This window comes from Mercenaria mercenaria, chromosome 14 (assembly GCF_021730395.1).
Source record: "Mercenaria mercenaria strain notata chromosome 14, MADL_Memer_1, whole genome shotgun sequence".
In the NCBI taxonomy this organism is placed as follows: domain Eukaryota; kingdom Metazoa; phylum Mollusca; class Bivalvia; order Venerida; family Veneridae; genus Mercenaria; species Mercenaria mercenaria.
This window is the reverse complement of record NC_069374.1, coordinates 66,114,072-66,183,259: the sequence shown is the minus strand read 5'-3', so window position 1 is coordinate 66,183,259 and position 69,188 is coordinate 66,114,072. Positions and strand designations below refer to the sequence as shown.

Below are 69,188 nucleotides of genomic sequence, written 5' to 3'. Positions count from 1 at the left end.
TCCAGATCTCTTATTTTAAGACATTTAGTTCGGAATGTCCTTTTTGGTTAAAAAATATGAAATATTATTATCAATGTAGTACTGAAGTGCATAAATTTACATTTCAGACATTTGTGTGCCAGGAATGTGGAAAGACATATAAGTCCAGAAAAAGCCTTCTGCGTGGCTTTATTTCCAGAAAGAGGCGACAGAAATCACTGATCTTATAACTGCGGCAATCGGTCTTTCCCGGTGAGACTAATAATATTATTACTAGTACAATGTATATTATAATATTATTACTAGTATATTACGACCTTATATTGGCATATATTGAGCATTGCTCATTTTGTCCATCTCCTTTTTACTTCTAGAAATTGTTTTGACTATAATGTGGATTACTTTACATCTTTTACAGCTGATATGCCATGGTTTGCAGGAGACCGTAAATAGTGGATATTTTGGTCCTGTGTTTCAATGACCCTTAATCATTCCCATACAGTATGCATCGGTGTCCAACTTCCCATTTTGTTGTATCGAATACGACGAATAGCCTATACAACCCACAGAATATCATTTTACTGAGCAGTCGTTTGAATGAAGTACTGGCCTGCGATGTATACGCTCATCTTTTTTGCAGACCGACTAATATACATGAAGGCTTTAATTCTTTTTCTGTGTCATTATTTTTTGCAACAACTTACTGAGAAACTTGACAGTGTTAACGTTTTTGCGTGCATTCATAAATAATTTTACCTTACTCACAACTTATTTGTCTTTGTTTACTTTCCATTTTATGAAATTTAACGCCAGTTGTATTGTGATCAGTTTATCGAACCATTGTTCCCGGGAAGAACCGGCACCATATTCAAATATTCTTAAAAGAAATATCCACTTTCTTTCATAAGAGTCGGTTTCGGGCTTCGAATCATGGTCGTCTGTGAAAGAGATCTTACAACTCGACAATTGAGGCGGTCGGCCTCTTTATAGTATGATTAAGTATCAAAATGATCACTGCGTCTATCAAACCAGTAGTGTGTTTTATGATAAATATTGGCTCTGAATTATGTTTTCTTTTGTTGTAATTCAATGGTTTAAAAAAAAAAAGTTCTTTAAACTTTAACCTTCGAACATTTACTATGATTTTACAACACATGTAAAGAAATTACTGGCAATTAAGACTGATAATTCAATACTTGTATCTAAATAACATTCGAAAGTATGATAATTTACTTCAAACTGAAGTTCAGATATGTATTCAAACAAAAGCGATAAAAACAGCACAGTTATGATCTAAAGAGAAAAAAAAAGGGATTAATATTGCTGTGCAGATTCTCAACCATTTCAGTGGTTGCCTAAAGAAACAAAGCAAAAGTAAGAACTTTAGAGACCTGTTTCAGCTAGCATGGCCAACATTCCAATACATTGACCAGTAGTTTCGGCAAAAGTAGTCTCCCTTGATCGCGGACCCGATAACCTTTTTACTATAGATTTGTTTAGAAAAATAATTTCAAACATTAAAAACGTATTTTTATCGTTATTTAACAAAGTTTTATAACCTCGTGAAGTTATCTTTATTTTTTGCCCTTTATTTCAATATATCTTTTATCGCTGTGATACAAAAACTTATTGCTTCCATTTTTATTTGAAGTTGATGACTATGGTTTCTATGTATTTCTATACAGAAATTTTGAAAAGATCGGTTATGTCAGGTTATCGAAAGTTAAACCAAAAGAAGCAAACTAACTTAAGCAATGAAGACAAAACCAATGCGATAAAAACAGACTTACTATTTTTCCAAAGCCTACCTGGAAATGTAATAAAACTATTAAGATAGGGTGTCACCCAGGTATTGAAGTACTTCCGGGTCGTTGTATCCTAGGAAGCATTTAATTCTTTGAAATTTGAAATTCCCGATTTGAAGCCATCTCTGCTTCGACTTGTTAAACATTTTGTGTCATTTCCTATGTCTTTAACAGTTGTTTTGTCCGTGTATTTTCCAGGACAACATTTCTGTGCGGAAGGATTAAAAACTATTCCAGACTGGCGGCCATGACAGATGTGGGTTGGAAATCATAAAGAGTGACTGAATACTTTGATATGTAGCAAAGACGTTCATTGTTGATGATAGTGTTTCTTTATGATTTATTGACATTATTCATCTTCAGAAATACAGAACTCTCAATGCTGTAAATTTGTTGTGAAATTCGCCACTGAATCTATGTCCAAAGTGCTTGTTTTACTATACAGCAAAGGAGAAATTGTACCGGGCCGACACCATAGAGTGAAAGTTGGTGAATTTTTCATTAAATCAGTCATATTAAGTATTTCACCTTAGGTAAAATTTTACAGTTCACAGTCGGTAAAAAGCTTTCATTTGTCATGACCATTTGAATTTTAACATACATACAACGGGATTTTTCTTATAGTAAGCAGTATAAACATGGAAAAACTTAAATGAAGCGGGTTAATGAAATACAAAAGACTTACATAACCAAGTCATTGAATCACACCCCCTTCTTAGCATCAAGAAAAACGGACCCCTGCTTAGCAATTTGATAAAACCGGCCTAGGAAGCTACTGAAGGCTCTTAATTTGTAATTTCTTAAAATGAATATGTCAAGACAATACTCGTACAAATATCCGTGTCGCAAAAAGTCTTTTACGGCCTTTTAAAGGAATTATCAATTGAATTTGCGAAAATGTCCCCCGTCTTAACATCAGCAAATTTGTTCACTTCAGTTGCGCCGTTGCACTTTTAGAGAAAACGAACGGACTTAGAAACAAAAAACTTGTAGCCGAGTATCTGATTTTCATATGAGACGGCACTCATTTATGTTTCCTTTTATTTGAACAGGCTGCCGAAAAGATATTTAAGAAAATGTCACTTTTACCGAGGTATCCGCCATGATTTTGGCACACCAGATTAGCGAAAAAGTCACGTAGTACATGCACCATGTGTATAATCAGTCAATGTATGTTCAGTAGCATTACGCATTTCCTAGAAGAGTTTCCATTGGATAAGTATGTTAGCGCATGCGCAGATCAAGAAGCAAGTTAAAGGACTTTGCTTCACTTTAGATGACTCTCAGTTCGCTGTTGGAATTCGAAGGAGACGCATCGATAACAATTAATTATTTAATTAATTATTTGTTGCACTAGTCAAGCTGGGACTTTGGGACGACAGTGTCAAGTAGACACTTTTAAAGCAAAAGAAAGGCATTCTTTTGCTAGATATATTGAAAGGCATTGGAGGCCCGGGTCGTAGTACTCTAGTGGCATTTTAAGAGTATTGTGGCTTATAATACTAGTTGCACCAGTACATAAGGCTGATATTCAAAGAACAGATAAGGGCATTCTGTGTCTTTATTGGTCATAGAAGCCTGGGTCGTGGCATTCTGGTGATTGTCTTAGTAAGGCATTTTGCTGTAAGCTAAGGGTTATCTTTTTATATATTGTAGTTCTTGGCATTGTAAGTATCTTTAATCATTCTTCTGATTCTCTTATATATGCTAATCTTTTTCGAATCATTTCTTTTAAATCATTAAGCAGCAAGCTTGAGGAATATTTATGTAATAGGAATTTCGCTACAAAAATCAGTTTGACAAGCAGTCATTAGAAAAATTATATATACGGCATTTTAAGTACTTTCATTTCTATTGCATTCTGATACTTTTTTTTCTGTCTTTTTATGTTACTAGTGTATTTTTATCTAGACCGCTCGGATAAATATCAGCACCCACCGAAATTTGTTACAGGAGGATCAGGAATAATGTCGACAAGATTATGCCTAATTTTGTACAACATGGTTAGTCTAGACATGTTGCGTCTGTGGAGTTCATGGAGCATATTTGAGACTGAACTTGTTCGTTTGTAATAGTTTTTGACGAACCTTGCAGCTCTTCGCTGAATCATCTCCGGCTGACTGATGTGGCTGCCAGCGTAGGGGGACCAGACAATGGAAGCATTCTCCATCGTGGGACGGACGCATGTCTTGTAGACTATTGCTTTGGAACTTGGTGGATTTGAGTGGATTTTCTTGCGGATGGACATCATGATGGAGTTGGCCTTTTTGGTGATGTTGTTTATATGCGTTTTCCAAGAGAGATCGGTGTGATATTTATCGCCTTCTGTAGGTATCAGCCGGGTTCCATGTATGTTGTATGTGAAGTCAAATGGATTTAAAGACATGACCCACTCACGTTCTAACAATCAAGATCGCGTTGGAGTTGTCTGGTGCCTTCCTGGCTCCGAATTTGTCTGTACATTAGACAGTCATCTGCAAAAGACGGGCTGTTAATTTATGTAATCGGGTTACTATATATATCAGTACATAGCGCTAGCGCTAGTTTTTAATTATTCCAGTTCATCGCAACTGGATCAATAATACAGAAGTAAGAAAATCTTAAGTTTAGAGACAGGACGACAGACCCGCTCTTTAATGATATGTCTGAGCTATACATTTACCCCTTACCTATCATTGTCTTTTAAAGGACTGGACTACAGATTTTGGCTAAAATCATCCTTATCTAAAACTGAAGTTTAGCCATATTATGAGCTTTAGAACACGAGTTTTTGTTTCTAAACTAAAAACAATGCTGAATCAAGAAAAGAAAAACATGTCTGTTTCAAGAATCGAACTCTGCAATAAAAAGTTTCCTACCATCATTACCATTTTATCCCGGAGGAATTCGTACTCAACAACCGTTTACTTAAAGCTATATAATTACGGCATTTTACTTTAGGTACCCATTGACAAACGCTTTTCAATGGTAAATAACAACTAATTCTTATAACATAATTTGTCAGTTACTATGCTTCGAGGCCTTTTTTTTCGGAAATATAAATTTATATTTTCTTTTTTTCTTTCTGGTCGTGCGATTTGCAGGTTAGTTCATTAAATTTCTTTTTTTTAACTTCTCCTCAATTTCTGTTACGCTCTAAAGACGTAAGATAGGATTTAAAAAAAAATAATTATCATAAAAATCCTAAGAGCCTGAGGCGGGATTCAAACCCGGATCGCAAGGGCGGAAGTCCAATGCTGTAACCACTAAGCCAAAGAGTCAACTCATGAACGTAGTTGTCAGAGATTGGTTTTAAACTTGCAAGCTATGCGTAAGCGACCGTTACAAAATGTCATTCAAGTCAGTCAGTTATAAGTAGCATGGGGAATCCACCTACAGTCTCTGAATGGCAGTATCAATTTTTCCTTTTTCGTAATAAATTTGCTTCATAGAACCGGTAAATGGATTTCAAATATTAACCAATTTTATTCATAGAACGTCTCAATAACTCATAATGTACAGACGTGTCCGTTGAGCTAGCTTGTACTTGAATTAATTCAATCTTAATGTATCACTTGAATTTAAAATAAAACCAAGAAAGTAGACGGATTATACAGTCTACGATTGATAATACATCAAACAACTTGGGTGTTATAATAGTGTATACATTATAAGGTATAGCCATTTATCGCTGGTCAGGCTCATCCTACCAAGGGCCTAAAGGTGAATATTCGTTATATTTAAGATATTTAAAACCAAGCATTTTGACTGGCCTAAATACTACCTAAATGTGCCCTTGAACATTCAAGCTCTCAAACATTACTTGGTATAAAGCATCAACCTGCTTTTTCTTTGCCAAGCAGAAAACTGTTTCCGACAGTTTTCAGTCAGCGCTACGATCCGAGATGTCTCTAATTCTTGTATGTTTTAATCTTCGTTAGCTGTTCACGTAAGTATGCAATACTTTGAGAGAAAAAAAATGGAATGCCTTTTGAAGTTCTCAATGCTCGGATATATCCACTGGATGCATGCGAATGCCAGACAATTTTGAATCAAATTAGGTTGCAATTTTGCGGATTTTTGTTTGTGTGGGACTCAGTTCTACACTCTCATGACATTAAATGTTATGAAATTTACAGAGCTGTTGTCGCCATCTTAATATTTTTAAATGCAATAAAATGTTGTTGTTGTTGTTGTTGTTGTTTTTTTTTTTTTTTTTTGATATTTGGAAAGCCTGATAAAATATATTCGAAAATTTGAAGTAACAAATAAGAAATATTACAAATTTTATGTTGGTTTGAAATCACATTTCTCCTTCATTTTCCATCTGTCGTACAAAATTATGCTGATGAGTGAAGTGATCAGTTGATCATGGATTATATTAAAAATATCATATTGGTTCGCCCACAGGATTGTGCTAATTAGTGTATCCAGTGCTATATATTTTAGTATATTTTGTTCTTTTAACGATGAACAGTTCAAGTTAGTTATATGAATAAATTACTGTTCTGTTCTATATAAAAGCCCCAACCCCCTAGTCGTCTACACTTCTGAGTGATTATATTAATGAAATAGCGGTTAATTGTGACAGGAAGGTCTAATAATGTAACTTTTATATGACGTTTTTATGTTTTGTATATAGAACATTGCAATGATCAAAGTAAAGAAATCAGATGATATTTGAATTAATCGCACAAATGCTCACATGATTCATATATTTCTCCAACAAATATTACTACCTTTTAAAATCATTGAACGTAGAAAAATAACAAGAACTTAAAATATTAAAATCATTCTCAAATTGTTTATATATTCCTAAAGTTTTTTTTGCAAATTATTAAGTATGAATAAAAAATATCTATTTTTTTTTTAGCAAAGCAAAACTTTAGAAGTTACAAAATTAAAAGATTAAGTTCACCAACGAAAACATATTGTAAAATTTGTATCTATTCTGAAGTTTTATAGGATAGTGCAAAGCAATAAAAATGTTCCGATGATGGTTTTACATATACATGTAATTATGACAAGGTTGAACATTCTCTTCTGAGCCCTCATGGCTGATCGCCTTATTAATTCATTTATGACCATGTATATTGGAACCATACTGTGAAAATGTTTGACCCCTGATGCTACAATGAAAACAGAATTTCCTTTGCTCTCTGTCAAGATCTAAGTCTTTAAATCTAATTTGATGTAATATTTGATATTTTAAAACATTTCTTAAATTTACAGAAATGTGCTTTTATCTGTCAAATTTTAATTTCTGGTATTTCATGCTGATTTCTTTCGCTAAAATCAATGTATATATGCATGTGTATAAATGTTCGTGCATGGTCGCGCGTGTGAATGATAATTTTTAGACAATAATAACACTACAAACACAATTGTTTTCTAGTTTTTTCAGGGTAAAGCTTTTAGTCTTCAGTCCGCGCGCGCATGCGTGCGTGTGTGTGTGCGTTTGTGTTTAATTTTTATTATTAAATATATGTAAATAGCTTTAGCATAGCCAGTGTTTTCTGTTTATATATGCACCAATTTTAAATTAAAATCTTAGTGTTGTATTGCATCAGGTTTCTTTTAACTTGCTCATATGATCAAATAACATTAAATTTCGTGTACATGTAAATATAATTTAAGCGTCAATAGGCAATATGAACACCCTTTCCTTGCTATTTATATTTTCAACTTCCATTGTAACAGGGTTGGCAAAATGCCGACAATACAGTGAGTTTCTGCCACGACAACGGCAACTACTGTTATTTACTGGAAAATAATGGTATTTAGTGGCGTTTTTGTTTTGGGTTTAACGCCGTTTTTCAACAGTATTTCAGTCATGTAACGGCAAGCAGTTAACCTAATCGGTGTTCCTGGATTCTGTACCAGTACAAACCTGTTCTCCGCAAGTAACTGCCAACTTCCCCACATGAATCAGAGGTGGAGGACTAATGATTTCAGACACAATGTCGTTTATGAAATAGTCACGGAGAACATACGCCCCGCCCGAGGATCGAACTCATGACCCCGAGATCCGTAGACCAACGCTCTACCTACTGAGCTAACCGGGCGGGCTTCAATATTATGTATCACGAAAAAGATGTCAATCGGTGATAGCAAACGATAAGTGTATTGAATTGTTTAAACAGTGTGTGATGACACCTTGATCATCACAGTTTAGTATATGCACTATAACACATAATATCTGCAATACTCTCAGTGACTTAAAATTTAAGTTCACTATATATAGCCACTTCTGTGAATTTTTGTAAATATTAGCCATGAACTGTTTTCTCGTTATTGCAGATAATAATATGATTTCCCACTATGTTTGACTGATGTTTTTAAGAATAAGTGTCAGAATTTGCTAATTCTGATTTTAACGATATTTGCCAAGCCAGTAATTACTGTCGAATACCACCGCTGATTACTCGCTTGGAAAATATTTGCCACTCCTGCATCGTCATCTGTAATGTATCGCTAGGTTGCTGGTAGTACAAGCTGACTTTGTTTACGATATTTATATGCTGACTAGACGTCGCGTTTCAGTGGCCGTGCAGTTTGTGTTAAATGATTCTTAGCATTTTTTACATTATTTCAATAGAATATATTCTCTTCATTCACCACAGGCATTTTACAATTTTGCAATCAAGTTGACCATTTCCGGTAAGATTTCATTGGTTCATATTTATCCAATCAAAATTTAAATATTTTTATGAAAATGACATCATAAAATAAATCCGATAAAAATAGTGCACATATATTTTCAGTATTTCTTTTATTTGTTTTTTAACTTTCTTGCAAATGTGTGCCTCGTAATTAAAATACAGTTGGAAGTTTCGAATGTAACATAATAAATATACCATTATAATTCATACTTAAAACATCGTCCTTGACATTCTGTTCCAACGTGCGGATGAATACTATCAATTCGTAGAAGTCACGTAGATCCAACATGGCCACGATGGAAAGAGATTTTAGTAAAGTGATTTTAACCCTTGAAAATGTCCTCATCCCAGACGAAAAATTATCGCCAACCCCTTCAATGCAAGATGGTTTAGATTTAGAAACAGAAACTGATCTCAGAATACTTGGATGTGAGCTAATACAGACCGCTGGAATTTTGCTCAAGTTGCCGCAGGTTTGTTCGCTTTGTTTCATAAATTGACATAATCCAAGTAATTTTCAGCATAAAATGTATCCTAGGGATAACAGTTGATAGATTCAGTCAGTGAGAATATTTTAAATTAATGTTTTATTTACCTTTTAGGTGGCAATGGCGACAGGACAGGTGTTGTTCCAGAGATTTTACTATTCAAAGTCTTTCGTGAAACACAACATGGAGGTAAGAGGTTTGGAGAGGAAGTAAGTTTAGTGAAGTAGGCCACCATTTTCTATTTACACTCGTTCTCTTGAAACTGTTGATGCAATTATCGGAGCACTTTTAGAATCTGTCCGTAGGTAAAATCTGCATAATTTGCAATATCCAGTACCTGTATGGTTTAAATAAAGGTAAGGCTTTTTTAGTTTGTATAATTCATAATTGGGGGGCTGCTGCCCCCCACACCCCCCGCATTTTCTAAACCTGGCGAGGAAAATATATGCTACCACATCGATAAATAAAAGAATGCCCAAATAACGAGAAAGCTACGGACAGATTCTAAAGTCTAGCCCAATTATCTCTTCAAAGTTACTTTATATCAGGATTTTTATTTTCTTTCTAGTTCCAACAAATTTGATGCAATCCTAGGAAATTGAGTTATTTTTCTCATGGGCAATATTTCCACTCGCATCAAACACTCAAAAGACAAAAATAGTGGAGGAAATTTCCAATAAAATTTTCATAGCTGTCTACGCTTTGCATGCTTATAAATTGCTATAGGTTTAAAATGACTATGGCTTGAATTAGCCATAATTGTATAAATTTAAATAAAATTTACACTTAACTTTACATGACTATGTAATGTGATTTATCCTCCCATTATTTTGGTCCTTTGAAGTTTTGACGTTAAGATAGTCCAAAATATTAGACGTGTACATGCTCATTTTACCTTCAACATTCATTATTTTATTATTTTACATTTTATTTTCAATCTGCATTGTAACGTCTAAAAGGGCCCTAATCAGTAGAATGTAGCATTTTCTCACACGAAAAATATACGATATACGCAGGTTTAGACAGTCCAGCCTACCGTTATTTATCATATTCTAGTAATATATCGTTTAAATTTACCTTTAAAAGCCCTCATATCCAATATATGTCAATTGTGTACAGTTTTCAATACACATTCCGCCATTTTTCAAGCATATTCAGCAGGTTATAATATATTTAGAATCGACTTAGACGAAAACAATTTTCCACGTGAACTATTTGCCAATTGATCCAGAGGGAAAATATTTCGTCTAAAATTGATTCTCAAAATAAACTGTGTTTACACAACATTCGGAATAGACCGGCAATGTTGCACACCATAATACAGATACACGGCAATACATACAGTGGAAAGAAACAACTCGATATTTATATATGAAAAGTAACTTTTATTTTATAATTATTCACATGTGCAGTTGAAAAAAAGGATTATTTTCGGTGTAAGTAGTGTTCTTTCACTTAGGATTGGGTTATGTTGTTCATAATTTGAAGATTAGAGGCGACATGAAGTGTGTTCGCTTCTCACTACATGTTATACATGGCGATCCGATAAGACCTGACATAACCGATAGACGTCAAAATGTTAAAATATGTTATGTCAGGTCTTATTGATAGGACTAACGTTAAGATTGCCCATCACAAATATAAAACAATCTGAACATCAAAATTTGACAACTTTCAACCAAGATTAAGTAACTTACCTTTTACAATGATGAATAAATTTGGAATATAAAAGTCTGGCTCCTTTCTTAACCATTTGGTAAAGACCTTGTTAATTGTCAATGTTTTTGTCCAGGTTTTAGCCATGGCATGTGTGAACTTGGCATCAAAGATTGAAGAATGTCCTAGAAGAAACAGAGATGTCATCAATACATTCCATCATGTGAAACAAGTCCGCAATCAGAAGTAAGTCAATCTAAGGCAGCTTTACAGAAATATTTTGTATCTAATGGCAAGTTTAAAAGGGATGTTCACACTAGAGCCATGTAAATTTTCAGTAATGGTGAATTGTGCAGAATTGAACTGGCACAAGCCAGTTAGACAAAATGATGTTTTTTGTTTTTATAACAAACCTTTCTTTCTAAGCAATATTTATGTTGTTTCTTTAGACTGCATACAAATGGGTAGAATTGAATAATGATTAATTACTTCGCTTTATTGCCCAAAGTTTCGTACAACAGCATGGGTCCCTCTGTGAAAGTTTGTCTATACAAGTCAAAAACACCATGTTTCTAATTCGTTTGATGTATACATATTTTGTTTCAGGAATATTCATCCCATGGTTTTGGACCAAAATTACATCAATTTAAAAAATCAAGTGATAAAAGCAGAAAGACGGGTGCTCAAAGAGTTGGGCTTCTGTGTGCATGTGAAGCACCCACATAAGGTAACTCTCATTTCAGTTTTACTTCCTAATAACATTGTATTATTTGAAATATATAAACATGTGTTTGTTTTTTAATTATTTGGTTTCCAGATGCAAATGGCTGGTAGGGAGACAGGCTTTCACAATTCAGGAAAAGCCAAGTTAAGTCAGGTAATGCTGACTCTGTATAATGAGAAAGCCTTTCCTCACAGGCTTCCCTAGGTTGTCATGAAACCTAACTCTTCCTGGAGACAATCCTCAGTCCTTGCTTCAACAGGCTGGATTTATTGAAGCAGATATCAGTGTTAATGGAGCACACCTCTACCAATAATGAGGCAGTTGAGTAACCTAAAGGATCTGTATGCTCAGGGTTGTTGAACACATTGCCATACTGTTTCTGATTAACAAGAGCTTTCCTTGAGTTGATAAAAGACCACATTTTGCCTAAGAAGTTACCATTGAGAGGAAAATTAGGACCTTTTTTTTCATAGGAACTTAAAAAAAAAATTGTTTCTTTCTTATTTTAAACTTTGCTTTAGACTAGCGGCTGATAATTGTCAGTCTACCGTTAATTTGGAATCTATTCCGCAGAACTTTGCAGCAGAAACAGTATGGGAAGTGTGGCACAGGGTTCCAGTATTGTAAAGTTGATCATGTATAAACTTGTTGTAAATTTCTTCCAGGTCATTGTGATGTACCTACAAGTGTTGGAGTCAAACCAAAATCAAAAATTGGTACAATGTGCATGGTAAGTTGATGTGTTTCTTTCTGTTTTATATTTGCAGTACTATCTTAAAGGTTTTGCAACTAAAATATGTCTGACAAAACTGTTTCACTTATCATTATTTTCTCTTGCAGTTTTACTGGGAAATTTTCAGGGATTTTTTCACTTTGGGGAATGGCCCTGTAATGTGTGAATTTTTTGCCACCTTTTCAAGGAAATTGTTGTTATAAGGTAATATATAGGTGAAACAAATTCAAGTTGACTAAGTAGTAATGGTAATTGTTCTTTATAGAATTTCTTTAAAAAGCAAAAAAGAAATTGTTCCAGCACTTTGTTCATAATGAAATATTTCAAGAACTGAAGTTATTAAAGAAAGAAAAGTATGTATTAATTTGTGGGGAAACATTTCCTGTTATATACATTTTATATCACCACTTCTCTTTGGAAATCACGTTTTTGTCATTCATTATTTTTTACAAGAAGCAAAAAATTAAGTTACTGGTCAGTTTTGCTTTGTTTTTGGAGATGAACAAGTCATGATGTTTTATCTTGCATTTACTTTAGGGTAAGGGGCATTCATACATGTGCAAGCCTCTTGCTGAACATATGAATGTTTTTTCTTGACATTCTTTCCTCTTAATCAGCTGGCAAGTGAGAGGGTAATTAAGAAAGTGCCTTGTGGAAGGTTTTGAAAAAATTTGCTTTCGGAACAGATTGTCATGTCATTCAGTGTTTCAGAAATTTGTAAAGTTAATTTTGTCACATATGATATTGTAGATTTCAATAAATTACAGTGAAATTTGGTTTTGTCAGACCTTTATTAGATGCTTTGCCTTTAATTTACTTTTTTGCATGTTAGAAGAATCTGAATTTAATGCATAATTTTGTTTTTAACAACCAATGTTGATTTGTATATAAATTCTGCAAACAAAGCAGAAGTTGAGCTTTAGCTACAAATATAGCAAGGCAAAATAGAGTCCAGTAGCTGAAACCAGCAAAATTGGTCATGTCCCAAGATACTGTGAAAAATATTTGGAAAAAATATTAGGAATTATCTTGGTTTTGTCTTTGGTACCATTTTTGGGGAGTCAGTTTTAGGTTCCAGTAAGCGTTGTAAGTACAAAGAATTATTTTGTTTACATTTCCTCTGTCTAAATCTTGTTCAGCTCTTGTGTTTAAGTATATTTTTTTTAAATCGTAAATGATGTTATTTTGTTGTTGATATATATTTTCTTTCTGATGTAATTTTGAACCATTTTCACTTCAAATTGTGACTAAGTAACTTATGTTTTCTCATTCACTGTTCCTGCATTATTAACTCATATTTTTCCTTTTTGCCTACCCCAGATTAGGTGGGTAGCCAGAAAACTTGTCACCCCCAAATTGCCAATGTCAGAGCAACTGCCCATGTAACACCATTGCTCTAGTGTGAAGCAAAAGCCTGGTAACGTATATGCGACAGACACAACTAGGACAATTGAAGAGTGCCGAAAGAACAAGCCTCTGCTTGGGCCAAACTTCAGTCGACATTGAAACACCGAATGTGAAAGTGGACAATGAACAGTAACGAATGGACCGTAAAGTCAGCAAAGGATGTCTGGATGAATTCAGTGTGCCAAATGTGTTCATATCTTGGATATATTCATTCTAAAAGGAGTCTAGATAGTTTGGCCATTTATTTGATCGAAAAAAAAATCATTTGTAATTCATAAATACATTACTTCTGTTTAAGAATACCTAAGATCTATGCAAAAAGTAACATTTTTACACACGCAAAAATTCATAAAGTCTGTACTTTATAGTAAAATAGTATGGGGTGTTAACTGTAGCACACTTAGCAAGTGCTTCTAATATCTCAGTCCTTAGAATTTCAGATACAGCAGAGGACAAAGTTCAGACGCTTGTTAGAAAGATTTATGGGAACCAAAATGTGGTGACAAACATGGTAAAACAGTGTTGTTAATTCTATGGCATTTGAAGGCTTTAAAGGAACTATCGAGGAGAAAAAGAACTGAAATGCACAAATTAGTTTGGAGAACATTATTTTGGTTCATGGCGGCAAATGTGGTGACAACTTGGTGCAATTATTATCTTTTATTTGGACTTGCATGTTTAATCAACCTTTGTTTTCTAGTTGTTTTTTTGGATTCCATCGGTGTTACAAAATACACAGGTAAGCATTTCTTTTCTATTTTAATTCTTAGACAAGATTTTTGTCAAGAACGTGTCAAAATTTTAAGTGAAATTGGTTCAAAGTTATTTGGTTCTTTTTGTGATTGAAAACTTTCTTTAATGTTTCTGCTAAAGACAACTGTTTGGTATAGAATTTTGAAAGGTTAAAGCATTCAATCTTTACAAGAATTTAAATCACTAATCTTTTTGCCACACTTTGTCGTAAAAAGCGTTTACATCAAAGAAAGCTTTCACTTCGATTTTAAATGTCTTTGGTTTTGTTTCAGGTGACCTAGATATGGTAAACCTGGTGCTAACTTGTGTTTTTTTCTTTCTAGGAACTACATGAATGACAGTTTCCGGACAGATGTATTTGTACGCTATAATCCAGAAACTATTGCATGTGCATGTATATGGCTTGCTGCCAGACAGCTTCAGGTTAGTTTGATTTTCAGTTTACAGTGTCTGAATTCTCTCCTGATTTTGTTTTGTTAGAAAGAAAGAAAGACAAAAAGAGGTCTACGGAAATTAAGTTACTTAATTGATCTCAAGTTTTAGAATAAAATTGAAATGTAAATCAATCAAGACTTTGTATTTTGTGGGATGTTTTATGTTAGCATGATTTTACATGACCTTTAGTGTATTGATTCAGTTAAAGCAAACTTAAAGGTTCCAAGCATTGTTCCATAAGAAAAAAAATGAAATAAAGTACATATTGGCATGGGAATTAGTAATGCAAAGGATTACATTTCTAGTATATATTTTGTGTTGCAGGTTCCTTTGCCTAACAGTCCCCCATGGTTGAGTATCGTGTAGTTGGAGGATATCAGGGATCTGTCTCACTCTTAGGTTGCTAGAAAAGGTCAGAGTTTCATTCACTAGAGCCACAGTATACAACTAATGTAACTCGATTAATGCTGAATTCCTGTGCTTGCATAGCTAAAAGGGAAAGTGTTCTAAGCATGTAAGCTTGGTATGATCTAGCCAAGGCATGTGCCTTCAATGACAATTTGATGGAAGGCAGTTGTACATGAATAATTTATCCTCTGTTGGAGAAGTTGGCAGTTACCTTAAGAGTAAGGGTTACGGTACAGAATCTGGGTAGTTTGGTTAATTGTTTAAGTGACAGAGGGCAAAAGTGAGCAGTGTAGAGCTTTTGGATGCGGCGGTCGTCGTCCGTCGATCCTCGGGCGGGTGTTGTTCGTCCGTGCGTAAAGACGTGTGTTGCTTTGATTCATGTGGGAAATGGCATTTTCTTGCGGTAGAACAGGTTGTAGACTGGTTATCTGAGAACACTGGTTAGGTTAACTGCCCGTTGTTACATGACTGAAATACTGTTGAAAAATGGCGTTAAACCCAAAACAAACAAACGAAAGGGGCAATAAACCCAAGAATAATTGACACTTAAGTATTTGATGAAAAAAGGACTTTAAAAAAAACACTCGGTTGTTAAATGCTATGTTATAGTTAAGAAAGTAAACTTTTACACAGTTAGCTTTGAGGATTATTGTTCAGATAGTAATCATTATATAGTAAACCTGGTTTTCTTTGTTCTCTCATGATTTCTTCTTGTGTTTTTGTAGCAAATCCAAAGCTTGGAAGAAGTAATTCTGTAAGAATTGCAGCTAGAAGTAAAAAGAATGCAAAGGGACTATTCTCTGAAAGAGACACGCCAAATTCTACCTCAAGACAGAGTAAGTGTGAAAGAATATTTTGCAATTACATATTTACATCTGCTTTTGAGCACAATATGTGTTATGCCTGTCAGTATGACCATTTCATTTGATACCTGTAACTGTCATATGCCTTGTATCTATAATGTTTTACCGTTTTTTTCAATTGAAACTTGCTATGATTTGCATATAAAGAATAACTTTGTACTTTTGTAGCTACTGTTGTCTTTAATTCAATTTAAGTAAAGAAAAATCCTTTACTGTGCTAATTCCAGTATTTATTATTCTTCAGTTAAGAGTGAAACAATTATCCATCTGCTGAACTAGTGTTAAATGTCAATTAGTGTCGTATCTTGGTTGTCTGTGAAAATCAGTGTTCAGTTTGATTAGTTGAAATGAAAGATTGTAAAAACTTGTGACCTTATGAGCCATTTGATTTAATAACTTATGCTACTCTTCATGACTCACAAAATGTAGTCAAATCCAACTCATAATTGAGATCTCAAGAAGATTAAGAATCGAAACAGATGAAAGCTCGACAGGTAATCTTTTTATACGCCAGTTGTAAAAAAGGGACATTATGGAAGCCTGGAGGCGGCGTTGGCAGGGGCGTCACTACCTTGTCCGAGATATCTTCTAAATGGCATGAAGGGATTTTGATGAACTTGGCCAGTGTTCACCACTGAGACGGAGTGTCATGCCAAAACCAGGTCCTAGGTCTAAGGTCAAGGTCACATTAGAGTCAAAGGTCAAATTCAAGAATGACTTGTCGAGAGCCATATTTCTATGCATAGAGGGATTTGATGAAAGTTGGCACAATGTTCATCATATGAGAAGTAGGTCATGCGCAAGAACCAGGGTCCTAGTTAAGGTCAAGGTCAACTAGTAGAGGTCAAAGGATAAGAATGAAAACTTTGTCCGAGCATTTCTTCTTATGCATGGGATTTTGATATAACTTGGCCAAATGTTCACAGCATGAGCGATGTCATGGCAAGAACCAGGTCTCTAGGTCTAAGGTCAGGTCCACATTAATAGGTCAAAGGAATAAGAAAAACCTTGTCGGAGCATCTTCTTCATGCATAGAGGGATTTGATTATTGACAAATGTTCCACAGAGAGTAGTGTATGCGCAAGACCAGGTCTAGGTCTAAGGTCAGGTCACACTTAGAGGCCAAAGGTCAGATACAAGAATGACTTTGTCCGAAGCATTTCTCTCAGCAAAGGATTGATGTAACTTGACACAATATACATCATATGAGACAAGTGTCATGTGCAGTTCCTTCTTTCAGAATACTTCACTTTGTTGGACTAGATATGTTCAGATATGTTAGTTTTCATTACTAGTCGTAGGGAAAAATCGAGACCACTTTTCTGTAGTACAACATGCATGCTACATCCAATTTTGAGGTGTATTTTGACCAGTCTCTACCTGGTAAAGATTTTTGTGAGGACTTACATTTTTTTTTTTTTTTTTTTTTTAAGATTAACTTCCCTTAGTTGTTACTATAAATAACTTATATTGTAACTTTTTTATAATTGAGCGTAGGGAAAAACCAAGACCACTTTTCTGTGGTACAACATAGATGTTACTTTCCAATTTTAGGTGTATTTTAAGGTATCTCTACCTGGTAAGGAGTTTTTTTGTGAACTAAGAAAAACAAAACACTTAGTTATTACAAAAATTACCACAAAATGAAAATTCCATTTGCAAATACAGGTGCTAGAGTAAAGAAATTTGCTGTGACGGGCGTATATTGTGACATTCTTGCACTCTTGTTAAAACATGCTACAGTACAGCCTCCATAGAGTGAACATGGAAAGAAATAAGAAAACATGTCTGTTGTAAAGTGATTGTATATACTTGTGAAGAGTTTGATTTTGTGGGTAAACAAAACAAAATAAATGTGATTATGGATTGCTTTTCAGAAGTTTAGTAGTATTTTCATGTTTTATACAATTCAGTTAAATTTATCAATTTAGCATAAACAAAAAGAGAATTGTATCTGTATATATATTGCTTATTTCAGTGATGGATCAAAGAAGAGGAGAAATGGTATATCAAGAAGCAGGTCGAGGAGTAGATCAAGGTAAAAAATACAGTATAATCGTAGTTAACAATTCCTAAAGTGCAGTTATATCTATAGCGTATAAAGACGGACATTTTCTTTCCCATTATTTTGTAGTAAATTAACACGAAACCTCTAGAGCAACAAACTCTTTGCAGCAAATGTATACAGTGTTCTTAATGATGTTTGCTCGTTATAGGTTGCACTGTAGATATTATTTTATTGTAAAAAAATCATACAAAATTTTAGGTTCTGTTATAAACTTACGTTGGACATACTGGTGTATATTTCAGTACATGTTATTGGATAAATGCATTCAAAATTTCAAACACTGGCAGCCCTGTAAATCATTAAAGCACACTGCAGTAAGATTATTCCATTTTAAATTCTTATTTATCACTTCGATATATTACAGGTCATCGCGGTCCCGTTCCAGTAGAAGTTACAGTCCCGCACCAAAGAAAAGAAAAAGGAGGAGTCTTACACCAGTGAGAAAATCAAAGAAAGACAAGTACTCACCAGACAGACGTAGCAGCAAGGACATACACAAGTCGCGTAAGCGAAAACACAGATCTCGTAGCAGGAGTTACTCATACAGTCCATCCCCTGAATACAAATCTAGTCACAAGAAAAGGTCGAAGGATAAGGATCGCGATTACAAAGACAGAGATTATAAAGAAAATAAAGACAGATATTATTCGCCTGACCGACACTCGCGTAAACACAGAAACGGACATCATTTGAGTCCCTCGCGTGATCGTAGTGACAAATACGATAAATATGACAAGTACGATAAAATGGTGTACCGTAGATGATGTTGGTTCAAATATAGTGTCTACAGAATATTGTGATATGTGCAAGTGTGAGCTGCATGAAATAAATTGTAAAAGTGTAAATGTAGTTAATTGAAAGAACATATATTGATTACTTACTTGACTGGTTCATGTATAACTGTATATGTGTTTTTAAAGAAATGCTTGAAGTTTAGTTGAAATATAAATTACATCTTAAAGTCACAACAGTAAATTATTCTGTTTGAAAATTGCGTTTTTTTCCCCCCAAAGAAACGGGGAATTTTCAAAGAAATGCTCTCAGGGTCTTTTTGTTGATATAATTCTTGTAAAGTTATCATTTAAGTGCAATTATGAATTATCTCTTCCATTGCGAGTTGGAATGCTTGATTTTGTATATTTCATTGTTACATTACAGACTAGTTGTCAGATGTAAAAGTTAAAAAAAAAACTTTGTTTTTTTTCCAGATCGATTTAATAAAAAGAATTGTTTTGTTTATATGATATTAAGGTTGTTTTGAAGGGTAGTGCTAGCATTCAAATAATTTGTGCAAATGGAACATTAGCAAGCTTTCCACTGTCTTACTAGATTTGCAGGTGAATAGATATAAGCCGATTTTATTAACACATTTCAAAATTTCATTTAACTATAGTTTGCAAACAAAACAGAAAGAAACTTTAAAAAGTAGAAGTGAATAATTTTTAGCTCATCTGATTTTTTGAAAAAAAAAATGAGTTATTGTCATCACTTGATAGGCGTCTGCGTCAGCGTTGCCTGGTTAAGTTTTGTTTAGGGTCAGCTTTTCTCCTAAACTATCAAAGCTATTGCTTTGAAACTTGGAACACTTGTTCACCATCATAAGCTGACCCTGTATAGCAAGAAACATAACTCCATCCTGCTTTTTGCAAGATTTATGGCCCCTTTTGTACTTAGAAAATATCAGATTTCTTGGTTAAGTTTTATGTTTAGGTCAACTTTTCTCATAAACTATGAAAGCTATTGCTTTGAAACTTGCAACACTTGTTCACCATCATAAGCTGACCCTGTACATCAAGAAACATAACTCCATCCTGCTTTTTTCAAGAATTATTGCCCCTTTTGGACTTAGAAAATCAGTTTTCTTGGTTAAGTTTTATGTTTAGGTCAGCTTTTCTACTAAACTATCAAAGCTTTTGCTTTAAAACTTGCAACACTTGTTCACCATCATAAGCTGACCCTGTACAGCAAGAAACTTAACTCCATCCTGTTTTTGCAAGATTTATGGCCCCTTTTGGACTTAGAAAATATCAGATTTTTTGGTTAAGTTTTTAGTTTAGGACAACGTTTTCTCTTAAACTATCAAAGCTATTGCTTTGAAACTTGCAACACTTGTTCACCATCATAAGCTGACCCTGTACATCAAGCAACATAACTCCATCCTGCTTTTTGCAATAATTATTGCCCCTTTAGGACTTAGAAAATCATTTTCTTGGTTGAGTATTATGTTTAAGTCAACTTTTCTCATAAACTATCAAAGCTATTGTTTTAAAACTTGCAACAGTTTTTCACCATCATAAGCGGACGCTGTACATCAAGAAACATAACTCTATCCTGCTTTTTGCAAGAATGATGGCCCTTTTTAGACTTAGAAAATCATGGGTAGGACAATATTTCTATTATACAAAAAAATCAGAGGAGCGTCAGCAACCGCAAGGCAGTGCTCTTGTTTATATTTGTGTAGACTGGACATGATTCCACATTTAAAAGGATTAAAACAACAGCAATTTTTATAAGATTTTGAATTAAACACTTGGAGTGAAAAAAAACTTGTTCGTTTCAAAAACAGCTGACTGTTTATTACTTGTGTATAAAATGTACATTTGATTTTTAGTTTTGTATAAAGCAGCCTAGATGGTCTATTTAAATATCATGACACATAAATTGCAGATTTGTTTATATTTCATTTTGTACATAGATCTGAAGATGTGTATGGTGTACAGAAAAATACTTAAAGAAAATTTTCAGAAAATAAATAAAAAAAAACTATGTATGAAGAAGTTAGTGATTTATTCAGAACTTCTAAGTGATTTCAAAGATACCTGATTCCAACTGGCATAATTATGTCTCACTGAGTATATAATACAACCAGGTTTTTATGCCCCCTTCAGGGAAGAGGGTGTGTGTTTTTCTGCTTTCTATTGGTAGATATAGACCATTTGGTTTCCGTTCAGTTTCTTAAGAATGTGGTCAGACTTCATTGGATGAGTGTCAGTAGATGACCCAACATGTTTGGGGGTCAAGGTTGCAGTGACCTTGATTCTGAAAATGGTTTAACTTTATAACTGAAAAATTCTTTTGCCTGCAGTCTTCAAATTTTGTATGTTGATTGCCTGCAGTCTGGATATCTTCATAATTGTTTTAGGGGTCAAGGTCACTCTGAAAAAAGTTCCTGCTCAATAATGCGTTGGCATTGGTTTGTTAGACATAATGTGAAAATATTTTTTAAAAAGTTGATATTTTCTACAAAACAGAATGTAGACTGTCAAAGTAAATGCGATATAAGAGAAATTTTATAATTCCAAACAACTACCTCTCTTGAAAGACACTACTGCTTATTCTGAACAGTTTTGGATAATTTTATGAGGAACAAAGGCCTATGAGACGAAAACAAAAAAAAATCACTCTAGGGGTAGTTTCAAAACACTTTACATGAACCTTAAACATCTCTGAAACTACTAATCAGAATTACACCAAACTTTGTCAGCAGTACCCTACATCCTAGCATTGACTTCTGTCAACTTTTTACAAATGGTTCATCTTTGGTCCCATAGGAGCTAAAAATAGAAGAAGAAAAAACTTGTAACAACTTCCCATGAACCGCCATATGGATCCTCATCAAATTGTCTGTAGTATTATAAGGTTCTCTTCCAATTTTTTTCTTGTGGGGTCAGTTGGCACTAGAGCTGAAAATAGGAATGACTTCTCATGAACTGTTTGAGGGATCTTCAACAAGCATCATTGTAAGGGTCTCTACTAAAGTGTTTTAAGGGGCCACTAACTAGAGCTAAATATAGACATACTTTAAATGACTTCCTCTCATGAACTGCTTGGTAGATCTTCAAACTTGGTCTATGTGACCTTTGACCTCAAAATCAATAGGGACAGCTGCTGGTCATGATCAACCTCTCTATTAATTGTTGTCCTATCCTTATCGCCCGGAAACTGTTTAACTGTTCTGGGTCAATGTGCGTCATTTTAAGGTCCTCTCCCAGTTTTTTTCGAGCCCGCTTGCGGTGAGCTTTATATAGTCACCACTTTCGGTGTTAGTGCGTGCGTGCGTCCGATTTTGTCCGGACCATAACTTCAGATGCATGGACCAATCTTGTTTATATTTGGCATGCATGTTTACCTCATTGAGAAGGCGTGTCATGCGCAAACTCCATGTTCCTATCTCAAAGGTCAAGGTCACAGTTGGAAGTCAAAGGTCAAATTTGTCCGGAGCATTTCTTCATGCATGGCGAGACTTTGATGTAACTCTGCATGAATGTTCATCATTATGAGACTGAGTGTCATGCGCAAGAACCAGGTCCAAGGTCAAGTTTACACTTGACAGCTGGCGGGCTCGACATTCTGCCCGTGGGCATACTTGTATTCAAATGGGGGCACTTGGGGCCGCTAAAGCTCAAAATAGAAATACCTCGATATAGTCGCCACTTTTGGTATATGTGCGTCCGTCCGTCTGATTTTGTCCGGACCATAACTTTGAGATGCATGGACCAATCTTGTTTATATTTGGCAATCATGTTTATCTCATTGAGAAGGCGTGACATGGGCAAACCCCATGTTCCTATCTCAAAGGTCAAGGTCAGTTGCTGGTCAAAGGTCAAATTTGTTTGTCCGGAGCATTTCTTCTTCATGCATAGTGAGATTTTGATGTAACTTTGCATGAATGTTCACCATTATGAGACGGAGTATCGTGCGCAAGAACTAGGTCCGAGGTCAAGGTCACACTTGACAGCTGGCGGGCTCGACATTCTGCCCGTGGGCATACTTGTATTTAAATGGGGGCACTTGGGGCCGCTAAAGCTCAAAATAGAAATACCTCTAAACGAACTGCTAGCCCTTTTCAGCCCCCACCCCTCCCCCGCCCCACCTTTTCAAAGGAGGGGTATATTGTGCAGATGTCGGTAGGTCTGTATGTAGACCAATCCGTTTCTGGATGATAACTCAAGAACCCTTTGGCCTAGGATCATGAAAGTTGATTGGGGGGTTGGTCATGATTAGCAGATGATAGGTCAGTAGGCCAAAGGTCAAGGTCACATTAACCCGGAACAGTTAAACCATTTCCGGACGATAACTTGAGAACGCTTGGGCCTAGGTTCACAAAACTTAATACCGAGGTTGATCATGACCAGCAGCTGTCCTTATTGACTTTGGGGTCAAAGGTCACACATTGACCAAGAACACCAAATAATTCCTTGTGCAATTACTGAATGCACCAAGAGGTGCATTTCATGTTCTACGAACTCTTGTTAAATGATTACTTCTCATGAACTTTTGATGGATCTTCATCAGACTTTGTAACATCATTATATGTCCATTACCAAGTTGTTCAAATTGGGGCCTTTTGAGCCCCTTTTAAGGGCTGTAGAGTTAAAAATAGAAATACCTTTAATTTACTTCTCATAAACTGGGGGCCTCCGTGGCAGAGTTGTTAAGGACGCTGACTTCAAATCACATGTCCCTCACTGATGTGGGTTCGAGCCTCACCCGGGCGGTTGAATTCTTCATGTGAAGAAGCCATCCAGCAGACTTACAGAAGGTCTCCAGATTTTGGTCAGCGATAAAACAAAGTCTCTAGATTTAGGTCAGTGCTGAACCAGTCTCAAAATTTAGATCAGTGCAAAGTTAGATACCAGATTTAGGCCAGCAAGTCTCATGATCTTCAGGTGTCGGTCAGGTATGAGTCAAGCTCCAAGCACTGTAACAATCTTCAGATCTAAGTCGGAGCTAAACCAGTCTCCAGATCTAAGTCAACGCTGAATCAATCTCGAGATTCAGGTCTGAGCTCAATCAGTCTCAATGCACTGAATCAAGCACCGGATTTAGGTTAGCTCTGGACCAGTGTCTAGATCTAGGTCCGTGATAAATCAGTCTCCAGGCATAGGTCAGCGTTGAACCAAACTCCAGGTAAGCGCTGAACAAGTCTCTAGATTTAGTTCAGTGCGGAAGCAGTCTCCAGGTTTAGGGCTAATTTGAATCGATCTCCAGATTTAGGTCAGCGATAAAACAAGTCTCTAGATTTGGCTCAGCACTGAACCAGTCTCTAGATTTAGGTCAGCGCTAAGCAAGACTCTAGATTTAGGTCAGCGCTAAACTAGCCTCCAGAATAAGGTAAAAGATCAAACAAGTCTCTAGATTGAGGTCAGCACTGAACCAGTCTCCAAATTTAGGTCAGCGCTAAGAAAGACTCCAGATTTAGATCCTCCAAGCACTGGATCAAGCTCCTGATTTAAGTCAGTATTGAACCAACCTCCAGATTAAGGCAAGCGCTAAACAAATCTCTAGATTTAGGTCAGTGCTGATCCAGTCTCCAGATCTACGGTCAGCGCTGACTAAATCTCAAGATTCAGGTCTGAGCTGAATCGCATCTCCAAGCACTAAATCGAGCTCCAGATTTAGGTAAGCGCTAAACAAGTCTCCAGATTTAGGTCAGCGCTAAACAAAAGATTTAAACCAGTACTAAAACAGTGTGGTTGGCGACCCTGATTCGGCCAATTTTACAACCTTTTCAGCTGTCACATTTTAATCCACAAAATTTTACCTGAATCAAGTTCAGTTCTTCGGTGTCACAAAGCGCGAATTCATTTGTTTGTATCTAAAAATAATCTGAACACGTCACTGAGGCCCGAAAGAGGGATTTAACGTTTTAGCGTGTTGCAGGACCCAGAGAAAATGGACAGTAGGAAAACGCTTATTATCGTCATTTCTGTTACAACTAATATAGGAGGCTATCTCAGGGGGTTTGTTTGGCTTAAAACTCTCCCTTTGAATTATTTTTTTGACGTGATCCTGTTTATTAAGTTCATCTTTTCCATTTTTTGAAATAACTTAAGAAATAAATGACAGCCATTATCTTCTGGAAAATTTTATTTTAGCCTGGCACTGTACCCATTTTGATCATTTTAAAATACGCAATTTTCTCGTCTGCATTTAGCAGATTGTAGATGAGTAGGCCTACCCCTTGAATAATGTTGGGGCCTCAAAACAAGTAAACACATGCGCACTGAAAGCATATGCAACTTCCCCCAGCAAGAGCTGTCACAAACTTTCGTAAACAAATTTAAATATTCCAATTTTGTATGTTTTACTTACCGATTTGCAATTGTTGCAGTAGATGTTGCACATAAAGCGAGCGTCTGTGTACTTGTCAACAAATGATAAAAAAGAACGCTGAAATAAGCGTTTATGCGACTGACCGGATTTCCGGGTCGTCCGAAATTCTGGGTCGCCAACCAGTAGAACTAGGTTAGCACTGAATCATATAGTGGAAGACACATTCAATTATGATTATTATTGTTGTTGTTGTTGTTGTGCTACTTTCACAATTTTGCTAACAAATGTATGCCCGGTTAGAAATGCCAGTGTTGTTTTTTTATCGGGAATTAGCTGAAATTTTACAATGTCGTGAAGTTGAATAAAAACAATCGTGATGACGTCAAGAATGTTTATTGGTTTAGACACTCAGAAATGAGACAAAACGTGAAAAGCTGATTTCTGATGATTTCAACATACATGTATTTGCTTGATTTACATAATTTTCCATCATTTTTGAGGTTTGGTCGATTTTGACTACATGTGAAACGTAATTTTAATATTTTACACAGAAGGTAATTTCTCAGTTATATATCCACTGAATTGTATATGCCGCCAAAACAACGTTTTTTTATTATTTCATTAATCTTTAAATTCAGATAACATTCATCGACTATTCTGCACTAACGACATGCTTACACAAAATGCACAAACGACATTGTCACCACATACACTAACGACAGCTAAGTCTTACAGCATACTGTTTCACCATAAAAACACCCCTCCGGTCCTATCAGTTCTTCCGGCGCATTACAAGGTGTCTTGCAGATACATGCCCGACAACACAGCTGCAGTCGATACCCACAGTGTCCTCGGCCTATATTTATCTCGCTTTCTAAACAAGACGACTTACATGTACACAACTTACAACATAGATTTCTGTCTTTTCCACACGTGTTGCGTCTAAGATGAACTTCCTGCATTTCACAGTACTTCTTACACTGGCAAAGCCCGCATGTATGGTCGTTGCCGCTGCGTGTCAACGGCAGCTCGCTGTCTTTGCACCCTGGCCAGGGCCGGTACAACGAAGCTTGGGGCTGGCAACATAATTTATGCTGAAGGTATATAAAAAGTAAACTAGAGCTATCGCTAAGTGTCATCAATACTCCCTAATACTGCTTTATCAGAGAAAAGAAGCCACTTTGTCTCAGTCCAAGGGTGCATACCTTAATACTTCTGGCCAATAATAAAAATAACAGAAAGTTTTCTTTTCATCTTAAATGCATATAGATCATTATAGTGACAGGCGTTCCAGAGATGACTCCTATTCTCGTGATAGGTCACGGGGTTATAGGGGCCATAGAGACTTTAAAAACAGACCTAGTGGACAGGACAGATTCAGAAATGGTGGATCTGGGCGTGGTCGTAGCAGCTGGAACAACAAAAACAATCGCAGAAATTAGATTTCAGCTGGTTTTTGGAATGTGAGGGGCTGGAGTTTGGACTGTGATACTGATGATTTTATTCTACGGAAATCTTTATTTTTAGATTGTAATTTAGATATTTTAGGAATTGCCGAAACCCATCTATTAAATAATGAATCTTTAAATATTCCAGGATACACTTGGTTTGGTCATAACCGTACTATTATTAATAAAAATGCCAGAAGTTGTTCTGGCGGTGTAGGATTTTTTGTTAAAAATGAATTGTTTGATACTTTTGATATTTGTATCTATGAGAAATCCGTTGAGGGTATTTTGTGGCTGAAACTTACACATAAATTAGAAAAGTTTGTTCTTTTACCATGTGTGTGCTATTTGCCTCCTGAAAATACTTCTAGATATTTTGATGTTGTTAAATTTTTTGACCAACTTTTAACAGATGTATATCACAATCAAAAGGAAGGTTTCATATACCTCTGCGGAGATTTTAATAGTAGAGCTGGTGACCTTGAGGATTATATACCTGGTGTAGATATTTTGCCAGAAAGGGAAATTATAGATTTTAAAAAAAATGCTTATGGAGAACTTTTAATAGACTTTCTTATTAATTTAAATTTTTGTATTTTAAATGGTAGAAACAGTATTTTCAATGGTTTCACGTCAATTTCTACGAAAGGGAAAGCTGTTGTCGACTATTGTTTGATTAGTCAAGAACAATTACAAATGTATAAGGATTTTTCAGTTTTATATGTGAGTGACTTGGTCAATAAATTAAATCTACAAACTATTGCAACAAAGGGAGTGCCCGACCATTCAATTTTAACTTGGAACATATGTTTGCCATTTAATTATATAAATGCTATTTCTGAGCCTGATTCTTATGCTAGCTTACCACAATCCAGATATGTTAAATATGATGTTAATAGTATACCTGATGATTTTTTAAATAGTTCTAATGTAACTGATCATGTGAATGATTTTATACATAGACTTGAAAACGATATTTCCAATCAAAGTAGAATTGATAATGTCTATGCTGAATGGTGTGATCTTTTAAAATGTAATATGAAGGATAATATTCCATTTAAAACTGTTAATTGTGGCCTTAAAGGCAAGAAATACAAACCTAGTAAACCTTGGTGGTCTGAAAATTTGTCTTCCTTGTGGGCTAGTGCCTGTGATGCAGAAAGAAAATGGTTGTCCTGTAAAGTTTTATCTGAGAAAAAGGTTTTACGAAATATCTATGTTACAAGAAGAAAAGATTTTGACCGTGAGGTTCAACGTGCTAAACGTTATTACTGGTTTAATATGCAAAATGAACTATTAAATGAATGTAATGTTGATAATAATATGTTTTGGAAATCTATTGGTAAAATTGGTGTAGGTCATAGTAACTCTAAACATATACCTATGGAAGTTGTACTTGATAATGGTGTTTTATCAACAAAACTTGAAGATATTTTACAAAAATGGAAATTAGATTTTCAGTCTTTGTATAGTGTGTCTTATGATGATAATGTAAATGTGCCTGATAGAGATGTACCTATCAATAATACATTTATTAGTTGTAATGATGTTATTTCAATCTTAGAGGTTAAAAAAGCTGTAGATAAAGCTAAGAAAGGTAAAGCAAATGGTGTTGATGGTATACCTGCAGAAATTTTGAAAAATGACACCACTGTTGTATTCTTACATGTACTTTTTAATGCCTGTTTTAATAGTGGTGTAACACCTACTGAGTGGGGCAAAAGCATTGTGAACCCGATTCCTAAATCATCAAATATGGATCCTAGAGACCCTTTGTCATACAGAGGCATTGCTCTTGCCCCTGCAATGTATAAATTGTATTGCTCAGTGTTAAATGACCGCCTTAGTAATTGGGTAGAACATAATAATATATTAGTTGATGAACAGAACGGTTTTAGGCGGAAACGCAGTACGATTTATCAAGTATCTTCTCTATATAATATAATTGATACACGTAGAACACATAAGTTGTCCACTTTTGCCGCCTTTATTGATTTTCGAAAGGCATATGATTATATCAACAGAGCCAAGCTGTGGGAAAGGTTGATTGATACAGGAGTTACGGGGAAAATGCTATCTGCCATTAAGTCATTGTATGCATCTGTTTCAGCTTCTGTACGAGTCAATGCCTTTTCTACAGATTGGTTTGAGGTACATTGTGGTTTACGTCAAGGCTGTATTCTTTCGCCAATATTATTTAACCTGTTTATCAATGATTTGGCTGTCTACCTTAAATCATTCAATGTTGGTATAGATATCGGTAACGAAAATGTTTGTATTTTGTTATTTGCCGATGACATTGTTTTATTGGCAGAAAATGCCAGAGATCTCCAAATATTTCTAGATGCCTTAAATACTTGGTGTATCTCAAATGATATGAATATTAATTTAACCAAAAGTAATGTTGTTCATTTTAGACCAGCTCATACGCATAGAACAGATTTTGTTTTTAGATGTGGTAATGATACAATTGCATTAACTGACAATTATACTTACCTTGGCATTGTATTAAATGAATATTTAGATATCAATGTTACTGTTAGAGCAGTTGCTCAAAGTGCAAGTCGCGCACTGGGCCTGGTCATTGCTAAATGTAAGCTTATTGGCGGAATACCATATGATGTATTCACTAAGTTGTATGATGCTATTGTTTGGCCCGTCATCAACTATGGGGCGGCCATATGGGGGCACAGGTCATTTTCATGCATAGATGCGGTTCATAATCGTGCTATGCGCTTTTTCCTAGGAGTTGGAAGATATACCCCTAATTTGGCTCTTGCCGGGGAGATGGCCTGGACTCCTACTATGGTACGTCAATGGAAAACTATTTCTAGTTTTGTGTCTCGTATCTGTAACACTGCAGTGACCAGGCTCAATAAACGAATAGCAGTCTGGGTTAGCTCTAAGTTGGGTACTTCTTGTAGAAATTGGTTTTTCCATGTCAAGAAAAAGTTTGAGGAATCTCAAATTGATTACAATATTTCTGAATATGTACCTAAGAAATATGTCATTGACAAGATCACTAAAAATGTTGAAGAAAATTACCTAAGAGCTTGGTTTACTGGTATAAATAGAATAGAAAGTGCTAGTGGTAGAGGCCGAAATAAGCTCAGAACTTATTGTACACTGAAACCTGAATACAAAGTTGAAGAATATTGTCAACTTATTATGCCTATTTCACATAGATCTGCATTGTGTAAATTCAGATGTGGGGTAGCTCCCATCCGTCTTGAGACGGGCAGATATGAAGGGTTACAAGTTGAAAATAGAACCTGTCCTTTTTTTTGTAATACGATTGAGGATGAAATACATGTCTTACTGAATTGTAACTTATATGAAGATTTAAGGAAACCCTTAATTTTGAAGGCAATTTCCAGTAACTCAAATTTTGAATCTTTGTCTGATCTTGAAAAGCTTAAATTTGTGTTAATAAACCCAGCATTATTGAGATTAAGTGCAAAAACCTGCTGTGCAATACTTGATCGAAGATGTCAATTTCTTAATAAATGACATGTATATAGTAATTTTTAAATGTCAAACTATTTTAGGCCAGTGTAAATTTATCCATTGTTTAAAAGTATTGATGATATTTATCTATCACTCAAAATGCTCTCGTTAATCTAACATATGTTTGGTCTGACCAAACATGTTCCATTATTTTATACCATTTTGTAATGTTGAGCTTATTGCCATAGTATTAATAATTCAGTGTTTTAAGTAAATAGATTTTAAGGCAGCTTTTAAACTAAGATTAACAAGGGTATTTTGAATTTTATCTGTTTGATATGTATATATCAAGTAGTTTCATATTGCAGCTGAAACTCTATAACTCGAAGTCGGTTGGACCAATGTAAACACTTTGACTTTAAACAGTCGTGGTTCGATTTAAACATTTTCAATTTAAACAAAGTCAGATTGGAATAAATTTAGATTGAGACTGAAAGATATGTTCGTATTAAGCGGGAGTTCAACTTAAGCGAGTTCGGGTTATCGAGTTTGGACTGTATTTGTGTGCTATTCATTGTACTATGTAAAATGTTTTAATAATTGTCTGTTACAAATCTTTAATAGATTGGCTATGCATGTATGTTTCATGTATAATGATTGTTTCATGTATGTAAACATGCATAGAACGGACAATAAATTTGAAAGCTTATATGTCATAGTGTGTATTAATTAAAAAAAAAATTGACAATAAAGGAGTTTCAGATGTGACCCAATGTCAATCTTTGGCCACCGAAGTAAAAAAAAAAAAGATAAAAAAAGAAGACGTTACAGTCACAATTCATTGTGATCAACATTTTGAAAAGTGTCGATGGGATCCCTTTAAGAGTGTGTAATTAGTTCGCTTCACAAACATTTAGCGAACTTGAAGGAGTATGACAGTCCCACTGACCCCTACCATCTCCTAACCTTCGCGCACCCAAGAAAAAAATATGTCATACACAGCTAGAAATTGTGGTGATCATAACATAAGTATAAAAATAATTGGAATCCCTTTAAGACTGTCATAGCAGTTCCTCCCATAAACTTGATCGGGTACAGCCCCCCCCCCCCACCACCCCGAACAACGATGAAGCTGTGCCGATGATGCCCTATAAACCTGAAAGGATATTGATCCCAGTTTCCGCCCCCACCCGACACACCTTTTGACACCCCAGAAAATATGAGGTTCTGCACAACTTCAGGATTACTTTCCAACCCTATAGAGTTTCACTGACAGTTATAAAAGTGTAGAAGTAGTTCGGTCCGAAAACTTCGCAAACTTGAGAGGATATGGGTACACCAGTGCCTTCCCCCCCCCCCCCCCCCCCCCCCCCCCCCCCACACACACACCTTTCGTCAACTCAAAAGTAGGTCAGTGCCACGTACAACTACACTTTACAGTGCTCAGTTCGCCCTACGGGCCCACGGACCGACCGACCATAGGATGACTCTTATATACACGCCCCCTCGTCCCCCGTGAATCATAATTAAGAATACTTGATACGATTTACATCCAATGAGTCATGTTATAACGAAAAGAGGAAATGACTATAGACACAGCTGCAGGGTAGACTACTCCAAATGTATTAACACTTCAAAGATTTAGCGATTGAAATTTTAAAATTTCTGTTCATTAATGCATGTATCTTAAAGTTACTTTAAGAATTAGAAAAAGAAAAAAAAACTTGAAGAATGTGTATACTGAATTCATACATGAAAAGAATATAAAATTATTAATGTTAACAAATGCATCTTAATTTTACGTACGTTTGTTCCGCAGCTTTTTACGCGTGTACTGATTTCTTTCACGTCACAAACACCTTTCTGACATCTACAATTGGGACAACAAAATGATTGGTTAGCAGGGCAACTGTCTAAAACGCCTCTGCTTCCTCTGTTAGCAAGATTCCAAACATTTTGCGTCGTCGCGTCTCTCTCGGCTGGCAGTGCTGTACCATACCGTCCTTCATCACTTTCATCTGCTTGGCAAGAACCTTTGCACAAACAGTACGGTTTGCAACATCTTACTCCCCAGCCACCCGGAAGTGCCGCAGAATGACAGCTTCCGGAAATCACACGATCTGTCTGACATCGAAACGCACTACACGTGCATCGTCCTGGAATTTTAATAATATCAAATATGCAACATACTTCACATTGACTGTTGAAAAGGTTCTTGCATCCCTTGCAGTATGGACAATGGAGACTGCGGTCAAATGCCGCTCAAACCAGGATTCGTGTATTAGTCAGACAGTCTGTCCCAGCTCCATTGTTCCACCGTGACTTCAGAAATATCAAAAGAATAAATTAGTATTGTATCTTCAAGACTTTTATCAAGATTAAAATAAATTTTCCGTATCTTATAATAAAGATTTAGAGGTTGCACATTTAATTTATCCATATATTTTTCTGTATCATTACTGTTTAATGCAAAAATTATAACATGTAGTTATCACCTATATACCTTTTTGCTCCGTTCCCGATGAAATAAAACTAAAAATACTAAAAAACGTCGTAAGATATCCAATCCAAGCCATGTCTTAAACGTTTTCATAATTTAGTGCAGAAAAATAATTACCCCGTAGTAAATGAAGTTCAACTCAAAGATATCAATCCTGAAGTCATAAATTGTGTCTGAATAAATATCTAATAATTTTACCTTATTACAGCTTCGTAATTATTTAGTTTATGACATAATAACATATACATTTGTAGTTAATATTTAGTTGAAATCACGGTTTGTGCGGCAAAGGAAATGAGAGAAACAAATATAAGTTATGCAGTTTTTGCATTCGTATGATATATTCACAGTGTTATAACAGTATATGTGTTATGCACCTGTCAATATTTTGCCCGCCCAGGGGGGCGGCGGGCCGACCGCCAGGTAAATTTAACATTTTCAAAAAATTTGTGTATGAGTCCTCAAATCAATCCTAGACAAATTTTTGTTTCTAATAATCCTACAGCCTAGATTCTAGTTTGTACAATACAAATGTGTTTTTGTAAATCCCGACTGTCGGGAATGGAACTTCATTATAATAGTCCCGTTTTGCTTCGCTGCATCACAGTCGGGTATAACAGTATTGTGTATTATTATACCTCACATAAATGTCCAATGCAAATTTCCCATTAGTTTAACTTGAATAATAAATCACATTCCCCAGTGGTTTTATATCTCAGGCGCAAAAAAAAAAAAACAAAAACACGTGCGCATATGATATGATCTATAATTTTATATCACATGCGCAACAGAGCTATATTATTTTTCTGCGCATGTAATATTATTATTTCATGTTTCCCGTTGAGATATTGATACTTTCGCCTTGAATAAAAGACGATACATGAGATGATAAATATTTCAGACGAGGCGCTAATATACACTTTAGGATTAATTAATAACCTATTCTGGTGTTTGTGCATGTGCGAACCCCGCCGATTTTTTTTTTCAATGATTTGTTCTATGTGCCAAAATTTCTAAAACAACTTTTTATCAGATATTAAATCGAAACTATCACCATCAGATTGGAAATGATCTAATATGAAATGAGTGCTCACACTTACGTGTTGCGTTTCGAAGTAAGAATGCTTGGCGCAATGTTGAAATATGCGCAAAAAATATAGGGGTCAGCGATTATGTAAACGTCTCGACTAGATCTTCTAAAAAGTCTTATTCCACAGAGAAATCGCCACAATCTCTGAGTGCTATCAAGTAAAGACTCCTTAATTCTCTCTGCATTATTTGGTTAGTAATTACTCTTTAATATTAAATAAATCATTTAAATCATTATGCCAGTTGATTTTTCAGTAAAAGTTTTGACCTTTTTACATTTTTTGTATAATAAAATAAATATTGCATTTCGGAGAAGGTGCTTTATTTTGACTTCACAATTAATATGTACAGATAGATTTGTTTTGCATGTTTAAAAGAAGTAGAAGATGAAAAAAGAAAATCGTAAGAAATACCGTATTAATCATAGTTTATGTAGATAAAGCAGCTTGTTATGAACATTTACTAGTTTGTCCTGTACATATCTTAGTTTGTGCAGTGCATTTAGCATTTGTTCTGTACAATTAATAGTTTGTTATGTGCATTTACCAATATATTCGGTGCAATTATCATTTGTACAGAATATATTGGAAATGGCACATGACGAACTATTAACTGTACAGAACAACCCAGTTAATGCAAAGGCAGTTTAGGCGTTCCATACAATGTTAAGCCATTTTGATCTTTCATCTCTTTGTATAATTTTGACCTTTAACCTAGTGACCTGCATTCTGCACTATGTGTGTCGACTGGATGATCTCATTCTAGGGGTTTAAAAGATATGGAGCGGGCGCAATTTTAAGCTATTCATATTTGATTTTTGATCTCTTAGTGTGATCTTTACTTGGACTTAGTCCTGGTATACTCTGTGCACGGGTATGCTCTGTGCACGGGTGTGCTTTGTGCACGGGTATGCTCTGTGCACGGGTATGCTCTGTGCACGGGTGTGCTCTGTGCACGGGTATGCTCTGTGCACGGGTAGGCTCTGTGCACGGGTATGCTCTGTGCACGTCGATTTGATGAGGTTAATAATTGATGCTAGTTTTATGCAAAATCTCCCAGACGATTTAGTTGATATGGAATAGAAACGAAGTTATTGAGATGTTTGATTGTACCGAAAAGTGTGACCTTGCCCTTGGAGCTGGTAACATGGATGGTTCTCCCCCATGTTGTTTTGATAAGGTACATAATTGATGCTTGTTATATGAAAGTCTTCCCAGTGGTTTAGAAGATATGGAGCGGACAAGATGGAGGACGATGTTTTAGTTTGTGCTGTGCATTGACTAGTTTGTACTGTACAATTAATAGTTCGCCATGTGCATTTTCCAATATACAGTACAAACTAGCAAATGTACATAACAAACTGCTTTATCTACGTAACAAATTATGATTTGTACCGAATATGTTAGTAAATGCACATGACGAACTATTAATTGTACAGAACAATCTAGTGAATGCACAGCACAAACTAAGAAATGTACCGGACAAACTAGTAAATGTACATAACAAACTGCTTTATCTACATAGCAAATTATGATTTGTACAGAATATATTGGAAAATGCACATGGTGATCTATTAATTGTACAGCACAAACTAGTGAATGCACAGCACAAACTAAAATATGTACAGGGCAAACTAGTAAATACACATAACAAACTGCTCTATCTATTGATAGGATTTTGGTAAAACTAACACAATTGTTAATCTCATGAAGACGGCATACAAAATACATAATCTATGTCTCTGGATTCAAGGTCAAGGTTGCAATTGATGTCAAAGGTTATTTTACTTTCCCTGTATTAAAGTATCAGTCGTCTCTAGTGATACCTTTAGTTCCATTAGGTCAAAGGTATAACTAGTATAGTTTCTTTTTAATTGAAAGACTTTTTAAATAACTTCTTTGAATACTAAAAGTCAGATATTAAGAACTAAAATGATAGGTTGCGGTGCAAAATTGTGATATACCAAAGGAAACGACCCATTTGGAAAATAGGAAAAAAAAACACAAACGAATATAAATAACAGTATATAAATGTGATGAAATAAATACCATTCTTATCAGCTTTCCTGCTTTCCTTTTTTTCAAACACGTGATACTGTTATCGGCAATATTTCAAGATTTGGCGTGTATTTTCTCCCCATTGGTATTATTTAACTTAAGCTATTTCTGAAGCTACCCCTTTCTTCTTCACCATGTATATTTACCACTATTAACATCTTTTAAGCATATATCAATTAAAATAGTTGCAGCAGTGAGTGCGGCATGCCTGGGTAGGACATATGTGCATGAGTGTGTGCGCGCACGCGCGCGCGCGCGTGTGTGTAATTTTTGTCTTTGCTTTTTTATTGCAACTGTGAAGCTAATGCTAATTGTAGCTCATATGTTTACGATTTGTTCGGTAACACTGAGATGGATCTACAGTTATGTGAATCATTTTCCTCTCCAGTTTTCATAAGTTGGAGTAACGTAAGCATTCTTTATTTGTTCGGGAAAAACACCAAACTATATGCTCTTTGGTATTTAAGACATGTCTGAATTTGCAAAATTCCACAGCAGAGAAATGCTCAACTTATATGATAAAAATGGTGACCATATAGAAGTAAATATCGACATGTTAAGATAAAATGGTCAAATTTTGCAAGTGTTAGTAAACTGTCATTTGATAGCATTAAATTTAACATTAGCTTTGTATGCAGAAGTATACTACTAATTTTATGACATTCCTTTAAGTAAAGTTAAATGACTTTTGTTGCTATTAGTAATCTTTCAAATCATATTTCACGGCCAAAAGAATAAAATAGATATCATTTCTATGTAAAGAGAAAACAAATGCGGTGTCATCTACTTAGTTTTGTGATAAATTAATTCTGACATTGACGACGTTTTGTATGTTATTAGAACAGGATAATATGTATAACAGGTTAAAGTTATAACGATACAACCATTTATGGTTATATGTGGACGAATGACGAATTTTATCTTTTCTTCATATCAAACGTGTTTGGATTTTAAATCCCTTAAATTCCTTTTGATATATTTCGATGACGTGAATCGTTGTATATTTCTCAAATGATAAGGATTTTGCGTGTTTCATTGTATTATTTACCACAGTTCAGAGTTTATAATATTCTCTCACTGGTCGCGCGACAATCGTTGTTTATGGAAGAAGTTTAGTTTATTAGATTTTTAAGTCTCATTCATGTATAAAACCAACGTTGACATTTACAATAAAAACATTAAGACAACATATACATGACCGATCTATAAAGATTTATAGCAGACTAGAACATGCACATTTTATGACTTTGCATGTGGTTTTGAAAAAACAATATACATGCATAAACTGCATAGGAGAAATCAATCAATCAATCCTTTAGCATTATGACAGAATTTCAGAAATATGGTGTCTCCCAAAACATTAGAATTAGACAGCCTGTTGAAAACATAAAGAATCAGCTAAAAATCTACCAAATAAAACAGGCAACCTAAAATTTCGCTGTCTCACTCATGTATAAAACAAACACTGACAATTACAATAAACAAGAGATGTCTGTACGACAGCTCGCTCGACTTTTCTCAGTGCTTGACTATGAATTAGAGCTTTGCCAGTAAAAACTTTATAAAACTTTAACCAAAAATTCTAAGTTAAAAAGGGACATAACTCTGTTAAAATTAAAATCAGAGTTATAGGTATTGTTTATCCTGGTGTAGATTTTGATAGTAAATGATTATTTTAAGTTTCCAAGTCGAAAGCTCGGAAAGTAACAGAGATATTTGACTTTATCAAAACCAAAATTCTCAGTTAAAAGGGACATTATTCTGTTAAAATTCAAACAGAGTTATGGGGATTGTTTCTCCTGATGTAGACTTTTATAGTAAGTAAATATTTTAAGTTTCAAGTCAATAGCTTTGAGAGTAACGGAGATATTTGGCTTTATCAAAAAAACTTTAACAAACAGCAACACCTACTTTCTTATATGTTTAACTGACAAACAAATCGAGCAATATAAGAACACGCGATATACAACTGTTGACGGGCGGTTCAGAGGATATTATGACGTCAGTTATGTCATCAAATTACCCCATGACGCCAGGATCATTTCTTCTTGGATGAAAGACGTTGAGCATAATTTGTATTGTAATATTACAGTGGAAGTGTAAGAATAAAGATACATAGACCTATGGTTTATCGTCTGACGCCCTCCTGGTTCAAATACACCATATTTGGACTCAGCATTCCTCTCTAACAATACCGGCTCTCCTCCATATAATTCGTTATTGTACATTACACTGTCATATCATGTCATGTTAAACGAGGGAAATGCTGTGTACGAGTTTGGGGTTTTTTGGTTGATGTGTCTGTTTTTTTGTCAACCTCTGCACGTTGTGCAAGTGATGTGCCGCACCGAGTCTATTTTCGGGTCACTATTATTTACAATTTACATGTTTTTGACTTTACCGCCGAGGTAACAAAAAAAAAAAACAACAAAAAAGACAACAAAAACAACTTAATCTTTACGTAGATAATCAAAATTCTAGATCTATAGGACCTTAGCAGGGCTGCCAAGATGTAAAAACAAATGTAGTTTGTCTTGCAAGTTTAATTTTAAGAGGTAGGTTATTTAGTTATTCTTTAATGTTATTCTTTTATTCTTTATGCCTTAATCATTCTTATATGTTTCGGCATTTGAACAGTGAAAGCTTTTAATTAATTCACTCTCAAAAGGTCGTGTACTTGATATTTTCTAGACTGATTTGAAAAATTTGGACCTCACGCAATTTTTCTTAATGGGCTTCTATGGGAAAAATCAAAACTCTATAACATGTTTGAATATGACTTTTTTTCTACAATGTAGATTATGATGAAACTTCTCACAGTTGTTAATAAACATATGGCCTACAATGTGGTGAAATAAAATGTATAGGCCAGTTTGCTTATTTTTGAGATATTTGACCATAATTAGTTCTTGCTAACAAACTGACGCTGTTTTTATTTTCTGATGGTCGCGTCAATTTGGTTAACTAGCCAGTATCAAACCGCAACATCTCGCACAGTCTCTCGTGAGAAACTGATGACGTCATGCAACGGTTCAGAATACGCGGTTATTTTTGAAAATCAAGATCAAATTTTACCTATTTATGAATTTAATTTAATCATAAACATAACCATTTTTGATAAAATTCATAAATACATACCTTAGAAGGTTTAAGTTCTCAAAAAAGGTCAATAAATAACGATTCTATACCGCCTATTGCTTTTCAAAATGAAGAGTACCCTGATCAAGTGACAACTGCAATGGCGGACAAAATATTGCAGAGAGGGGAACCAATTTGAAACTTGCGTGTATAACTTGTGTTCAAATTATGTTGCATAGATTATTTTATGCCAGATCAAAAGAAAAAAAAGGATTAGAAATATTTTAAAGTAAAAGGTGTGTCCATAGCATTTCATTTGATGAAATTATAGCGTGTTAGACTTCTGGCACGATTCCTGGTTAGGTTTCAGTACGGGATTCGTTTCAGCTCAGAGATCCGCAACAACATATAAACATCTCTGAGCTGTAATGTTTTAGCTAGACCATAATTTAAGTGAACCGCACATTTCACGCTACGTTTAGACAATATTTTGAATTATTTAACGTGTCAGATATTTTAATATCATAGTTTTTTTGTGATAAATTTACTCACAGGTTGCCATTAATTCATAAAATGATTTTCATTTCCGTACGCTGAATTCAGGCTTTATCCTACGTTTTCCGGATAAATGAAGTTACGCCATCATTTCCGGTTTATCAAACGTGCAAATCTACGCCGGAGTTTTGCAGTGGAACAGTATTGGATACATCATACCGGGATACAGGAATGGTAATACATATACAAACTGGCAGCCTGCTAGCTAGAGGGATTGTTCTAACTGTACCTCTACGGTTGAGGATTGACGTCATATTTAATTGAAATAATATCTAAGTAAAGATTTATTGTCAAAAGCAGATTTAGTATAAATTTCACAGCTTTAAGTTGTACTTATTTGCTGCCAAGTCCAGAAATTGTTGTTATGTGCCAAAACCTGTTTTAGTATTTTGTTTAGAGGGAGAAATCCTTTATATAACTGGTTACCTATAAATGTGCAAATATGTACGTTAGAAAAAATTTCATTGTCCTATAATTTGATTAGGTTTTATTTAAATGTCTCATGCTTATAAAAGGTAGTGTGTAAATATAAGCGAATTCTTTGTTTTGATCATGAAGACGATTTATTTAAGACGTGAATAGAGTGCGGTTTTCTAATTTTACGATTAGAAAGGGTTGCTTAGATTTAAATGTGTGTAATTGTTTGTATTTCCTTCAAAGTTTTTGAAACGTGGCATTCCCTGTTCGATATTTATTCTCGTTTTTAACAAACTTATCTATCTACCAAAGTGATAATACAGTACCTAATGTTGAGCTGTTCTAATGTGTATAAAATAAAGACAACACATACTTAATGTGCTGCCGACGCAGTGAATGATATAGGGAAATATTTCATTTATGGTTATCAGTATTCCGCCAATTATCATAAAGTAAAAGAACTTTACACGAATCGCCTCAGACATTGAAAGTTACATTGATTATTAATTAAATGTTTGTGAAAAGCCTAGTTGATATAAGCATAGCACAATTCAACTTAAGAGAACACCTTTATCGAACCGCCGGGCTGTCTAGGTCAAGGCATGCTTATTTTCTTCAGAAATTACAGTTGTTCCGAATGCTATTCAAACTTCAGGGGAGTGATAAGGCCTTCAGTAGCCTCCATATCTTGTTTTTGTTTTAGATGGTGTAACACATGTTTAAAATGGAGAGGAGAACTATTAAAGTCAGGAACGCTTGGTAAAGTAGAATGGGAGAAAACTGAATCATGGAATTGGCCGGACTCATACGAAAACATTGTGGAAGTATTTTTACCTTACAACTGGAACAGAAACAATAGAGTTCCATTATCTGATATATCAACACAATGCCACATCTGGAGCACCTGCAATGAGTTCAAATTAAACTTTTATCAAAAATGCAAAATCTGAACGAAATTTGATATTTCACAACGCAAGCCTAAGGGTGTCAGAATTAGACAAATCAAACGCATTTGATGCACTTAAAGATCTAATAAAAGACCCAGACACACATACATATGTTGATGTAAATAAGTGCCTGAATGAGCTAAATGACATTGAAAATGATGACAGAGAAATTAAATTCCATGAAGAGTGGACACAATTTGAAGTTTCTGCCAACGAAAGACAAATTAACATTGAAGAGAAACTCAGTGAAATATCCAGTCAGCTGACTGATAGTTATAAGCTCAGCCAAGTTTTGTTTCTGAAAGTTGATCCATTTCTGTGAAGTTTGGTGTAATTCTGCCCAGCGGTTTTCAAGAAGAAGATTTTTTAGAAAATGTTGACGGACGCACGACACACAACGGACATTGAGCGGTCACAAAAGCTTACCAAGAGCCTTTGGCATAGGTGAGCTAAAACAAAAACACTCTTAATAATAACATTCCATTAAAGTCGAAAATGCCGATTCAGCTTTAAGACAATTTTATTTTGTCCCACTCAGGGTTATTTGTATTGTCTTAATGGAGCTTGGAATTTGTATGTATTTGTATGATCCTAAAACATACAACTTAGAATATGTCCAATTCTTGTGATGTACCATTACAGTCAAAAATGACGAACATCAGTTAGCCCTACTTTTATTTTCAATAGATCCAAGTAAAACAAATGTTAATTCAAATTAAGATATTTACCTTATTTTGTGCGAGATTTTATTATTAAATACAATAATTTTACATACCTTTTGCTTTCAATTAGCTCCGCACATCTAATGTTTTAATATGCGGGTCCCAGTATTTAATACTAAAGAATGGAAAATGAAACTTTTCACCTGACTGGTTTATCATATATTATTACATTATGAAAGTTTCTAAAAATAAAACCTCGCAATCCAGTATCTAAACCGTGAAAATTTGTTTTTAGAAAATATAATTAGGATATCTTCTGAGGATATTGTGAGTACCATTGTTTAATTCAGATTTACATATGATCTCATATCTTCGCGCCTAAAATGAACCTAATTTTACTTTTAAATGTTAACTGTGATGGGCAAAGTGAATTTCTCTCCAGTTTTTCATAATGTCACAATATTTTTATAATGAACAATATCGACTTTTACAATATTTTTTTACAATATGCCACTAAACAGAATTTTTCAAATATGGTAAGAAAGTGAAATCAGTATACAACGTTACATTGTGTGGTTATTTATAAGTTATAAAAAATTTACTAAAAGTTATTCAGAAGCGACAGAGGATCCCAACATCTGTCAGAAATATTTGCATACAAATATCTATATGAACATTCCACCACCAGTTAATTCATAAAATCCCCGTAAAAAACGGTAAACTCGAGGGACCTGATAGTGAAATATCCAGTTTGTGTTCCTTCATTTAGGGGTTCGTTTTCATACATATTTTACAATTTAAAGAAACATACAAATATACATATATAGATATGAAAAAAATAAAAACACAACCAAGTTATTATCCGTTTCTCAGCTGTTAAAGTATTGTAACTTTATTCAGTTTCTAATGCACCTTAGTTAATGGTATGTATGGACGGTACAAACAAACGCAAAATTCAGAAATATCTTCATTCGCGCCGAATAATGAAACATTTTTGGTATCCCTGTCTTAAGTTCATACATTGGGAGTCAAGAGATTACAGCTGTATGCTTATAAGTCAAGATGAATTGTAATTTTCATAAGTCAAACGTGTGCATTAAATATATATTCCTATCCATAGTGTGTGAAACCAACAAAAAATTATAACATAAACTTTTTGTCATTCACAATCGAAAATCTGAATTTCACGCGCTATGTATCTTCTTGAATTTTATTGACCTACTAAGTTTAACAGTGTTTATATTTAATTGAATGAGTTTATAACATCAGTCTGAAAAATATATATGTTCACTGAGAAACCTATGCCTTTAATCTTTACCCTTCTGAATTTCTAAAATTGACTGGTCCATCATTCAATTTGGGCAGCACTAACTATTATTAAAAGTGGGGTTCGCTGAAAATTTACCGACTAAATACGAACAGTGCAGACCATGATCAACCTGCACAAATGTGTCTTGATGTGAGGAAGTTTTCACCCGATCACAAAATGTGAAAAATGGATATCCAGTTTCTAAATTCGGAAGCTGTTAGCCCTACTTTTATTTCCAAATAAGTTTTATTGAACGAGAAGGGTATAGGTAAAATCTCTACACAAATTTGTACGAGAAATGTTGTCATAAATACAATAACTCTACATACCTTTTAAATGTATAATGTGAACAATTGACCATTGTGTACGATAACGCACAGTTTTAATTAGTGTCTTTAAAACTCCGTTTTTGCACAGTAATGTTTATGCGGGTCCAAGTTGTACTACAGAACGGAAAACGAAACTTTTCACCTGACTGATTTACTATATATTATTACGTATAATGAAATTATCTAAATATAAAACCTAGCAATACAACAGCTAAAGCGTGAAACTTTGTTTTCAGAAAATATAAATAATTAGAATATCGTCCGAGGATACAGTGAGTACCATTAGTTTCATTTACGTATAATATTGTGTCTTTGTGCCTTAAATGAACCTATTTTTACTTAAAATAATGTTACTAAGTTATTCAACGGCTGTGGAGAGCAAGTGGAGCAAGTTAAAATTATTTGAGCAGATTTCTTTTCCCGGTCTTTCATTGTTTCACTTTTTTATAATGAATCATATTGCGTTCACAATGTGCCATAAGTATTCAAAACATAATTACGTTGCCTTGTGTGACTATTTATAAATCATTATGAATAATTCATAAGCGACATAGTATATTTTAAAATGCATAGAACAGAAATGGTTGCATACACATCTGTATATGAAAATTCCACCACGGGGCACATAATTCCTTAACTGCCCTTAAGAAATGGTAATAATTTCTGTGAGGAAACCAATACTATCAAATGTTCCAATATCTCTAGACTGCGTCATGTGTGTGTGTCCTAATTCACCATTTAGGATATCGTTTTTTACATACATATTTTGCCAATAAACAAACATACCAATAAAATGCATTAATACAAATTAAAAAACAAACAAATTCAAGCCATTATAAATTTTGAAATATATTGATTAAGATTTGCTTTTTTAACTGTTTAAAAATTTGCATTTAGGAGTTTGTTCATCGACTACGGCAAAAAAAAGAGGGATCTAGAGGGAAACTGTCTTGGCAGTACAAACACATGCGCTTTGGATACACCTTACTTTACACCGAAAATGAAACAATTTTTGTTAAGATTATTGGTATCCCTGGTTAAATTTCCATACACTGGGAGTCCAGAGATTACAGCTGTTTGCTAATGAGTCAGGATGATTTGTTACTTTTATCACTCGAACGTTTGCATTCACACTCTCATCCAAGGTCAGGGAAACAAAAAAAAAATGTTGTACATAACATAAATTTTTAATCATTTAAAATCTAAAATCTTTCCTACGTTATGAAACTTCTTTCATTTGGAAGATCTACTAAGTTTAACGTGTACGAGTTCATAACTTCTGCCTGAGAAGTTTCTGGTTGAATGAGAAACTAAGTTTATCGATGTAAATAATTATGAATTTAAAATTTTCCCATACATCAAAAATCCCCGGATGTAAACAATCAACAATGGTGACCGCAAGCAGTATTGTTTTGTTCTGTTTTATTCATTTTTATTTGTTTACGCTGCGAAATTTGAAGGTCGATGCTTGGATGTATTCCAAATCGTACATAGGAAAGGGGGCCTTAGTTCAAAGCCCGGATGTTATTTTTAGAACATATCAGGGTATTGGTGAAGTTGTTTTTGCTGTTGTTTTGAATGTTACTTTCCGGTCAAATTTGTCCAAAGTTCCAAAAGTTTTAATAAATATTCGATGCTTTGATGTTGTTTACAGAATGTTATCAATTACAAAAATCACCCATAAAGAGACACATGGTTCCCTTCCTGACTTACACACAAAACATCCAAGGGACAACTGCCACGGCCATGAACTGCCTACACTCTACGTTTTATTTATAACTTTAGTAATATAATGAATTTGAAAACAAAGATTCATTTAAAACTGATTTCTGTTAACGAATCTACAGAATCTTTTATCGTTTCTGTCACGAAGTTCACATCTGGAAATAGATGTCTGCGTTCACGCCTAGATTAACTTAGCGTTCTTAAAGACTGCTAAGTGTCGTGGACGGCAGTTAGTGGTTTCTCGGTAATTTCCATCGAAATTACAATTCTCACTGCTTCAATATTGAAAACAAAAGTATTTGACCACATACAAACAGACCAATTTTTTTCTGTAATGAAATTTAATTGTTCTACAGAAAGTAGCTTAACATATGTATGTAGTAATGCGAAAAACCTTGGAAAGTATATACTCATACTCAAAGTTCATCTGGTCATTCATTGTTCCGATATCACAAGCAAATACTACGATTTAGACATTTTATCCTAGTTTAAAAAATGAAAACGTTCAATTTAAAGACCAGCGAACGGATTCGTTATAATCAGCATTGTTTGGTTTTCGGCGTATTTCACAATAATTTATTTACAAAAGAAATCACCTTCAAGTTGTTGCGTTTTCCTATTCACAACAATCTAAACTGTCTTATACTTATACAGTCATGCATGAGAAAATACAAAGATCTGTCTTTATCGGGTGACACAGTAGTTATGTTTATAATGCATATATAGTGTTATTACCTGTTTAGTCACTGTACCATAAGAAGAACGATAATCAAAATATATACATCTTGAAGGGTATTTAACCTAAAGTTTCAAATGTCTTGTGTATGCTTGTATAGTTAATAGATTGACACGAAGAGCACTAAGTATCATCTAACAAGTATTACAATCATTCAGCGTGTTAAGTAATTTGATATAACAAAACATCTTGAATCTTAAGGTTCAAGATACAGTTACTTTTACATTTTCATTTGTTGTTCATCCAGTGAAAGACCTTTCAAAAACTTGACATGTACCCTCTATATATTAATGCGGGGTATGTGTTGACTATTTGATAACAAAATTATTTGCCGTAACGTGTAAAACTTCACTTTTCTTCTGGGCGTCTGACTAGAAGCTTCATCGGTATTTTTCAGTATTTACAAGCTCGTCCGAAATAAACCAGGATATAGATTCAGAGCCTATAAAGCAAACATATTTGTTGAGAGTATTATTTGAGGACTAAATGCTTTATGTGCGTTCAGAAAGGGTATAAAGGACATTGGGACTTCTATCTTTGATGATTTGCAAGTAGTCCCAATGTGGTTTACACTTATATATAAACACTCAGTTCCTATATTTACATTTTTACAATTACTGGCTACAAAAATAAAATGTTTTTCCATGAATATAGGAAACCAAATAAGTGTGGATCTTTTCTAACGTCAAAAGGCCTGCCCACATTTTATTGTATTTCGCATTCTTTATAAATATATTTTTTTGAGTTTGAATTAAAACAGTTCACATAGTTGTGTCAGTTCAGTTTTCATCTTTACAGTCAGAGAAATAAGTTTAAAGCTCCCCAATGGTGTTTTGCCACTGACCGTTCCAAGGCGGTGCCCCACTGTGTTCCTTTGTTTGTTCGTTTTGTCCTTGTGTGTTGACTTTGTGTGCGCGCGTGTGTGTATGCTTATTGTTCGTCTTGTCCTTATGTGTTGGCTTTGAGTGTGTGTGTGTGTTGTTCGTTTTGTCCTGATGTGTAAGCTTTGAGTGTGTGTGTGGTGCACGCGTTTGCGTGCTGGGGGGTTGTTTTGAGGAGGCCGCGCTTTTGGTGCGTGGCACTCCCTATGTGATATTTTTCTTTGTTTTTTTAGCTATAATTTAATGTTCTATTTGAAATTCTGATGTCCTAGTTTGTAGAATTTTTATCGAGCGACGCCATTTTTTCATGATGTTTGTGGATGACGTCAAATCGTGCTCGCAATTTCCTCGAAAGGACCACAAGATATTATAATACCATCGTAACTAAATCTTTCTCTGTAGGGAACAGCGAAATGAAAGCTGAAGATGAATCAGATCCAGACATTTCCGCATCATTTCAAGACAAATTGGCAATTTTTGAAAGAAAATGCCAATCAGGGAAGGTGACTGTTTTTATATTAATGTACTTATTTCTTTTGTGACGTTTTTAAAATTAAATGATATTTCAGTAAGACTGAAAAATAAGACTTAAATAATTAGAAACTTCTATATACAAAATACTAAAGGCTTATTACAGCTTCTTTTATTGTGGGGCCTACTTTGCGATGCATGGCTCTATGGCTGTGAATTAAGTGCTCTGCGCTTCTAGGAACTCTACCCTTACCTTTTATCTTTTATAATTTTTATTATTACATGATTCCTTACGTAAATCGCCGCCCTCTAATTTGTATTACTGGTATATGACCGGTCTATATTTAACACGTGTACTGGGCTAAAAAGTAAAAACTCTTTTTAAAAATCTAATGTTACTAGTATGTAATAAAACACTTAGTAGTATTCAATAGCTGACCGGCAAGCCATTCCGTAAGTATATATTATAACATGACTACTTAAATGAATGGCCGGTCAATGATTTTGTGCTAAAACATTTAGCAGTTAAGAATAGCAGGAAATGAATTGAAAATATTATAAATTTCTTGCTACAACATTTATGTTTTATTCTAGGACAACACTAAGAGAATCTCTACTGGTACATCTTCTTATGGTATATCGGAACGTCAACAGAAAAGACAAAAAGCGGGAGCACAGAAAGGCGGATTGGTACGTACAAATAAGCGAAAGTAATTCTACCCATTGTCCTGTATGTCATATCCTAACTCATGTTTAACCCCGCCTCTCAACGAATCAGAAAGTAGCAGCCCCTATTTCATTATGCTGTTCTGCAATATTGTCAGTCTCTCTGTGCCTGTGTGTTAGTAAAGTGTATAAAACCACCAGTCTAGGGGTTTAGTAGTGTATCTTACATATGTCGCACATAACATATCACTGCGGCGAGAACAATACTAAGACAAAATTGGCAATTCTTGTCAATTCAGATACTTTTATTTGTAACAATTTAAGGAAAATTATGCAATAATTTGTGAAACGAGACTGTTTCCATAGTAAGGAATTCTGTGTTACTACCATTGGCTAATTGCTAAAACACATATCACATATCATGTATTTATGAAAAGGAAACCGTATCTCGTACCTTCAAATGTTATTTGATATAACTTGTAATCTTCTGGCGAATATTTGATATATGTACTATGTCCCCGTTCTGAGACGTTCCCGTATTTTAATACATTCAGAGACTGGCAGATCAAGAGGAACATAAACACCAAGGACTGATATCAGAGTAAGCTATGATTTTTTTTTAATTTCCATGGTCTGTCAACCTTTTAAGGGTAACTTTGAAATTAAACGGACATATGTGTTTATATTGACAAAAATTTAATCAAAACTATTCGCAATAAAAAGACATTGAAAATTCAATGCAATATATATCATATTCATACCGCCTTGAACTTAGTGTTGTTATATTTTCTTGCCTTCTTGGTACACAAAATAAAATTCCGCACAAGCCGGTACTAGGGGGAGTAAGGGCTTTTGCACATTTCATGACTTCTCATGAAAAGGACTCATCCAAACCGGGTCAGCTATTATTTTGCTTGAGGCGTTTTCACGCTTCCAAAAGATCTTCGCACATACTTTATTAAGCCGGTGCTAAGGGGAGTAAGGGCTTTTGCACATTTCATGACTTCTCATGAAAAGGACTCATCCAAACCGGGTCAGCTATTATTTTGCTTGAGGCGTTTTCATGCTTCCAAAAGATCTTCGCACATACTTTATTAATATCGCCGAGCAGATGATACCCTTGATATTGTTTCATTTCCATTTGTTACACCCAATGCTACTAGCAATTTATCTTGAAGTTACGTTAATCGTTTTTTAAACATTTTGAGTGAAACTGTTTTCCAACTAATATCATTTCTTTCTGTCATGTCCCCAATTATTTGGCTACAGTGGGAGTTTGCCTCTTTGTAAATGTAGCTTGATACATTTCAACAGACAATGCTGTTTGATCAATTAAGATCAACCGATGTAATGTTAGTCATTGCAATACTTTTTTCAGAGAAATCGTTTGATCATTTCTTTATTTCCTTTATGCATTTGTATTAACACCCTCTTTTAAATTTGCATATTCGTATAGTAAATATAACGGCATAGTGTTTGATAAACATTAAACACTGGACATGAATGCCTATATTTGTTATACTTCCTCAAATTTGATGCTGCTGTATGTTTATAAATCCCATGTGAAAAAGTAATACATGTTACCATGAATTGGAAGTACAGATAAATTCAAAATGCAGCTTAACCAAATTTGAAATAAGACTCTCTATTTCTTTAGGGTTTTGTAAAACCCAAACTTGTTTGCAGTGTCTGTTCCAAAACGGCTGACGTTTTCTTTCCATGTCCGTGAGGATCAAACCTATGTTACTTTGTTATTGTTGTTACATTTGTATTAATGTGTACATGGGCCCAGCCGCTGTGTACGTATGTACATTTGCACAGATCTCTATTTCCATGCAAATTGAGTTCTGTACGGTTGGATGCATTCTTTGAATGTGTTTTTCCTGTACGACTTTTGTCCTTGTGTTTTCTCTATTTTAGTCCAGTATATCAACGTCTGAAGATATTTCATGGACCTGTGCAATTGATAAGCACGACAAAGGACGGAACTTTGAGGCAAGAGTATAGCACCATTAACGAGATTTCTCAGATATATCACCCTGTTGTTGTTGTAGCAGTTACTGGCTTATACCGTCAAGGCAAATCCTATCTACTGAACAAAATTGCTAAAGGAACCTCAGGTATTTAATTAAAATGACATTTGATTTCTTCTGTTATTCTTGTAAACTTAACCTTTCACAGGAGTAATTTACCTTTAGAGCTACACTTTTTCTTTCACAGCTAAAATTATACTCATACAATATGTGAATTCTTATAAAAAGTGCCAATATTTAGAAAGAATGGTATCAAACTTATAGTAATGATCTTGAAATTTCATGTACACAGTTTTCGTTCAATTTAAGACTTTGCAGTAGGTCACACTTTCCAACCGAAAACAAAAGGGATATGGGCAATGTGTAAAGAGCATCCAAAACAAGAAAATACAGTGCTAATGTTGTTGGATACAGAAGGTCAAGGAGACGTTATGATGGTAAGCTATTTTGCACAAATGCAGGGGTAACCTACCATATTTGCCTTTATATTGGTATAAAAAGGTCGAATAACCAACAAGTAAAGCCATGCAGTAACAGTCAGAGGTATTAGTATGTAAATCTTGAAATTTCATTTCAACATCTATAACTGATGTACTGAAGTTGAGATCGTTTTTGCAAGAATTGTGTTGACATATATTCATTTATTGTATATGATTGGTTGACAGGAAGCATGATAATAGAATAGCTACATTAACTTTACTAGTGTGTGATATGACATATTTTCATTTATTGTATATTATAGGTTGACAGGAAACATGATAATAGAATAGCTACATTAACTTTACTACTGTGTGATGCATTGTGCTACAACACGATGGGTGTAATCAGTCAAGATACAATTGAAAAGGTCTCGTATCTTTTAAATTAACCATTACCATGCTAATCTTTTATAATAGATTTGTCCATCTTTCAATTTGGACAGTACTAAAAATATACAGTCTGAATGGCGAACAGTGCATATCGTGATCAGACTGCACGAATGTGTAGGTTGATCATGATCTTCACTGGTCACAAAGGCCGAATCGGTCCTGGCCAGCATGGTGAGGGTTCAAAGGATATGCGGTTATATATTCGTTTACTTTTTGGCGAATTTCGGTGAACTGATAAAACACGAAACACAGGGCAACTCAAAATTAAAGTATAAACAAAATCTATAAAGTAGATCCCTTGGAAGCACCGAGAACAAGGCAAACAGTGAAAATTGCAGACTCGGTTTGATTGAGCCTGTTTATGAGCAGTAATGTAAAATGCCACACTGCCCACGTCCCCTAACACCGGCCCGAAGGCCCAGTAAATATAACAACACTGAGATGAAGTCGGGGCGACTTTTTACGGCCGCCACACAGCACTTAACACCCGCTGTTGTGAAGTAAATAAAATCTGTAAAGCAGATCCCTCGGAAGCACTGAGAACAAGGCAAACAGTGAAAATTGCAGACTCGGTTTGACTGAGTCTGTTCATGAGCAGTAATTTAAAATGCAACACTGTCCACGCCCCCTAGCACCGGCTTAAGCAGTATTCAATCTTCTAATCTAAATAGGTTTGATATAAAGTATGTGAAAACCAAGCAACAATTTTACTGTACTTTTTTCTCTCATATAAAACAATTTTTCAGTTTCTGAATTACATAAATCCTCCTTAACATACCAACAGAGATATGGCCGACCTCACAAAGATAATACTTGACAAAAACTCACCACGGCGACTGAAGCACAAATGGCCCACATTTGTGCTTTGCCTAAGAGATTTTTACCTAGAACCAAGAAAAGGAGACAAACTACTATCAGCCGATGAATATTTGGAAGAATGTCTTACTTTATGCTCGTGCGACACCGATCATTCAGAAATATACGATAAACCGCGAAAATGTATAAAGGAAACATTTTCTAATCGTAAATGTTTCACCTTTGATTTCCCCACGGAATGCAAACAAATGAATCGGCTTAACACGTTACAAGACAACGAGCTCAATGCTTATTTTCTTGAGGATGTAGAAGAGTTTGTGTCATATATCTTTGAAATTAAACCAAAAGTGTTGCAGAAAGACAGGAAGGTTAATGGTTCGGGTAAGTATTTCTTCCTTCAATTAAATGTTATGAACTGGAACGAGAAAAAACTGCAATTTATGAAAATTTTGTTAACAACAAAAAAGAATGTTTTAAAGTCGCATTATGCGCATCTTATAGTGTGTTTGGTGAATGTTTTATAAAAGCAATTTTCGGTTGCTGTGCATTTAAATGTTTTAAATTAACGATAAAGCAGCAGAAGTATTTGAAGTTGATGCTTTAGAAATAAAGAACTCGGGCTAGTTTTTCTTCAATCTTCAACGCAGTGATCTCCCATACATATAGGTAGAAAATTCTGAAGTTGAAGGGAAGCAAATCCTGCGTGCATTTTGACTTTTCTTAAAAAGACTGCCACAGTCAAAATAAGGAAAGACATATTTGTAATCTTATTATTTCGTACTGGTAACAGTTTGGTATATATTTGGTCAAAAGCTATAATTTCCTCAACCCTTTTTACACACACACATCTGTTTCAGCTAGATTTTTACTTGAAAATTGCACATAATTCCACTTTAAGCTGAGATTATAACATTTTGGTACACAGTATGCACTTTTCAAAGTTCGCTTTTTTATAACTGTGGCATTCAAATAATTATAAACTATACACTATGCCCCTATATCATTGGGGGACTTGGATCGATGATGTGGGTTTGTTTTGGCGGAGTGTGGCTAGAGAATGATACCTTTATAGTTTCGTGAAATATTGGTAAACAAATGTTAAATCATTATTGACCAACTATTTGCTGACTACTTAGACTTTTGTCTGGGGCCGCAATGGATATCATGCTCTATAAGCAAGTATGTTAGAATACATTTCTTCGTTTACACACGCTCTGTGAAAGAAGTGTACAATTAAATTTCATTATTATTTGATTTTTGTAACGTATGTTCTTTTCATCATATCTGTTTGCGTATTCGTAGCTTTTGCAACATTTCTAAAGTGTCACTTAGAAGCCATTCATGCCGAAATAGTTCCGGACGTCACAGACGCTTTACTAGAATCTTTTGATAAAGAAAATAAAGAACTTGTACAAACCACGGTTGAAGAATATCAGAACAGACTGAACATGATACAACTTCCTGTTTTGTGTGAAGGTGTTATGGACAGGCTTATTTGTGACGAATTCCTTGAAATGGAATTAACACAGTTCAGAAGGAAGGCAAAATTGGATATTGACCGCAGTTTTGAACAGAACGCTCGGGTATACACTTTTCATTAGTACAAAATCAATTATCACGAAAACTATTTAAAATCGACTTTTATTAACTTTTTAAGTGCAAGTTATTGATATATTTAAATTTGAACTTTCTTTCGAATCTAGAGTTTAAACTGCAGAATATCTATTAGTCTTTCGCTGCATTTAGATGATTTCAATTGAAAAGTCAATGCAACCTCATCGGTTCTATACCAAGCATATAATGATAAAGGTCACTGATATTTCACAAGATGTGCTCATTTGATGTCTGCTAAGTAGATTTTTTGCATATGTTACTAAATATAGTAACAAATTTGCACTGAATTTAAACGTATATGAACAGCTTGAGGCCGGTACTGCCGTTCGTGTGCCAAAAATCCATATCAGGCACACTTCCGTCTGTTCAAAACATCAAGATTTTATACTTCCACTGGCAGAATGTCAAGTATATGCAAAACAAAAGAATGCATGGTATGAATACTTAATTTCTCTAGCATCTTCTTCTATGGTGGATAAATAAGGCTGACACAAGAAACTCTAGCACTAAAATGCATGAATTTAAAACAAATGTTTGAAAGGAAATGACGTCAACGTCATCAAAAACGCTGACGTTCCCGCGCATTACATAAACATTCAAAGATGCTGTGCAACATGAAATTATTTTAATGTCATTTTCACTTTAACAGTATAGTGGAACATGTGCAATAAAAAGGTTATAAAACAGGGCAGGTGTACCTTAAGGCGATATTGGCATACTAGACCGGTATTTGCCAATATCGCCTTAAGGCACACCAGCCCGGTATAATAACCTCTAAATATTGCAAGTTAAAGCAATCAAAACAGATAAGATATTTGGATATGATGCACAGGTGTGTTTCAGTATATTTTACATATTCATTTATTACAAATGCATTTGCTAACCTTCTGATATATTCAAATGAGAACATAAAATTGATCGTTTGATCTGAAATAAAAAGAAATAATTGAAAAAATTGTATGAGTAGCAAAGAAAGAATTAATTTATAAATGCATTATTCATATTACATGACTTGCGAAATAGATCATTTCTCTCGACTATCTTTAACTTAAAAATGCATATATGGTCATCCAAATATGTCTGTTCGGTCCAATCAAAGTTCTCTTTGCAAAGCTTGTGTTTTATATAAAATAAGTAAAGTCCCTCAGACATTGTAGGGGAAAAACATAAAAATGTAACACAATGTACACCCTTGGTTTCCTAGAATGTACAGCAATGTCTTGACTACAAATTTCCATTGTATTTATATTCATAACTGGAATAGTTTTCAATGGTCTGTAAATAGGCCAGTGGTATACACTTTTAGAAAGTCCAGGGTGCTTTTACATAAAGCTATCAATACTGTACCATTAAATCTGTATTTGTAAACACAAACCCCCAATCATGCAACGTACCGTTGGTAAGGGAAAATGATAAAAGTGATGATAAAGTTTCAATGTTTTTGTTTTTGAAATGTACATAGATTTTTAAGTTACTTGATAGTATTATACAAAGAACAGGAGAATTACAAGGCAAGCTACAATTTTTTAACGGTTTCGACAATTTATTTTGTCTTCATCAGGAAGTCAACATATATAGTATGAAATAGGACTAATTGTGTCACTTAACCTGTCACTTAAAATTGTATTCTTCATCATACTAATTTTGAAAGTTTCTTGAAAAGATGAGTAAAAATATTGTCACCTGTGACAATGATTTTTTGCAAAGAAAATGCATATTATGTACAAAATACTAGAAATGTACCTGTATATACGCAACGCTAAAATGTGTCAAAGATAATATATTGCATCACAAATAAATAATACTGAATGCTTTATAATACATTCTTCATATAGAAATATATAGAAATGCGGTAACGTTTTATATAGATGTTTTGCGTACGATATTTTTTTCAGAGGCTAATGAACTTAGCAAGAGATGAACTCCGAAGAAGAAATGCCGCTCAGATTTATAAGCATTGCTTTACAAATATATCAGAGTTATATGAAAAATCAATTGAAGATAGAAAAAAGTATTTTAAGTCAGGAGGATACGTATTATACAAATCGGACATTGCATCTATCACTTGGACCTACATGAATCATTGTAAGGATCTGGATGAGACAGAGGTAAAATATACACATAATTAAAAAGTTTTATATCTAACTGAATAAAGTAATATCATCGGGGTTAATGCAAGGTTATGGATAGTGTTACCTTAAAATCACATTTGGAAATATATTAATCTATTTAATTTTGCAAATGATAAAATATGAGCAATTAAGACACGTTTATTACTTACACTCGGTTTTGTTTTTGTTGTTGGTTTTGTTTTTTCAGAGAAATCGTGCGTTTGTAACTTTTATGGATTCAAAATCAAACGAGGAACATGAAATTATGACAGAAGACAGTCGTATTACAAAAGAAAATGAAAGAAGTAAGTACTGCCAGAATTATCGTTAACGAGAACTTTAAATAGATCATTTGTTGTTGCCAACTTTTTGCATTTACTGTGAGTACAGACCACAACCGTCCGGTCAATCTGGGTAATATATGCATCTTTATATACTGAACTAACGAGAAGAACGTGCAAAGAAGGTGTACGGTTACGGGTTTTTTTTTAAAGAAAAATGCGTTCTGAGAACGCTCTGTTCCTTTTGTATCTTTAAACTCATTTTCAATTTTTGGCCATTATACCTTATGAAAGTCAAAGTTTCCGGCCTATTCTTCTTTGAATAATCACAGTATAGCACGTGTTTTTTCAGAAGACAAATACATTCTTTCACAGTGCTTTTTTGTATATATCTAGCAAAACAGAAAATGATAGAGGAAGAACGTTGCAGACAAGGACAAGAAGAGCTGTTACAACAAAGGCTTGAAGAATTTTCAAAAATAGAAGAAAATATGGCTCTGGAAATGAGATCAGATCAGATCAAAATGTTTGAAATTCGGAATAGAGATATACAAAATAACACCGATTTCATGCGTAAAGGAAGCCTAGTTTGTCCAAAATGTGAGAAATGGTTATGTGCAAGTTGGAAGAATTATAATACACCGTGTGGGCAATAAAACATGAATAATTATTTTCAATCATTTTGTAGAAACAGAAGAAGTGACAAGCCTATCGGTGGACATTTAGACAGAAATATCTACCTTTATTACATACCTTTCCATAGATACAGTGGCGTCGGAACGAACTCAAATTTGAGGTTTGGGGGGGGGGGGGGGGGGGGGCGAAAGAGAGAGAGAGAGAGAGAGAGAGAGAGAGAGAGAGCGGGCCCATCAGCTAAACCTACCTAGAATTTCCCTGAAAATTCTCTTTCTCTTTATTATTGACAATAGACACCACATCAAATCCACATTCCAGATCAGTAAAATTAATTGCTCCCTCAAATTGTATTTTTTCTTTATCTACTGTTTTCTTCGAAAAAAGAAAACAGTTATGTCGGGTCAAAGGTTGGGGGCGAACCATAATTATGCTACCTTGCCCTCCAAAATATTTTGGACCGACCTCCAGCCTCCGCTCTATTCCCCGCTCCGACGCTTATGAAATAGTAACAAAACTGCATAGGACAGAATCCTGTAACCCAGACCAAATACCTGGAAGCGGGCTTTACAACCGGAAGTAGGCATTATAACCGGTTATTGACCGGCTGTGAATGCATGACATCATTGGTGACGCTTTTTTACCTTGTGCTGTCGTGATGAATATTCGCTAACATCGATATTATGATAAACTTATTCAAGCAATCGAATAACCGTTACTGGGTTTAGGTATATGATAAACTATGTCATTATACGACCATGTCATTCCTTACGTGGTTATTAGCACTCCGAAACCTATGTTGGCACTCGGGCATTGCCCTCATGCAAATATAGGATTAGTCGTGCAATAACCATTTCAGGCCCGTCATTGCCGTTTGATATGTGTATAGTATACAGATTGGCAATATATTTCATACTGACAGACATTTGCGAATTAAGACGAAGTGGACTTTGGGCACCTAGGACGATCGATATTTTAAGGAGGACATCTCAATATTTAAGTTATATTATGTGCAGACGATAATTCATTTCCATAATAACGATAAGGTTTGTCTTATAATCCTCTGCCGAAAGCGAGGGGATATTGTTTTGGCGTGTTCCATCCGGATGTTTGTCCGTCCATGCGTCTTTGCGTCCGTCCGCAGTTGAAAATGCTTATGATTCAAAAAAAACGTTTAGATCTCAAATAATTATGCAGAGGCACACGACCTTTGCTTATTCGTAGAATTATTCTTTTTGACCAAATAAAAACAGAGTTTTCCTCCTTGATTTTGAGCAATTTTACCTAAAGTATTTTTTTAATTATAAGCATTTTAATTCTTTTTACCAAATCTAGGGGGAAAAATCTGCTTTTACTACGTAAAAAGAGATGATACTACGTGTAAGCAATGGTGATGTGCTAATTAATAATTATGTGATCACATGTGCCGCCATGTCTTCTTTATAATCTTCCCTCCAGTAATGTAGAACGGCTATATGCGTGCAGCTTATTTTAATCCAGTGGAAATAGAATACGTTTCACAGCTACTAGTTCCACCACCACAGAACGGAAACAGGAATTTCTGATCACTATTTATGCTGTACAATCTTAAATAAAAACCCAGATAGGAACATAAACGTATGTACAGGTGCAGAAGGGAAGATAGTCCTTGACCCTTTTATTAATATTTTCTGCAGTGTTTTATAATATTTATTTTATAAGTTTCTGTAAGTTCATTCTTGCTGAATTCAAAGCATATATCAGTCTATTACAATGATAGAAAAGACTAGGTAAGTCCTTCTCAGCCACATTCCTGGTATGAATGGTTTGACCACAGTTTATGATAATGCTGGTTCTCTCGTCAACATACAACGAGTTGAAATCCAATCCAGTAATCTCTTGCAACGTCCTTTGAATAACACTTAAAACGGATTCTCTAACACATGACAGTGATGGGCATAACAATAGGAAGTGTGTTTCAGTCTCTGATGCCGAAAAACAAAGTTGACAAGTTGTGTCAACTTTATGCTGGTTAAAAATTTGCCTAGTTGATTGAAGAACATAACTTTCTGTCATTAGTCTCAGCTGAACGGATAATCTTGAGCATTCTCTTGCAGACATCCCAGCAAACAAAAGACGTTGTATTTGACCCCGACGTCGGATCAACGTCGGATTATAGTTGAATGAAAGTTTTGTAGACGTCATAATCCGACGTCGATACAACGTCGGGAATCTAACTAATATCCAACCACGATTTATTCAACATTACATGTCATGCATCTGGGACAAAGTAGTCAGGTATAGCTAGTGTGATCGCTCGTCCGTTGTCGTCCGACGTAAACAGCTTTGCTTTGAACACTACAGAGATAACAAGTATGGCCCAATTGTATTGCGACTTGGTCAGAATCTTTGTCTTAACAAAATGACGGACGGCATAGATAATAGGTTTGAAGAGTGTAAGGTATATTTTCTATTATATATCATATTCTAGAAAACACTATTTCTGCATTTATATTAAAGAGAAATGGTCTGCCTTAGTTTCATGCAGTAAAAATAGCATCTAGAGTATAAAGAATATTTTTCTATGGGTTAATTTATTGTCATACCCTTTAACGTTAGATAACCAAGTTTCAAACTTGACCTAGAATTGATACAGGCAAATGTTATGACTGTGTTTCATATAAATCAGGTTAACAATTTAGTCTCTAGGATGTTTACAAGGCTTTTTTGTTATTTTGCTCAATGACCCAGTTTTTCAACCCGTTTCAAAGTTAACCTACATTTGATAAAGGCAAATATTCTGACATAGTTTCATAAGATCAAGCATAAAATATTGCCTCTGGAGTGTTAAGAATGTTTTATTGTCTATGATACAGCTCTTGATCCCGTTTTTAAATCCAGATAATCCCATTCCAATATATTTAGATATTTTAAAGTCAAAAACTCTAACCAGGTTTTATTAAGATCATAAGTAATTCATGACCCCTAGTGTGTTAATGACTTCACCATGACCACCTAATGGAATAATTTTGAACCCTAGATAATCTAGTTTCAAACTTTTCAAACTTGATGTAAATTTTAAAAAGATATTCTGACCAGATCTTGTATAGATCTAGTATAAAAAAAGGAGTCTTGAGTGTTAACAAGGTTTTTTATGATTTGACCTAGTCAAATAATGACCCAGTATCAAACTCGAAATTTTCTCAACACAACTTTCTGACTAAGTTTCATTAAGATTGGACTTAAATTGCAACCTCTAAGTTAACAGTAAAATTGTGAACGACGGACGACACTGTCCTAACGCAATGGCTCACTTTGAGCACTTTGTGTTCATATATATTGCGCAACTCCTAATGTTGAATAACATTCCAACACAATTTCATGACGGTCTTTCAATACTTTTTTCGACTGTCATTCAAAATTTCTCTGACGGACAGACAGACGGACGGACTAAAAGACGAAGTAAAAATCTACATCCCCTACGGCATAGTAGTGGCATAATAAGCCCGGCATATCACCTTTCACGCGTTTTTCCTAACGCACACAATATAATAGTGTTGAGATGGCCCCCGTGAAAAATCGGTCGTCTTAGGTGTTCACACCCCATTTCGTCAATGTCTAATAATACCTTTATGAATTGGAATAAAAGTTGTAAAGGACATATAAAAAAAATCATAAAAAAATCGAACAGTATAAATGCATGGTATCACTCATTTTGTAACTACTATACATTATTAAATGACCACATCAGGATTTTTTTTATTTGTTACAACAAGAAAATAGAATTTATAAGGATATGAAATTGTAAATATATAATATTCACTGACGTATGAACAACTATCAAACTAACTTTAAACATGTTTCCATGATATGAAAGGATAATGAACTAATTTAGTCATGGTATGCGTGCTTGCCCGTTTGCAAATTTTTGTATATTTTCGTGACTTAAAAGTTGGTCGGGATCATAACACAATAACATGATATAGCATTACTGGACATTTGTATTTAAATCTTAATTAATTAACAATATTTTTTCCGACTGTTTGAGAAATGAATTAAAAGTACTATTAGGGATATGAAAGAAACTGCCAAGATATCGCGGGTCCTTGGAATTTTCGTAAAGTATAATTATATAACATCTGTTGTAGCAGAAAGATGGGTAGACAAGTGTCAAAAATGTCGGAAATTCTATTTGTCCCATAAGGTTGTATTGAAATATAAAGAAAAATATTTCAGTCACATTTGTATTTCTAAAATTTATATACCGACCTTTAATCGATTATTTTAAAAATCGATGTATTTCTATTTTTATGTATGGTCTTAAGGACTAGTGGTGTGAAGTTTGAAAAAATCTTCAATCATTTTCTTTATTTCGTAACTAAAACAAAAAATCACTTTGTGGACCTAGAGAACAATTTCAAAAACAATTTATTTTTGCAAACTTATGACATCTATAAGTCAAACTATAAGATGTCTGCATTCACTCTTATGCTAACTAAAGATATTCATGGAGTTTTTCGTACCCTTAATATTCTTTTGTGGCTTGGAGGGGGAGGGACGGGGGTGTAGATTTGCCCTTGTCCGTCCTTCCACATTTGTGTCGTTCATATCTCAAAAAGTGTCTGACAGAGTTGTCAAATTCACAGGATTTTCATTCAGCATGTGAAGTTGTGCAACCGGGTTTTCTTTAGAGATTTCATTAAGCCAGACCAGAATTAAGTTCCTTGACTTAGTAAAAAATATGCATAAAAGTGAACAAAAGTCTGTGTCGCAAGAGTCTTAAAACGTATTTGACCTAAGATCATAAAACATACTAGGAATATTTTTCATCATGCAAAGTTGTGCACCTGGAGTTTTGTTAGTGATCAGCTTTGATTTAGTAAAAAAAATTATGCATAAATGTTTGAAAATTTGTATCGCATGTATCTGGGGAAAAAAACACGCTTGACTTAGAGTCATAAAACATAAAAAGAATGTAATACAACATGTGAAGTTATGTACCTGGTGTTCTGTTTGGGATTTCAAAAGAACACAAGTTATGGCCCTTTACTTAGTTAAAAATATGCATTAAAGGCATAAAAGTTTGTGTCCCATGTATTTCAGAAAGTTTTTTGCCTAGAGTCCTAATACATAACAGGATTGTCAAATGTGAGGTTGTGCAGCTGGTGTTCTGTTTGCGATTTCGGTATTTCACAGAGTTATTGTTCTTGACTTAGCGAAAACAAATACATAAAAAGTGCTGAAATTTTGTGTTGCATTCATCTAAAATATTTCACCTAGAGTCATGAAACCATGTACAGTGACAATAAGTGGGGTATCAGTGTCCTATCGACACACGTCTATGATATTCTTATTACAGCGAGTGTCATGTTTTCACAATTGCCGTGAAAATACTTTTATAACTGGTTATGTATATTTTTGCTCAAATATACTTAGTAATTGAGGATAACAATTTTACCAGACTGACAAGTCTTCCTTTTAATTTTATTCTGGTTCCTAAAAATCACGAGTTTAGCTCATCAGCAAGTCATACTGAATTTGCACTTCTTTTTTTCAAATTAGCTCGCTCCTTGTTTTTGCCAGGTTTGTTTAAACTTGGGTGGCCACAATGTGGAATAGAACTGTTTTCTTAGTGTGAGAGTAATTTATAGCATTGTTTTAGTATTATTTAAAATGTGTATAATTCGTATGACTTTTCTGTTATATAATATTTTGGTTTTTCGTCTGCATTGTTTTCCATTTTTTGTCTTATCACCAGGTGTAATTGTTTTCCCAGTGTTTACATTTTTCTATAACTTGTTGTTATGTTCTTGTCATTACACAGATTACAAATAACATTTATTCTTGCAAGCCAGACAGGATTTTCCAGGGCTTTTGGCAGTTCTGGAAAATTCATCTTACACCCTGGGGTGTAAGATGACTCGCGTGCGATAATTTGTGAATGAATGCTTCTATGATAAAATAGCGCTGAAAAGAAAGCTTTATATTCACTTTATTTCTTCTGTTAACTGAAGAATATGGCATGCAAGACTAGTTGAAGGTGGGTGGGGATGGACAATATCTAACTCTAGGAGATCTGTTTTGCGGTAGAACCTCGTTACCGCTTAAAAACAGTTACCCGCGAATCAGACATATCCACCCGTACTTTCAATCAGTGAAAGATTCTTATATTCTTCAACAAATTGTACATACTTCTAGCTTCTGGTGTAGCCTAGAAATCAAATTCGTTTCATGCTGTTACCACCCTAATGGCCCTTATAATTTAAAAATCGCATTGAACTGTGTTAAAAGCATAACACGATTACATTTTTGACGCAACTGAGACGTCACTGGTGTAAAGATTTGTCAAATCCGATTAACTCCATTTGAGGCACGGGCTGCACGTGCAAAATGACTTTTTCCAGCAATATCGACATGTACGAAAATTCTATCGCAAATCATTCATCGCACTTGAAAGTTAAAAAACGTTAAAAAATATACTTGATAAGAAGGCCACGTCTAAGGCACGATCAACGCCATCAGGCCATTGGCATGGTTGACGCCAAACTTTCATGTCGTGAAATTGCACGTCTTATGTGCTGTTCTCACTTGACAGTGATGAAATGGGTTAGGAGACATGATCAGACAGGGTCTGTGAGCAATAGACCGCGCACAGACCATGAAAATGTGACGTCGATATTGTATTAAAAGTAAAGAGATATATATTAAGTGGTAACTTTTCAATGACGCCCAGTTTACGTTATTCAAAATTCATGTTCTATGTTATTTTATGACCTGTGAACTTCGCTTATCTCATTTATCGATAACTGGTCGCATGGAGGTCCATAGAAAGTGATATTTATCGCAAAACGTGATAAGTGAAAAGTGATTCTTGTTAACAAACTTGAAAGAGCGACTATTCCTAAAAACAAAGTCACGCGTTATACTAAATACAGATTATGCCAAACATAAGGCAGTCATATCTTGTTTCCATAAACGTGTAGTCCAATCAGCAGCCACGTAACATTAGGATGACATTGTTAACATATTTCCTTATGAACAGTTTAAATGAGATATTAACCAAATTGCTCTATTTTAAGAGTAGTTATAAAATAAAACACTTACTGTTTGATAATATCGGCGAATACAGTCGGCGAACGATAATAAAAAATGGCGTGAAAATGTCAGGCGAGTCTAAAAAGATAATTTAGGTGGGTCAGTTATCACGGTAAATTAGATAGGCATTCTTACGACACTAGTCAAATGAAAATTAATATCTATTTGAACAGCCAATTAGCTCAGGTGGCTAAGCTGTCGGTTCTCAAATGCAATGCGAAAAATAGCACGAGTTCGAAACTCGCGAGAGGTTTATTTTCTAAGGAAATGTTCCATGTAGCCAGCTTTATTTTTGTTTTATTCCAGTTTGATTCTCAATTTGTCTTCTCTCTTTATTTTTACTTATTACGTGTATTACATTTTCTTATTTTATACCAATGAAACTTTAATCATTACAATTTACAATTTCATCTCCGGCTCGTCCACTGTATCTGTTGCAGATTCGTCAGCTGTCTCCGTTTCAGAATTTTTACATTCATACGCTGTGAAATCACTCATCAGAAGCTTTCTTAATGTTCGCCATTTCGAGCTATGAAATGGTATGTTAGTGTATAATTTGGGGGTACCGTACTTACATTCTAGCGGTATAAATGGATGTTCAAGAAAAACCCATGTATGCTGTATTACCGTATTATTTCAAAGCCAGTGGAAAAGCTGGCATTGTATATATGATGAAAAAAAGCAAAAAAAAAGTTTTCTTCAACCAAGTTTCGAACTCGGGACCTCGGTCGTCATACCTAGCGACCTAACGCGTTGCGCTAATACAGTACTCCGTTTATCGATTCTCAGTTTGAGATACTAATCCATATCGTCTATGCTTGATTTACCTAAATTGGTAAATAATACGGTCAACTGCGTTTGTTTACAAATATCAAATTATCGTTCGATTACTGTATTATACAGTTATTGACTTATGTTGAGATCAATATGTGTTTTTACAGGTCCGTAAAATACATATTGTCCGAAACATAAGTCTATAATTGTTATATTATATGCCATTCTCTAATGCACTCAATTTACTGGCCAATATTTCATACATATTAGAAAAAGTGATATCACAAGAGTCATTATCACTTTTGCGGATCAATATCGCTTTTTGTGGACCCTCGCGTGCACCCCTTTCGACCAATCAAATGAGCGCATTTGAGAAGGGTATATAATATCAAAATTTATTGACCTGACCAAGGTTATATTCACATCATCATCATACAGGTACTAAGGACGGAAATTTCAAGTCATTACGTAAGAGGCCAATATACTATAATGGCTATATTAAAATATATTATTATATACCTTACTATAAATAGTAACAAAAAAGCCGTTAAAAACGGTCATTACGGCCTCTGTTGACGAATCCATAATGGCGCAGTGCGCCTCACGCGCCATAATCATAATGGCCCCTGGTAACCGGAACGTCTGCGCGTTATGGCGTCGACGTCATTCAGCAACGCCAAAATGGCCGGCGAGTGGGTCGGATTGGTTACTGAATTTAGATGGACTTTGCCAGGATATAGTTAGTGAATTGGACACATATCAGTTTGTTGAAAGCATGAAAAATTGATAATACAAAATCGAAAACAAAGTCGGACCTTAAAAAAGTGGAGGATTTTCCAAGAAATGTCTTAGAGGAGCGCAGATTCAAATAAACTTACACCACCTGTGAATTGTGAGTAATTGAGAATTTAATAATCAACTGGACTGCATTATCGAATCTCTTATAGAGAACTGCTAATTTATTTAGTAACACCTTGTCACGTTTCATGAATTATGAATGTATATGCTTTTTATCGCAAATTTCAAAATAAACCATACATGCCATGTTATGATGGAAAATATATATAACATCCTTAGACAACTTGGGAATATAAAAGATTTTGAAGTCTCGGGTATATAATAAAAAAGGTCAATAAATGGCTCCGGTGTGCCTTTTGGCCACAATGGCACACCGTGTATAATAATGGCCCTCGAGCTATTATGACACTAGGTGTGCCATTATGGCCAGAAGGCACACTGGAGCCGTATATTCTTATTATCCCTGTTCATAAAATTAATAAAATTATCATCATTATTATCATTCTTATCATTAAAGCCTGGGGATTCGCACATGTATTAAATCTACTCACAGTAAGAGACACTTTGTGACCTTGACCTTTGACCAAGTGACCCCAAAGTTCAATAGGGGTCATGCACTGGTCATGATCAACCTCCCAATCAAGTTTCGTGATTCTAGGCCCAATTGTTTTCAAGTTATCTTCCGGAAATGGTTTAACTGTTCCGGGTCACTGTGGCATTGTCCTTTGACCTACATATCTCAGAATCATTTTGGTTCATCTGCTGGTCATGTTCAATCTGATTTCCCTATTACGTTTCGTGATCCTAACCCCATGCAATCTCAAGTTATCATCCGGAAACCGTTTACTGTTCCGAGTCGCTGTGACATTGACCTTTGACCTATTAATCGCATTATCATTAGTTGTCATCTGCTTGTCATGACCAACCTCCCTTTCATGATCATAGGCCAAAGCGGTCTTAAGTTATCATCTGGAAACCGACTGGTCTACGGACAGACCTACCGACCGACATCTGCAAAATAGTAATATACCCCTCCTTCTTTGAAGGGTGGTGGTGGCATAATTATGAGCGTTAAAACAACACAGACATATTGATATATAACTTTATTTCAGTCTCATCCATTTACATACAATATAAACAGTAAAAACACATCACAAATTAAGTAGTTACAGGAGACTATAGATAATTAGTCATCTGAAAATTATATATATATATATATATATATATATATATATATATATATATATATATATATATATATATATATATATATATATATATATATATATAATATATATATATATATATATATAACACACAATGACAGCAGTAAGAATATTGTATAAGGTCATAAGAGGCGCTTCCTGCCAGCTGACTGTGAGTAAATATATGGATGAGTGGGCAAATCAGAGGGTGGATAGAAGGCGTGTGTCCAGATGTGAGTGAGTGAGTGAGTGAGTGAGTGACGACTTGACGAGTTGATGAGCGAACCAGTAAGACAGCAGGTTGATGGGTGGGTGAGTGAGTGAATGAATGCATGCATGTGTGCATGGGTGTGATGGTAGATGAATAAGCAAGTTAACAGACTTGCATTTATAGGAAAGCCTCTTATGACTCTGATACCTGTATTTACATTTATGCAGATTAGAGTAAAATATATTTGCTAATCCGTATACTAATAACTTCCATAAGAAAATGGAAATAAGACACTGAATTTGTAAAATGGTACTAATGCACGACAGTTAAAAATGGTCTTGAGATAAAGAATCTACATATAATCAGATCATCTGTAGTTTGAACTGCACATATTTTGCAGGTATTATAAAGAAATTCTTGCCAGAACATTATTTACAGATAGGTATAAAATAACCTTTGACTACAGAAAAGTATTTCAATGTCAAAAGGTCACTATTTATTTAAAAAAAATGTCTATTGAGTAACGATCAATGTTTCTCAGCATAGAAACCATGTTTTGTTACACGAGAATAAAACTATGAACCATATGAAGTAATTTAGTACCTTACATCTTTATACCTTTTTGTGAATCTTTACATATAAACAGTCATTAAAAAAATTATTTTTTCAAAGGTATATACAACCTCGTCTAAATCTAATTATATCTGAGCATGATTTGGAAGTATTTAACAACTCTTTCATTTCATAATAGGAATCATAACTTTTCAGTATCATTATATGTGTTTAACAGTGGACAAACACCAACAGCTCTGCCAAACTAGGTCTGGCGAATATCACTATACACCGAACAGTGAAGCAATACGTGCATTTCCTTTTCTATTCCTTCTATTCCTGATTTACAAATAGGACAGATTCTTTCATGTATATCTAATCTTTAATACCTTCCGATCTCTTAACAATTTGGGTCAACCCCATTCGAAACTTTGCTAATGCTATTATATGACCTATGACAATAAGGCATTACCATATCTACATATTGATCGTGCTCGTAGTGAAATTAAAACTTGTGATATAAACGTAGATTGTTCTTACTTTTACCATTATTGCCTGCTAAACTATGTAAAGACTGTACCCATTCATCAAAACGACAGTCCACGGCAGAACTCATTACATTTGGAACAAGTATATTTTTATTTAATGGCACACTACAATCACAAAAGTCTACACATCCAAATTTTAAAAACAAGATTTTTACTTAAAAAAAACACAACAATTTCTACAGTTTCTATTGCCCATATTAAAACAATACTTTGCCACTCTGTAACTGGGCCTAGTCTGGTTTAATTAATTACGACTGATATTCTAACCTATTAATTTGAAACACATTTTAGCTGTTTAGCGAAAACTGGATCCCAGCCCATATCGCCAGTCACAGCAGAGCCAGGAGTCCACAGCTTTAATGCATGAAATCCTTATTATTTTGTTAAAAAAAATTCTTCTTAAATAAGAAATACGTAGCTTTTTCGGTATACAATTTTGTCTATAAAAAGGATATTCTGTTATTACAAAATAACAAATTTATAATACAATGATTCAAGTAATTACATATCAAATGTTGTTTTGGTAAAAATAATAACTTGGTTTGTTTCTTATGAAAAGTCTTTTCTTTTACATAGTTTTACAGAACACAGTTGAACGAAACAAAGCCAAAAGAGGAAAACGTCTCGCCAGAACGACAGAACGAGACAACGGCAAATGTAAAAAACATAGTTCTGTCGTTCTGGCGGAAACCTACAAGGAAGTAGGTCAGTAAGTCAGGGTTAGTTTAAACATATTTCATTTCATTCGATAAAGTTACATGTGCAAAATACATTTGTGAAATGTTGGATTGGAAAACAAGCAAGTAAATGCTTATATTAATTCTTTTCCATAAGTCAGAGTTTATAATACTGAAGATGAGTATGGAAATCTTTATCAAAAGTTTTACATGTGATTTAGATTTCCATGCTGTATTTTCAAAAGCAAGGAAGTAGGTCAGAAGGTCAAGATTAAGACTTTTCAAGATGAGTAATAAAATCTGTATAAAAATTATACAGTTGGCCCAAATTTCAAAAACGAAAAAGTAGACCAGTAGGTCATGATTAAGACTATTCAAAATGAGTATTGAAATCTGTTTCAAACATTATTATTCAACTTTACAATATTACACACTGTATTAGATCAATTGCAAACATCGTATGAAACAGACAGAGCTACTACAAAACATAACTGAGCCAATATGAGAAAAACAGGGCCAATACGAGAAAAACAGGGCCAATACGAAATTCAAGCATTTTGATTGGTTCAAAAGAGAAGGCCACTTCCGTTAGATTTTTAAATGACGCCATTTTGTTTTACATCAGAGTTATAGATTACATTTCTTTCACATTTTGACAAAAAAAATCACCCAACATGTTCATTTAATTACCAAGTATGACTGAGCGGGATGTACGTCTTCAGAGATTACAACGGTACTTTCGCTTATTCGGTATCGTGTAAAATGCAAGTGTTTCCTGTCAGAAATTCTGGCAGTTGTCAAGGAAAATAATAAGAAAATATAGAAACTCAGATTAATTAAAAGGATGAAACTTATCTTTAACAGACATTTTGATAGTGTGGACTATTTGTGCAATGATAAATAGCGATTCAAGTGCTGGAAAGTGGATAAATAAAATGGCGAACAAGAGTGTCAGTTGTGAACTGCAAACAATTTCGGATAAGAATTAAGCGAGGCATGGGACTATATAATATGTGCTTGGTTGGTTGTATTATCTTGATCAACACATATGTGTATAATTTTGTGTCTCGTTGCTTGCAGCCTTAAAGGAAATGGCTTTTAAAGCAGTTTTTATCACAGTTCAAATGATAAGATACTCGGTAAAGAAAATAAATAGGAATTCTAAAAAATAAGGTAAGTTCTAGTTACTCTTGATGTTGTCGCATTAACAATATCTCTCAAAATTATTCTCAAGTACCTACATACAACTCATTCTGTTTTACTGGCGAAAATGATCATGATTTCTGAAATACGTCTAAACATCTTGTCAAGATTTTTCACACCTGAACGTGCATAGCTGTCATAAGGTAACTCACAAGAGTTCTTATACTGTTACCGCCAACATTTGAAAGTTGAATAATAATATTATCATTAATCAAGCGATTTCATATTGGCCTCGTTATTTGTCCTCGGGCAGTCGTTTTGGCCCTCGACAAATAACAAGGCAAATATGAAATTGCTTGATTAATAACATTATATTATACAAGTGGTTCAAATCTTTTCGCTTTATCGAAAGTTACTGAAATTTCTATACTGTTAAGATTGGTGTGCAAAACTGTATTTGTCATTCAAATGTCAAGACTCTATGTTAAAAAACAAAAAAGTAGGTCAGTAGGTCAA

General features: G+C 34.6%; 3 protein-coding genes across 4 annotated transcripts; 2 read left to right on the top strand and 1 right to left on the bottom strand.

Annotated features, from left to right (window-relative positions):
• Positions 1-8,676: 8,676 nt before the first annotated feature.
• LOC123527791 (cyclin-L1-like) lies at positions 8,677-20,728 on the top strand. Its single transcript, XM_053522681.1, has 11 exons — positions 8,677-8,898; positions 9,028-9,102; positions 10,706-10,815; positions 11,176-11,296; positions 11,959-12,023; positions 14,510-14,609; positions 14,946-14,976; positions 15,755-15,865; positions 16,959-16,966; positions 17,824-17,930; positions 18,325-20,728. Exons 1-11 carry the CDS (start codon positions 8,713-8,715, stop codon positions 18,722-18,724), a joined length of 1,314 nt encoding a protein of 437 aa, XP_053378656.1. The 5' UTR covers positions 8,677-8,712; the 3' UTR covers positions 18,725-20,728.
• A 4,672-nt stretch (positions 20,729-25,400) lies between these two features.
• On the bottom strand, positions 25,401-32,487 carry LOC123526141 (keratin-associated protein 5-4-like). Its single transcript, XM_053522680.1, has 3 exons — positions 32,415-32,487; positions 31,718-32,067; positions 25,401-26,110 (listed from the first exon to the last, which is right to left on the bottom strand). The coding sequence occupies exons 1-3, from the start codon at positions 32,485-32,487 to the stop codon at positions 25,739-25,741; spliced, it is 795 nt and encodes a 264-aa protein (XP_053378655.1). The 3' UTR covers positions 25,401-25,738.
• Positions 32,488-43,011: 10,524 nt separating this feature from the next.
• On the top strand, positions 43,012-55,855 carry LOC123544267 (guanylate-binding protein 1-like). Of its 2 annotated transcripts, XM_053523749.1 has the most exons (12): positions 43,012-43,126; positions 46,599-46,699; positions 47,262-47,357; positions 47,888-47,934; positions 49,254-49,453; positions 49,676-49,803; positions 50,109-50,218; positions 51,020-51,432; positions 52,354-52,634; positions 54,561-54,773; positions 54,985-55,081; positions 55,454-55,855. In XM_053523749.1, exons 2-12 carry the CDS (start codon positions 46,610-46,612, stop codon positions 55,711-55,713), a joined length of 1,935 nt encoding a protein of 644 aa, XP_053379724.1. In that variant the 5' UTR covers positions 43,012-43,126; positions 46,599-46,609; the 3' UTR covers positions 55,714-55,855. The 2 variants fall into 2 exon arrangements, with proteins under 2 accessions (XP_053379724.1, XP_053379725.1); XM_053523750.1 differs by lacking the exon at positions 47,888-47,934.
• The last annotated feature ends 13,333 nt before the right edge of the window (positions 55,856-69,188 follow it).

Coding starts and splice junctions, on each gene's coding strand:
- LOC123527791 (XM_053522681.1), top strand. CDS start 8,713: ATGGCCACGATGGAAAGAGATTTTAGTAAAGTGATTTTAACCCTTGAA. Junction 12,024..14,509: donor AAATTGGTACAATGTGCATG/GTAAGTTGATGT, acceptor TTTTCTTTCTAG/GAACTACATGAATGACAGTT. Junction 14,610..14,945: donor TTGCTGCCAGACAGCTTCAG/GTTAGTTTGATT, acceptor TTTGTGTTGCAG/GTTCCTTTGCCTAACAGTCC.
- LOC123526141 (XM_053522680.1), bottom strand. CDS start 32,487: ATGGCTTGGATTGGATATCTTACGACGTTTTTTAGTATTTTTAGTTTT. Junction 32,068..32,414: donor ATCGGGAACGGAGCAAAAAG/GTATATAGGTGA, acceptor TTAAAATTCCAG/GACGATGCACGTGTAGTGCG. Junction 26,111..31,717: donor TAAAAAGCTGCGGAACAAAC/GTACGTAAAATT, acceptor ATATACCTTCAG/CATAAATTATGTTGCCAGCC.
- LOC123544267 (XM_053523749.1), top strand. CDS start 46,610: ATGAAAGCTGAAGATGAATCAGATCCAGACATTTCCGCATCATTTCAA. Junction 50,219..51,019: donor GATACAATTGAAAAGGTCTC/GTATCTTTTAAA, acceptor ACATACCAACAG/AGATATGGCCGACCTCACAA. Junction 55,082..55,453: donor TACAAAAGAAAATGAAAGAA/GTAAGTACTGCC, acceptor GTATATATCTAG/CAAAACAGAAAATGATAGAG.